General features: G+C 39.0%; 2 protein-coding genes across 3 annotated transcripts; both read right to left on the bottom strand.

Moving 5' to 3' along the window:
* Positions 1-428: 428 nt before the first annotated feature.
* LOC141942082 (uncharacterized) lies at positions 429-9,633 on the bottom strand. Of its 2 annotated transcripts, XM_074865034.1 has the most exons (6): positions 9,506-9,633; positions 7,397-7,726; positions 5,847-5,960; positions 4,599-4,732; positions 2,891-2,930; positions 429-1,722 (listed from the first exon to the last, which is right to left on the bottom strand). In XM_074865034.1, exons 1-6 carry the CDS (start codon positions 9,555-9,557, stop codon positions 1,703-1,705), a joined length of 690 nt encoding a protein of 229 aa, XP_074721135.1. In that variant the 5' UTR covers positions 9,558-9,633; the 3' UTR covers positions 429-1,702. The 2 variants fall into 2 exon arrangements, with proteins under 2 accessions (XP_074721135.1, XP_074721136.1); XM_074865035.1 differs by lacking the exon at positions 2,891-2,930.
* A 9,186-nt stretch (positions 9,634-18,819) lies between these two features.
* MAN2B2 (mannosidase alpha class 2B member 2) lies at positions 18,820-51,137 on the bottom strand. The gene is made up of 19 exons (XM_074865700.1): positions 50,961-51,137; positions 47,346-47,492; positions 43,556-43,661; positions 40,067-40,239; positions 38,699-38,814; positions 37,517-37,694; positions 34,189-34,387; positions 30,681-30,871; positions 29,652-29,838; positions 28,611-28,744; positions 26,252-26,508; positions 23,947-24,138; positions 22,764-23,016; positions 22,548-22,658; positions 22,244-22,436; positions 21,432-21,578; positions 20,948-21,060; positions 19,951-20,068; positions 18,820-19,055 (listed from the first exon to the last, which is right to left on the bottom strand). The coding sequence occupies exons 1-19, from the start codon at positions 51,084-51,086 to the stop codon at positions 18,961-18,963; spliced, it is 3,036 nt and encodes a 1,011-aa protein (XP_074721801.1). The 5' UTR covers positions 51,087-51,137; the 3' UTR covers positions 18,820-18,960.
* Between the last annotated feature and the right edge of the window lie 2,654 nt (positions 51,138-53,791).

Below are 53,791 nucleotides of genomic sequence, written 5' to 3' on the forward strand. Positions count from 1 at the left end.
ACTGACTATGACTTTCTTGTACAGGGAACAAAGTTAGAGGGTTTGCGGAAATCCAGTCTCATTTGTTATCCTCAAAGGAATATGGCACATGACAATGTTTCACCATGCAGTATAGGAAACAAATCTGTAATAATTATTTTCAGAACAAAAACTATCAAGATTTTAAAGTGACTGAACTTCAAAAGGAAGAAAAGAAATTCAATTTATACATAAATATAATGAGGTGTAATATAGCAAATAGTTTCTCTCGTACAGGGTATGCTCACAGTGCAGTGATTACAGTGGATTTCAGACAGCAGTATATTCACTGCAGAAGGGCACTCAGGGCAGGTTACAGAACAGCCCATTGCTGAGCTACAGTAATTGGAGAGGTAGCTTTGCAAACTGTAGTCACTACAGCATAGACAGAGTCAGAGCATAAGCCATGCTGTATGGCCTCAAAGATTTTATTACAGAATATTGAGTAACAAGACAGTCACACATTTAGACTATGCAAATTGTTTTCAAGGGCTCTGGGAAAGCTAGTCTGTGTCTGCTGCACTGCCCAAGTACAAGCTGTAACAAATCTCTTGAGCAGTGAAGTTGTTTCTTGCTGCAAGATGATCTAAGCTTCAGCTAAACTCTGAAAAAACATTAACAGAAGATGAAATAACCCTGGTACATAAATACATTCACATTTTGGCTATCTGCTCTGAGTATTCAGCAGTCCTTGGATGACTGCTGTTAGCTTTGCTGTCAATACTCTTCACCTCTGTTCAGACCTTTGAAGACAGGTTTTACTTTCATTTTCAGTTTTGATTTTCCTTCAGTGATTTTTTTTGAAAGTTTTAGAGCTGGCAAAAGTGGAACAAGTGTTAACACTCCCATCTCCTCCAAGCATCCCTCCTCCACTAGTTAGACAATAATTATACATAATAATAATAATACATATAGCTTCATTTAAACCTAGTATTTCGTTGTGCATAGGAGACTACCTTCTCTGGAAGACTTTTGATAGTGTGTGAATGAATTAACACTAACAGTCACTTTCTACAGCAATATAATCCTTTCTGGCATACCACTGTGGCTATGATGCGGTCAGCATTGATGATAGTTTCAAAGATCAAGACTCCATTCTATGTGTAGTACTATTTGGTAGACAGTAGTCGATTTGGTCAAATGGTTACCACCATGTGCATTTTCTCTCTACCTTCTGCTATTTATACATGGGCTGCCTGAAGAAAGGCTTTTGCTGGAGAACATTGTTCAGTCTGGAAGATTTTTCAAAGTATGATAATACATCCTTTATTATTTCTGGACATGGAGGGAAGAGTTGAAGACAGTCTTCTAAAATGACATGCCTTTCAAATTCAGACTCCTTACAGTGTTTTGTTAGTGACCAAACATTCACAGATTGCTTGAAACAAATATTTTTTCTTGTATATTGTCTGACTGACATACTACTGACAGGAAATTCATGTAATCCATCCTTCAGCAGCAAATTAACATATTGTTTTCAGTTTCATAGTTATTTAGACATATATTATTTATGACATCATCCTTTTAGTTCTGAATGTCAAAGTAGATGGTGGATCCTTGTCTCGTTCTAGACGTTTCAGCTGCCCTAGTTTGTGGGATTTGCTCATCTGCTGCATTGGATACAACAGTCGCAGTGGATTTGTCATCTTTTCCTCTTCATTCATTGCAAAAAGAATCAAGTGATTCATAAAGTGTAGACACAACCTTAAAAAGCAAAGAAAATGCCAGTCAAAAAAACTTTTACCCATAAAATCTATTTAAAATGAACTTTTACCCAAGACACAACATCTAGCACAGCCCGAGGGAAGAGAGAAATATGGGCCATGGCATTATAATTTCAGAGGGAAGGAGTGTCTCAGTGCTACCATTGAAAGGCGAAGTCTTCCTATGTTTGGATTTAATTCTCTTAGTTAATTAGGCACCAGGCGCAAAGTACTAATTTAGAATACCAAAGATGTCAAGTTCCAGTATAAATCAGGTTCTATGAAATCTGAAATGGCAAAGCTTTTTTATCCCCTTAATCATTTAACATCAGTATTTCCAAAAAGCTTTATCACACTGTTCCTTCTAGATGGATGCTCTTTTGATGCAGTAAACTAGCAAACTGCTGCAGTATTCAGATGTTATTCTGGACTGTGCACATGTAGGATTTGGGATCTTCAGGTAAGTCCTTTAGAAAAACCTGAGAGCTAAAGATCTCCCTGAAATGTGCACAAAGACCTGTGCTCACAGATATATCAAATCAAATTCTCAAGCTGACATGACATTAAAAAAATGAAAAGGTGGAAGTCATGAAGTGGTAGCTCTTTGTCTTCACATTTATACTTTACTATGGTGGCTTACTATTTTTGTTTTAATGAAGGATGTTCAGAACAGAGAGAGGTACCTGCTGGCTGGGTGTCAAACAGAAGGCATGGTAGGTATGGCCAACTAATCTGGATGATGCTTTTATGCATTTTTGCACAACCAGAGCCCCTTGGGATTGTGCTTTTTTTGTGGTTCCATGAGCCGAAAGTTTGCATTTAATGCTACAGCAGTGCTTAGATTTGGGCTGGAACCTGCAGAACTTAGCAATGAAAAAATCATCAACTGCTCCAAGAACTCCCTCAAGGGCCAAATTCCCCTGCAGCTAGCAGAACTGTCTGGGAAACACTCCATGGGCATCTCAACTCAGGAAATATGAGATGAATCTCCAGAAAGACATAGAGAGAACTGCTATATAGTAAAAGCACAGCTACAGCGGCCAGCTTTGCCATGAGGATGTTCACTCTCAGGTTAAACTAACTGAGATACTTGGAGCTATATGTTGTCACCGGACCTAATTCCTCAGTGTTGTTATGACATACAAATCAGGTGAGAATAAAATCCATACCTTGATTCAAGTTTTGTGATACAAGATTGCCTTCGCAACCCTAAGAATTGGAAAAAAAATGACTTAAATTGGAAACTGTAAATAGCCTTGCAGAGGTGTACAAAACCTTCACCTTTGCTGTTCTAGAAATGGTGCCCAAACATACCCAGAATGCACAGCAAATTTCCAAGCTTAAAAAAAAGTGTAAGCAACATAAAAAAACTAGTGTGAACTTCTTAGAGACTTACTTTTTCACAACAGAAAAAAAAATTTTAACTAAACTGATCATGTTCTGTAACACAATTGAAAGGCAATGCATGCAGCTCCAGAGACACCATAATATTTGCTCATCACTACTGGCTTAATTTGTTTGAAATATAGCGTCCATGCACGTTGTATATACTGGTTTTACTAATCTACTGGATCTCTTGAATGATTTATAAGATCCAATTATGCTTTAACACTTAAAATGATACCACTATGAAATCACTCTTTCTGCTTTCATTAAAATAGTAAAAATGTCTGTTACATGAAAGAAAACACTGGACATATATCATGACATGTCACTGTGGCTAACAGCTGGTAAATTATAAGGCAGCAACAAACGACCTTTTATAATTGTATTCACACATCCTCTGGATGAGTCCTGTTGTCCATACAAACCCTGAGCAGTTAACAGCTACTAATGAACTCTTCACTCTGCACCACCTTTGATGCTTGCTTTCTCATTCTCAACCTTGTTTTCTTATGTCTTCATTAAATACTAACAAGCAGAAGAGTTATCCATTTATAACTAGTAATTGGAATATTTTATTACTATAACCAAAACATCTCATGCATTGTATTTTTAAAATTTTCTACTATATCTCCTGTAAAAGCAAGTCTCTTAGCTTCAGTGGGAATCTACATATTACAGAGAATGAATTTTCCCAGCTATACATGTTGTGTTTTTAGAATGATGACCATTGCACAATAAAAGATAGATACGGTTTTACTACCTACATCCTGATATTCTCTCTTACCATGATTTCAGTACCAGTATGACCAAATCAAGATTGAAGACAAGTTCTCTAACAGAATTCAGGAATCTGTAAGATCAATAACTGTATTTGTGACTATGGGCTTTGGCATTTTACATCACCTCTGTGTGGCTTGCCCAAGCCTGTCCAGCTGACTGTAATGACAGTTGCACCTGCCTCTGCAAGAGTTAAATTAGAGCTTCCTTTCCATGCTAATTTTATGTTTTAATGTAATTAAAAGATTAATAACTTCCTGGGAAAAGGAGCTTGCCTGAAATCTGCTACCTGCTCTCAGCAAGTGTTGCCCTATGAGTTGAAGATGGTCCAAGCCCCTTGAGCTTGATATGCAATTATACGTAAGGGGACTTTATTGCCATTTTTTACTTCTTCTACACTTCTTTCACTCAGGCTCTATACTGATATTCTCCACTTTTCGCTGCCCTCTCCTCCACTCAATTTTAGAGTGTCCTTAAATATAACAACAGAATCCAATACTTTCCTACTACATAAATATCTTTTTTCTCATTTCCAAGTGTTGCCTCTTGCAAGAAAACTTTTTTTATTTTCTTTGCTTTAAACCTTTTTCATATGTGGCAAGATGCCATCCTAGGAACAGCAGCTTGTTTTGTGCTTTCTGTTCAGCACACTCCCTAGTGCCCCATTTTGAAAGTCCTTCTCTCATAGGAAGAGCCTTTTTATAAACCACTTACCCATCCAGCAGAATTACATGATGAGTTTTCCTCAGCTGCTTCATTGGTAGATTCATTTGTCCCATGAAGTTCTGCAACCTCAAGCATCTGCTCTTCCTGATGCCTTTCAGCGAGCACAGGAAGTTGTGCAGAACCTGAGCAAAAACCAAGGTACAGTCACTGCTTGCTCACTGTCCATTTCCAGAGTCACAGTGGTACCCTACGTGAGCTCTATGAAGCTCTGAAATGAAGAGTGCAGAGTCCTTGTGTAGCTAGGTTTGATGACAGGCGCTAGAGCAGTATTCAGCTTGCAGATGAGATGAACTATCTTCACGTTTCCGAACAGGCCTCATGCGATGGAGAGCCAGTCAATAGAGTTTGTGCCATGAAAGCTGGTTGAGAGAACTGATCAGCTCACCCTTAAGTAAACACCTACAATGGATCATATCATGCAGTTGCCTGTGTCGACTCCAGTGACCGAAATAGAAGCTTAGGGACTTCACTTGTCTAAATCCCCTCCCCCTGCTTTTTTAATCTGCAAGTTGAATTGCATCTCAAGTCATAGATATTGCACCTATATCCCCAACAGTTCACAAGCTGAGTAAGCCTCACATTCCAACCATAATACTCATTCTACAGTTACTTAGGAGGGTTCCTTAGGTTATATGTCACTGCTCTGTACCCACTGCCCGCAGGTGTCCTACATTTATGCTTGTTCTGTACCCTTGCCATTCACTGTTCTTTTTTCTTGTGACTTTTTCCATCCTTCATTTCAGGATTTTTGCAAAAACCAAAAACTAATACTTAGTTAAAAAATTCACAGCTTGAAAAACATAGCTCAGAACAAAGTCCCCAAGGCCGGGTCTCTCGGATGTCACTTCCAGGTGTCACTACCAGGAGTAAGACTATGATGCAGAGCTAAGTTCTGGCTCCTCACTTTTTCAGTCTGCTAAGAAATTATCAGAATTGATATCCTTCAATATGCTAGCCAGGCCAAGATCTTCAGCCTAAGTGATCATTCTTCTTCAAAAGGTAAATAATGGAGGCAAATAGCTGTAAGAACACCCACTTGAACTATAAGCTGTGCCTCTGATCCCTCCTCTCAGCTTGAGGTCCAGCTTGAGGTGCCCCTAGCAGATCAGGACCAGGTGAGCAAGCGTTATACACTGAAATTCCTCTTAGTGATGTCTCTTAAGTGCACCTGTCTGGCCATCTCAGAACAAACACCTAACTTAGAGAGTATGTGTTAATGGAAATATTGTCACTCACCAGCAAGTTTTGAGTGCTGTTTCTTTTTATAGCAAAGATACAAGCTTCCCACTACCACTAAGAAAGGAATGACGGTCCATATTGCCAAGTCTCTTTTTTTCAATGAGTGAGTTTCTGCAATTATATATTTTAAATAAAGTTATGTACTATTCAAAGATACAATAGAAGAACAACACCATAGCAAAAAAAAAAAAAAAAAATTAAAATTAAAAGTAACTTCAGGAGTGAATCTGTCCATCCCCCCAACCAGGTGCAAGGTCATCTATAGTTTACCATTTCTGAGGGATGCATGCCTGATGAACAGTAACATCAATCCCTCCTATAGCTCCTGAAGTTTGACAGTTTCCCCCCCCCCCGGTGTCTAATCTGAGTCCTTTCTGCTTGTACTTTAAGGTTATTACTACTTGACCAAGTAAGAGATCAATCACTCAACTCATTGTAGAAGCTCAGATTATTTTAACTAACAGTGTTTTACATTCATTTATCCCATTTTGAACAGTACTTCATTCATTCTCTGCCACTGATGTTTTCTAAATCTTTGATAATTTTTGTGCTTCCCTTCAGACTACCTGTTAGCCAATAGTGTAAAATAGTGTCCGAAACTGGACTGTGCTGGATGAATGTAAAGGTTACTTCCCATGAGTTCTCCAGTTGATGTACGAGAGATATTTGGTAATGTTAAAAGTCTAGTCAGAGCTAGTCCTCTAGTCTTTCTCTACAGTTTAGAGGTAGAAAGAGAGAGGCAGAGATCATCATCAAGTAGTGATGCAGTGTCTTGAGACAGTCGTGTAACAAGTGAAGTAAATTATTTTCTATGTATGTCTCACTCTATTCATAATTTAAGGTGAAACATACCTCACTGCTATTGCTGAAAAATTTAATTGTGTTTGAATACTCATAGTATTAATGTTTTTCAATGCTTAATTCAGAATTAGGACCTTAAGTTGCTCTCCTGTAAAGTTTACCCTATGACTATAACAAAATAAGGAGACACAGCCTACACAAAATATTCTGTCACAACAACTTTATGGACACAAATCCTTATAAATATAGAGCCCATACTGCTCTATCTTCCATATTGATTTATCTCCTGCTTTTTATTAAGAACTTGTAATAAAAAGATAAAATGATTAGTAAAGGGTACATATTACAGAACAGAGTAACCATGTGATTGTTTCAGCTGCTCCTTACCACAAGGCAGATTAATTCACATCCAGCCTACCAAATCCCTTCTGAGAAGGAATTGTGTTTGGGTCTCCTGTGAAACACACAGCTGATGCACAGCTTTTTTGTAAACCTTAACTAATAATCCCTATTAGCAAACCCTTATAGAAGAAAACAAACACTACACTGGGGGTATTAAGGCAGAGATCTTAAGTCAACTGTCATTAAGAGCCATTCAGGTTCTCTCTGTGTTTGTCTCATTCATCCTGACATCCACAGCATTGAGGGAGGGATGTGGGGGAGGGAGGAAATGTATAAAATAGTTCAAACTGAAGAATCTTTATGGTGACAAGTTGAACAGCATGCATATCTTGGTGCTAGCTTACCTTTCTCTTCAACAGTCACTGTTGTCCCATTTCCACATATTTTCTTACAGAAAGGTATTTCAATAATTATCTCACAGTAGTAAAATCCAGTGTCATTTACATTGGCAGATTTTATCACTAGCACATCCTTGCTTTCACAGGTGATGTTTGATACATAAAAAAGTTTTGATGATATAGTTTTGGTGATGTTCTCTTTATTAACAAGATACCAGCTTATTCTATACCTCTCAATAGATTTTTCCCAAATACAGGCAATTTCAGTGTAGTCTCCAGTTGATAGATGTATTTTCTCCGGTGTTTGGATGACTGTTAAATTGTTGGAACTTGTACCTAGTGGAGAAATACACACAGATTTAGAAGTTAAAGCAGCAAAGAGATGTCATTACAGCTGTAATGTCTACAATCACAATATTTAAAATCATACTGTAAAATCAGTATGATTACTTCTAATCTGGTGTGCTAAAGCCCTCCATCATTGTTGGTGTGCAATAAATGAAGATCTTCTGTGTGCTCGCTGATATGCTTATTTTTTATTTTCAGTAAAAAGCTTTTTATAATAGAGATAGAGTCTGAAGCATATTAAACAATTTAAAGATAAAGAATGACCAAAAGGAGTCATCCAGAATGATTCATTAGTGAATAGTGAAAGACTCATCAAGATGAAAAAAAAATCCGCTACGACGTTTGTTCACTGTGGTGGAGTTCTTGTCCTGTACTGCTTCTAGTTAGTGACAAATGCACAGCATTTCTGAGGTGGGTTCTTTAATTTTGTTTAAACTTCTTTCATTAAGTTTTTGCTGACAAGTAGTTTATAGCATCAATTTCATCTCCTTAGTTTAATAAGTATACAATATGCCACACAGATCAGAGTTGTCTCATCAGGTCTGTTGCCTGGCTTTTAGCTAAGGCTGACTCGGATAGTGTTAGAGGAAACTGAACCTTTTACTCTTTTCCTGCTTTGAATCTCTTTATCACTTACTGTCCACATGCTAAGTGATCTACATGAGATACCGTGCAACACTGTTCAAAATATTTTATTCTGAAGGGCAACAGCTATGTGAATATCACATAACTTTTTTTTTTATTCTAATGACATTGACGTTCATCACAAAAGTGCTAATCCTATAAAAGCCATTCCCATGACTGCTGAGACCATTAGTTTCATATGTTGCATAAAGAGTTATAATTTCCTTTTTTCTAGAATTTACACTATTAAAGAACTACTTATAATGAGAGTAAACTGCATGACTTACTTTCAAATTTTATCCTGTTTGTAACTCAGGCACATTTCACACCAACATGTAAGTAATGGGATTATTTTGCCCCTGTCTGGTCCTAAAATGGCATCTGATAAGTTTTATGAGAATTATGCAAATAAACTTTTTTCCTTTGTCCTTAGAAAAAGACACATATTCATCATACTGAAAGGAGTTAGGTGATTTTTTCCACAATGCAGCACTTGACAACTTGCAGAGAACAATATGAACAGTATAGGGGTAATATAAACAGCAGAAAAAATAAGGGAAAGAATTGATGTAGTGTGTAAATGACAATTTAGAAGCTGTTCAAATGTCAAAGAACTGATCACTAATCGATCACTGATCACTGAAAAATCTTTTTGTCCTTGCTTAATTTCTTAATCTCTCCCTCTCCTTTGTTCCATTTTTAAATTTATACTGAACACCTTCAGTATTATCCAGTGGAATTTGTATTGAATAAGAAACATGAAACCTTATCTGCTTTGTATTTCCGTACCTACATGATCTAGAACAAAACCTCCTTAGCATTTTAAAATTCTACATTCAGTGTTTGTCACAATAAATATTCAAGTCTGAAGGTCTAAGAAAAATGGTGCTTTCATTAACGTAACATCATCTCGCGTGTCAAAGTATACAATTTGTTCCTCTAGACTTTTTCTACAACAATCTGTTTGTGAAGAGGCTTTTTGATTCCCCATTCATTTTAATTTATGAAAATACAGTTAACATTCTCCTTGTCTCACACTGAATTCTGTTTGAGGTGGATATACTGCAAGAAGTTTTTTAAATCCAGCTCAAGAATTACAGGTGACTAACTATAAACAAAACAAAGAAAATAAATGGCACTTACCTAAAAAGCCAAAACACATTGTTAAAAGAAGTGCCAGTGAAAATACGATCATCACGCAGAATTATTAGCACTTGCATCAAGGTGTCTTTGCTGAAGATCAGCGAAACAACAAATGAAAGCATGTCAGGTTTATAGGTTAACTTCCTCTTCCCTCATGTGGTGAAGATGATAGAAACCTACATGCAACCCAAATTTTCCCTACACTCTTTGAAACTGCCATCATAGATATGCCTGTTTTAGAGCCCAGCCATCCTGTCTGAAATCAGAACATTTCTTCTTTAAATTTTAAATTGTGTCCCAGCTGGTTACCTTTCAACACTAGATTAGCCTCTCTTCTGATATGACACAAAGGACTGCTTATCTGTACTGAAAGTCGTCTCATGTGAATGTTTGCCATTGCAAATTCTGAAATCTTTCCTTTAAAGGCATTTTATGAAAATGAGACTTTAGCTACTGTGTACATGCTTGTCAGCAGCCTCTTCCAGCCAACCTTCTTATCCAAAGCCAAAGAGATTATGACTGTACATAGATTATACTGATGCCAAGTATTACTCCTGTCTTTCTTTATCACAAATTTCATTATCTTGATGAAATCTTGCCTAAATTTTTCCCTTCTGTGAGAAGTATTTTCCTACTTTTTCCTTAGCAGTAGCATAGCTCCATTGGCAGAAGCAATGGAGGAAGGCTGAGTTTGGAGATCACACTTGCAATAGCCCCAGCATTCCACACACCAGTGGGAAACATTCTAGGACACTACCCCATGTATGCAACGTGTCTCACCATTACTTCTATGAGTGAAGTTGCATTAATGCAATATCAGTGCCACGTATATTAACTAATATGCTTGTTTAGAGAAGATTATAAGTAGGGGTTATAAGTAGGGGTTAAATAACATGATCTACAGTTACGTCATCAAGGACAATGTTGAAAGTAATTTGTCTTCAATTATTTTAAAAAATTCTACAACTATAGATAACTGTATGCTGTTTAATGTTCTCCAGTACTGATATTTGGCTCCAACCCAGAATCACTTACATTGCCTGACCAAAGAAGTGGAAGACAAAACATTGCTTCCATTTTCTCAATTTATCATTTTATTGCCTGGACAGATGTTTCAAATGCAAAGGTACTAGGCCTGATGAAATTGTTCCACAAACATGTTCAGTTGGATAACATCAAAACTGCAATGACAGAACTTAAAAAGAATTTTAAAAAATCAGATAGAACATGCTGAGAACATGAATCAGTTAAATTAAGAACTTGATAAGAACCTGCCAACCACAAAACTTCTTAGAACTAACATCAGGTTTTAGCAGTACTGAGCAGGCATCCAGAACAGCTGAACTGCAATTTGTAAGGAAGACAGCCACATTTAAAGCCTAAAGCATCCTGCCCATTTGTCAGCAACAAAAGCATGATGCATCAGCTCACCTGCTTCTCAGTGTCAACTTTACAGAAGCAGTTTCCAGTGTCGTTTAGATTGCCAAGTAAAATTAAAAATGAGACAATAGCAAATATAAATGTCACAAAGTGCTATAGGCTATCCCCATTTCTGATGGTACCTAGCTGACTTAGTTATCACTTTTAAGAGTTAGTGAGGACATGACAAATACCTTTAAATTCAAGTGAAAGAAAGGATATATTAAAGCAAACAATTTATACTTAAGGATATTATTTAATTATATTAAATAATTCTGTTAGCATTGACATTCATGCTGTCTTTGGTACTACTGATCAAAGATGTAGAATAAATGAAGTATGCGTGTGTAAATTCAAGAGAAAAACTAGTTTCTCTTATATTTAAATATCTACATTTGTGCATTTAGTGTTGAGTTATGCAGTTAGCAGCTCCAGCATGCAAAATATCTTGTCTAGAAAGTAGGTGAAGTTTTTTGAGTAGTGCTGACAGCAGCTTATATTTACTTTGAAAGATACTTTGGTTGTAATCCAAAGCACCTACTGTCAGAGATTAAATGAGCTAGTACACAGAAAAAGGGATTGGGAAAAAAGTGTGGTTTTAGCCCTGGTTACTTCATTGTACCGTTTTACAACACAACCCCACAAACTCTCATCACAGTGCTACTTGAGTGGGTGACAGAATTTCTTAAGCCAGTTTTGCTGTCAGGATAAGCGCATCAGGCAAAACGACTATGTGGGTCAGGAAAGCGTCTACAACATAAAGATCCTTTTAAGTTTTGTTTTCTTTCTCCAACTTGATCTTAGTTAACCTTGGAAACTGCATCAATGAATTTGGATTCTGTAAATGTGTAACTTTACTTATCTGTGTGCTGGAGATGATTGCAGAGCAGCTGCTCAGCGCAGAGGTACTCTGTTCTTAGAGGCAGTGATAGTTATAAGCATCTTCTGGATGCTTTGCACAAACCTGCCTTCCCAAAACTTTTGTCTGTGGTGTTCAAAGAACGCCAGTGGAGCCATACTGAAAAATACATTTGAAACTTTTAAACAAAGAGAATGTCTACCTGCTCCCTCCTCCTTCCTGTATGTCAGGCTTGCTTGAGAGCTTCTAACACAAGTATTAATGAGACAGCAGCATTTTTGAGGTGTTACTGTCAGCTGTCAAAGTTTATTAATCTACAGCAACATTGAGGAGACTATGTGTGAAACCCAAGTGAGTTTGTAATTATGCTGCATTGGAATAAGAAGATGGAGCAAAAACTCTTTACATTTTTTTTGTTAAGGAAATTTAATCTGAAATTTGAGTTGAAATAAAATTCTGAAGTACTAAGTCAAAGACATGTTATCAGATTCTTTTTAAAAACAAGTTTTAATTCACATTTGCCTTTTCAAGATCTTCTTCAAATCATAACAAAGACTTCAGGAAGTTGCAGATGTGCCAAAAGAAAGTTCTGGTGAAAATGGAAATTTGACTTCTGTTGTGCCTAACTCATGAATCTTCCCCTCTTCCAACTCAAACACAAGGTGGAAAGCACACTATCACTTGGGATTTTTATCCAATACCTAACTTCAGTGTAACAGACCTCATAATTTCTCACAACAGTCAGTGGCATTCTATGTGTTCTGTATGATACATACATGTTATTAATTTTGTCCAGCCACAACACAAAAAACCCCACCAAAACCTTAATTTGCTATTGACTGTAAGACTCTTCTTGGCACACTTATTTAGTAGCACAGGAAAAACACACCTAATTTATTTTCAACTGTGAATAATAAATTATGTCTCAGTTGGAAAAACAGCTCCACAGCACAAATGGACTGACAAAAGAAATATCGAATTGTGGATACCACAATCACTTTAAAAATTATTTTTAAGAGTGCAAGTGATTCTTTTACCTGCTCTAGTAAATAAAGAAGTAAGTGAACTGCAAAAATGTCCTTTCAAAATAGCAGCTATGTAATTTTTACGCAATAGAAAAAAAATGGTCAGGGTACTGGCATCAATACATTCATCAGCAGGACTTTCTCAAACAAGATATATGCCATCATGAAAGGGCAACCATTTTCTTTAGCTTTTAGGTTTGCACCTGGTTTAATGTAAAATAAAGGTTATGAATTAACTTTTCCTAGAAAGCAAAAAAACTAACAAAAAATGTATTTCTCTTGTGAGTCCAAAGAACTAATATGTACATTTCAGCAATGTGGATGTAACTAGGAGTATTTGAGATAGAACAGGGCAATGGGAAGGAAAGCGGAGTATAACAAACCCAACCATGTGTTTGCCAAGTAGGGGGAAAATCTGGCATCTTCAGTGGTTGGAAATATTTTCCTCTCTACTTTGCAACTGAGGCTCACATTTTTGCTATCCAAGCCATATCAGATGCTGAGCAATGCTAGAGCCTAGAGCCAACAAAGAAAACATGACAAAGTGGCCTTGGGCACTGACAAAGGAAATGGTAAAACAGGGTGTACTGAGAGCCGCTCTTTGTCTCTGGACACAAACAGGACTCCACCAGCTCTCAAGGACATTCATGCCTCTAGTCCTCAAAATTACATACAATGATGGAACAAATATAATTTGGCTTTCCAGGCAAGATCTCCCACAAGACCCAGAACAGCAGCATCTTGGAGGGTCTGCAGCCAGAAGCTGTGGACAAAATAAGCTGTTATCAGAAGATTCTGCATTTCAGACTTCTTCTATCAGTTTCACCCTGACTGCTTGTCACTTCAAAGAACCACAGAATCACAGAATCATCTAGGTTGGAAAGGACCTTGAAGATCATCTAGTCCAACCATTAACCTAGCACTGACAGTTCCCAACTACACCATATCCCTCAGCGCTATGTCAACCCACCTCTTGAACACCTCCAGGGATGGGGACTCCACCACCTCCCTGGGCAGCCCATTCCAACGCCTAACAACCCGTTCTGTAAAGAAATGTTTCCTAATATCCAGTCTAAACCTTCCCTGGCGCAACTTGAGGCCATTCCCTCTTGTCCTATCGCTTGTTACTTGGTTGAAGAGACTCATCCCCAGCTCTCTGCAACCTCCTTTCAGGTAGCTGTAGAGGGCGATGAGGTCTCCCCTCAGCCTCCTCTTCTCCAGACTAAACAACCCCAGTTCCCTCAGCCGCTCCTCGTACGACATGTGCTCCAGACCCTGCACCAGCTTCGTTGCCCTTCTCTGGACACGCTCGAGTAATTCAATGTCCTTTTTGTAGTGAGGGGCCCAAAACTGAACACAGGAATCGAGGTGCAGCCTCACCAGTGCCGAGTACAGGGGTAAGATCCCTTCCCTGTCCCTGCTGGCCAAGCTATTTCTGATACAAGCCAGGATGCCATTGGCCTTCTTGGCCACCTGGGCACACTGCTGGCTCATGGTCAGCCAGCTGTCGATCAACACCCCCAGGTCCCTCTCTGACTGGCAGCTCTCCAGCCACTCCTCCCCAAGCCTGTAGCGCTGCTGGGGGTTGTTGTGGCCCAAGTGCAGCACCCGGCATTTGGCCTTATTGAAGCTCCTACAGTTGGCCTTAGCCCATCGCTCCAGCCTGTCCAGATCTCTCTGCAGAGCCTCCCTACCCTCGAGCAGATCAACACTCCCACCCAACTTGGTGTCATCTGCAAACTTACTGAGGGTGCACTCGATCCCCTCGTCCAGATCATCAATAAAGATGTTAAACAGGAGTGGCCCCAAAACCAAGCCCTGGGGGACACCACTTGTGACTGGCCGCCAACTGGATTTAACTCCATTCACCACAACTCTCTGGGCCCGGCCATCCAGCCAGTTTTTTACCCAGCAAAGCGTGCGCTCATCCAAGCCTCAAGCAGCCAGTTTCGCCAGGAGAATGCTGTGGGAAACGGTGTCAAAGGCCTTACTGAAGTCAAGGTAAACAACATCCACAGCCTTTTCCTCATCCAGTAAGCTGGTTGCCCTGTCGTAGAAGGAGATCAGGTTTTTCAAGCAGGACCTGCCTTTCATAAACCCATGCTGACTGGGCCTGATCATCTGGTTGTCCCGCATGTGTTGTATGATGGTACTCAGGATGAGCTGCTCCATCAGCTTCCCGGGCACCGACGCCAAGCTGACAGGCCTGTAATTTCCCGGATCATCCTTCCGACCCTTCTTATAGATGGGCGTCACATTGGCCAGTTTCCAATCTGTTGGGACCTCCCCGGTCAGCCAGGACTGCTGGTAAATGATGGAAAGTGGCTTGGCGAGCACCCCAGCCAGCTCCTTCAGCACCCTCGGGTGTATCCCATCCGGTCCCATAGACTTGTGTGTGTCTATGTGATGCAGTAGGTCACTGACTGTCTCCTCCAGGACTGTGGGGGCGTCATTCTCCCAGTCTCTGTCCTCTGGCTGTGGAGGCTGGATTCCCTCAGTACAACTAGTCTTGTTATTAAAGACTGAGGCAAAGAAGGCATTAAGGACCTCAGCCTTTTCCTCGTCACTTGTTACCATGTTTTGTCGTTTGTCTAGCAGGGGATGGAGGCTCTCCCTGGTCTTTCTTTTGCTACCCACATACTTACAGAAACATTTCTTGTTGTCCTTGATTGCTGAAACCAGAGTAATTTCCAGCTGGGCTTTAGACCTCCTGATTTCCGCCCTGCATAGCCTCACAGCATCTTTGTAATCACTGTGAGTGGCTAGCCCCTTCTTCCAAAAGCTGTGAACTCTCCTTTTCTCCATGAGTTCCAGCCAAAGCTCCCTGTTTAGCCAGGGTGGTCTTTTCTGTCGCCGGCTTCTCTTACAGCACATGGGGACCACCTGCTCCTGAGCCATTAATACTTCCTTCTTAAAGAGCGCCCAGCCTTCCTGGACCCCTATACCCTTCAGGATCATCTCCCAAGGGATCTTTCAAGCAGGTGCCCAAACAAGACAAAGTCAGCCCTTTGGAAGTCCAGGATGTCAGTTCTGCTTCCCCTTCTCCTGGCCTCTCTAAGAATAGAGAACTCTATTATTTCATGTTCGCTGTGCCCTAGTCGGCCTCCGACCGCCACATCATCCACCAGTCCTTCTCTGTTCACAAAGACGAGATCCAGCAGGGCACCTTCTCTGGTCGGTTCACTCACCAGCTGCATCAGGAAGTTATCTGCCACACATTCCAGGAATCTCCGTGACTGGTCCTGCTCTGCTGTGTTGTATTTCCAGCAGATGTCTGGGAAGTTGAAGTCTCCCACAAGAATAAGGGCAAGCAATTGTGAGATTTCTCCTAAATGCCTATAGAATATTTCATCCACCTCTCTGTCCTGGGTGGACGGCCTATAGTAGACTCCTACTACAACATCTGCCCTTCCCCAGCACCCAAGTGCTCTACTACCTCCTCCTAGCTCTTCCACTCTAACTGCTACTTCCTTAACTCCAACCAAAATTAAAAACAAAGCTTATTTACACACAAATATGCTGCATGCATGCACAACTTTTTCCTCTGCTTATAATATTACATCCACCCTCTTTTCTTTTGTGTGTCCCATCTGATGTATTAAGTACAGAGTGGCCTGATTTCTATCAAGTCTTGATGTAGCACCGCAATATTTCTCCTATCTTGACACATCTGAGGGAAGAAAAAGGATGATTGCTAAATGGGACATTTGAATGCCTGCAGGTTTCCATTTGTTTGGGCTGAGATTTCTCAGGAAAAAGAACATATAAAATATGCAACGACATCTTCTAGCAGGAATGCCATGCTTTTTACAGACCACAGTCTTGGATGCCTCCAGTGCAATACAAGATTTGACTCTGACAAATTATTCCCTCATGACCAACTGCACTGAAATAACTCCAGATAAAATATTCTGTGGTTTGGGTTTTTTTTTTTTTTTATGTTGAAAACAGAAATTCTCCACAAATTGAAGTAGCACATCCCTCCCGCCCCCCCCCCCCCCCCCCCAATATATATGCTATTAATGAGGTATTCCTGTTTATAGTATTCTGTGTACAGAAGATTTTTGTAGGATTTGTTCTAACAAAGCCTACTAGAAATATATCAACCTGACATCTGGGAAAGCAGTGCCCAGAGTTAGCAGCTGTAGGATCCTTTACTACTTGGCCAGGATTGACCATGCAATTGCCCACTGAAGATACAGTTCAATCTTTATAATCTACCAGCATGACTTGCTGTTAACTAGCACGTGTATTAGTGAATACCACTTCAGTCACAAAAATATGAATTGTAATTATACCACTGTGTAATCTACACAGTATACCCATTATACTACATAGCATAACCACACAGGGAATGAGAAAGATGTACAAGCAAGGAAAATGACTTAGCTGAACACATTTAATTTCCCAAACACATACACAAAAGAAAACAAAAAATAGTTGTCATCATGCTTTACTGCATCCTAGTTACAGTGCTATATACTTCCCCTTTGGGCTTAATGTTGCAGGAAAATGGCTTTAACCGTAGCAGAGCAGACTAGATTAGCATATCAGTAAATATTTACAGCCAAGTATAAAAAATAACCAACAGAAAATATGAAACAACCTTCTTCATCCAATAACTGAATGTGGCAGCTTCTGCAGTGATTTTAGTGAGATGCAATCAGTTAGCATACACAGGCTGTCTAAATGGAAAAACTGACCACCAGTGCAGCTCTTCCAGCATAACTATTTCTCAATAGCTATTCTGGGAGAGCCCTTTTCACCGTTTCCTTTGTTCTTGAACAGTGTCTCCACATGGAAGAAATTATTGAACAGCCGAAGTAAATTAGAACAACTACCACAGCAAAATGTCATTTTTACATAATTCTAGATCTGGAATTATTAATTGACTGAAAAGTCACCTATTTTCCTCTTTTAAACCTATGTATTTCCTCTTTCAGTTTTACATTTCCTGGTCAGAAATACAGTTTTGTAGAGTGTTGCACCAAGCACAATTCATCATTACCATTGCAGTGAAGTGACTGACTTGATTCTCATCTCAGCTATTTTTATGGTGAATAAGTAAATAAGTAGAGATGCCCATAGCATGTGAACAGAATCAGATTTTACAGTTCTACATTGTTTAGAGCTAACAAGAAAAATAGAGAAATGCAACTTTTCTTTTGGACATAAATACATACCAGCTATTAGGAAAGCTAGCTGCTGTCCAAGTTTCCTTTTGCTGCTGCTGAATCAGATTTTCTTAGAATTTGCACTGACTGCAGTTTAACCCCTCAACACAGTCCTCCATAATTAACTTCAACGTGATGCTAATGAAACATTTCTTGTTACCACTGTGCACATTCTTTGGGCCTGAGAAGTACGAAAGTTCATGATATCATAAGAATGGTGTTCCTGCTTCAGGTTACGTGATGAGTTAGTTACTGGCCATGTGGCAGTACAACTTCTGTGGACAGACTAGCTCCAGTTTACCCAGAACACAAGACTGAACATCCAGGACCATGATACTATGAAGCAAAGCCAATCAGTTCTGAACCTTAAGAGACACAATTTAAAATAACTTAGTGCAAAGGAATACAAACCGTACATTCAATTTCAGTTTACAGAAAAGTGGAAACTTTGCAGTTGTTGCCCAAAAGTCAAAGTAGCTGAAACATGAGAGGCATTCCTCTTTGCATGTGGAAACAGAACATAATTTGGCAAATCACTATATTCTGTGATTTGGAAGTCATCTCCGCTAACAATAAAAGCCTTAAGAGAAGACTCTTAAGATCACCACTAATTAGAAAGACAAGTCAAGACTGTAGGACTAAATATGACTTTGTCAGTGCTCCACAGTGAAGCATCATAGAAGCAATCACTTTAAAATGACCCACAGCAAGCACAAAAATGTTCAATATGCTTGCACTGCAACACCAAGGTAATTTTTTGAATTGAACATGTTTCAGAAAAAAAAAAAGAGTTGTAAATAATTAACCAACAAAAATACCTACAACTCAGGCCAACAGTTTAATTAAATTTAGAGTTTATTCCAAAATGAGTATTTCTTTCATTAACAACAGTAGAATGTTTTTCAAGATCATCACTCATATCTTTAAACAAAAATTGGAAGCTATTACATATTCACTCCTGAAACAGAATGCCAGACTTTATTGACCTTGAAAGTATAGAAAGAAAGTCCTTATTTCTTTTGGGTGAACAGTTACTATACAGTATTCTGAGGTCTCTGTGCTGTTGGAAAATCCTGTAAAAACACAAAAACATTGGTAATTTAATAAAGAAGCAGCTTTACTCAAATGCACATATTATTCTATCTCAACAGTTTTAACTCATCCCTTCCTTAAAAGCTGGTGTTTGAGCAGATTCTCCTCCTTAAAGCTATAAGTAGTGTGGAGCCTAAGATGCACCCATTCATAATATTAAAATATACAACAATTCATCTATTTTTCACACACCTTCTCACACAGAAAATGTGAAACAGCTCCCCAGTCATGCACCTTTTCTTCATCATGAATAAACAGCAAGCAAGTACCTAGATGCAGGTCAAGTAGAGCTCTAAATTCTCACCTAGCTCAGCCCAAAACCTCTGCAAGCTTTTTACAAGGCACATACATGGATGTAAGTGACAGTAAGAATGTCCAAGCAACTGACTGGAATGAGAAATGAAATGAGGTCACTCACAGCTGTTGACTTGAGTGTCAGCCCTAACTTGAATCATATCCACACAGTATTTCAAGCTGATTTAAAGTGGGGATTTTTAACTGCACTTGTCTGTTTTTCTGCAGCACAGGCATAAGCTTAGATTAACACAACTCATCAGCATCTTGCAAAATCAATCTGTGTCTCAAATGTGAATTCATAAAGTAGCCATTTCTATCTGAACAAAGATAAAAAGCTTGAAATCTTCCTGGAGTTAGCACTTCTAGGCAAAACAAGCCACCAGAGAAATACAGCAGTCTAGTACTTGCAGGAAATCTGCTAAATGTTACTGCTTGCAGGCTCTGCCAGATGCAAGGTCTGTCATACAGAAGAACAATACATTTTTAAGCTTGCAAATATTTTTATTTTTCTAATTAGATCATCCATCAAGCTTCAACAGTCAACAACAATAGAGACACCAACCACCTTATTCCACCTACCTTTGCTTGGATATTGCGCGGTCTTCCATTTCCACCGCTTCAAAGCGTTTACATCCCAGATGCCTGTGAGTGATCGCTCTTCCACTAGCACCACTGATCCTAATCCCTTTAGCAAAGACTGTGAGTAAAGAAAACACAAGGAACAACCCACAGGTTATTGAAAATAGCATCACACTCACCAGTCAAGTACACAGTTAGACCAGAGTAGAACTTTCATCTCTAGCATTGATCTGTTAAGCAGAGCAGCACAGACTTTAAAAATCTCCTAGGTCATGCAGCGTAAGCGCACCTACAGATTCACCATGCTTCAAACTGAGAAGCTCAGGTGCTGCACCTTCCTCTGTGTTGTAGCAGAATTCAGAGCCTACTAATCTCTCCATTCAAGAGCTGAAACTCACACTGCACTTTTAAAAACAAACCAGAAAACCCTACACCTTGTTCCCCATGTTTCTGTCCTCACAATCAAAATTTCACATTTTAAAAGAATAAACCTCTGCCATGTATCATAAAAGAATCTACGTCTATATGAAAGAGCAAATAAACAAGAAACTGAAAATACACAGTACATGATGGAAATGACCGAAGTTTCAACAACTTGCAGAAATAAAACTACAGAGGAAAAAGTCTGTTTGTTTTCTTTAATCCTGTCCACATTTCATTAACTATAGGTACAACTTGCAATAACTAAAGAAACAGCAAAACAGATTTTCACTCTCTGCACTGATTAAGGTACTGCAGGAAGTGTTACACAACTAAGAGCTCAACAGAGCAGATCTTCATGCTGTGCCTATAGCAACTTCATCTGAAGTAACAGCTCCTGTGTTGCAAAGCTGAGTAAGAGTAAGACCTGCTTTCCTCTGAGGTTAAAGATATACTTAGTATTTTCATATCCATCTTTTGCGGAGTCTCTAGCACACAGGATGTTTCATTCCCGAACCAGTTCTCTTTGGAACAAAACCACCTCAAGTGGTATTCTCTCTCAAAGGATTAAATTTACCTTCAGATTTACCATCACAGGTTGAGACAGCACAGGATCCTCTCCAACCTCATACAAGTGCCTAATTCGTAGCAGGACACGACTGAAGTCTGCATCACCTTGCTTCTGTTTACCTTTAAGATTAAACAAAATGTGAACATTTTCTTACTGTAAAAATAAAACCAATTTTCAGCATTTTTTTTCCCTTAGCTTTATATGCTCATAACTTGAACTTAATTCCATTTTTTTTAAATTAGCAAGAGCACGAACAGCAAGAAATGCCCAGTTCCCACTGTTGACAGCAATGACACTAACAGGCACGATGAACTCATGCAGGAGAAATATCTTACTATTTGAGCAGACTAATCATACAGTACAATTAACTTTTTTGATAGAGGAATGTAACACTTTGAATAAATAAAAGTACTAGCCATAGAATATAAAAAGAAAAGAAAGCCATCTTCTTTTAAGTGTAACGTCCAACCACCCCTTCGAAAGCACCTACCCATGCGGATGCTGTGGACCTGCTCTGCATGATTAGAGCTGTATCTCCACCCTGGAATGCTCAGAGTCTGGAGATGAAGATTAGGTGGGACAGTTACAGGTGAACTGACTGAATTCTGCTGAAGTTGTCCAGGTACCTTTGGTTTATCTCCACCATGCAAAATGAAACAAAGCAAACATCAAACATCCATCACACACACAAGCCTGGCTAGGGTACTGTGGAAGGGTAAAGAGATTTTTGCTTTTTCTGCCAAGGCAGATGCAAAGCAGATGCTATGCTTTCTATTCCAAGGCCTTCTGAGATACAAGGCAGAAAGCAGCACTGATTTTAACTGCTGGAGAAGTATATTAGAGCTTTCCATAAAGCAAATTTCACTGCAGCTTGAAGTTTCTATTCCACTACCAGGCTTCAGTTTCAGTTAATAAGTCAAACAAATGTTTTTAAAGGACTGACTCAAAAATGGTCATTAAGGACCCAGCATTCAGGAAGCTGATATATGGTGCACTAGCTACTTTGCACTAATTCCCTGTGTGGATATTTTGTTCTCATTAGATGTTTTAAAATTTATTCTCCTCTGAAAGTAGAGATAATTACATAACAAGAGAAACATTTCATACACTTGGACAACATCCATGTTTGAAATTAATGCAAAGTAATTAGCAGGCTCTAAATCTGCCTTCTAACTCACTGTATACTAACTTTGCCACACAGGAGGCTTGAAGTCTGCATTTACAAACCTAACAGCATAAACCAGAGCAAAACAAATAAGCCATTCAGATGCTAAAGATAGCACAGGAGATGGAACGAGTTACCTGATAATGCACCAAACATTACTACTGGTCTGTGTTCTAAAGCTAGTCCACTTGTCCGATACAAAATATTCGTGACACTCTTGGCTCCTAAAATAAGCCAAATGACAGGACGAACCACTGAAGAGTCATTCAAAGTGAGATTGTAATTCAGGTCCCACTGAAGGTTGTTCCATAGTCTCCTGTGAAGCATCACCTGTATTGGGAAGATAAATGTCACAATAGTAATCGCCATTATGCTTCACTTATATTATCAGCAGCCATAAAATCATATTCTCCTAGAAAAAGAAGTATTTTTACAAGTTACCTCCACTTGTCCATTTCCTTGACTTGAGACACCATGAGCTCTTTCTGTAAGCAGCATCAGCCTTATCGTATCGTCTTCAATGTAGGCAGTCTGCACCATAGGATAATAGTTCTGAAAACACACAGTAAACCATGCAGTGATAGTATTAACTCAGGTGACAGTACTGGAGAACAAAGACAAGACACAACTGACTCTGGATTACACCTTTGTGCCTACCCGAGCTACTGTGTTATTCACATATGCTTTGAATGGTCTTTTCTGAATCTGATATCCATTGTTGTCAGTGTAGAGGAGCTGTCTAGTGTTCAAATTCGTGCTTGTTCTTAGAACTGCTTCACGATTTAATTCCAAAGGCCCAACGCTGTATTCTTGCTCTATCCTATGGCAAAGCAACTTCCCATCGTAGCCTTCTGGTACTGTATAAATCCTGGTATATACTGCATATATGTAATCCTGAGCGGTAACATTACTATAAAAATGAGAGAAAAGATATGCAGAGTTTATAGCACTTGATCGGTTACGTCAAGACTTGCAAATCATTCATGACATCATCCTACACATAGACAACTTTCTTGCCTGTTTTCTGTATATTTCATGTACATGTACAATTATTTTAAATTTTAATTTAATTTTCAAATGTACAGATATTCAGTTGGAGTAAATGATATCCTACAATTTTCTTTAGTGTTGCAAGCATAAAGAGGACTCTTCATTTGATTATAGAGGCTCTGTTTTTCTCAAAATTAACAAAAAATTTAAAAATAGTTATGACTCCATAAGCAACATATTTACATTCTACAGAGTACAGGTATTTTTTCAATCTGGGCAACATTAATTTTGGTGCAAGAATTCCACTGTTTTCCAAAGGTCCGTCTCAACTACAATCCTTGTACAATGCCATGTAAAGCAAAAGGCTTCAATTAAATAATCAACTTGAAAAAAGGGTGAAGGGGTTAGACACTAATACAATTTTAACACAGAAAAGTAGCTTGTTCATCGGGGGCAGAGTGTCTTTCTGTAGGATTCATTTCTCCTCTCTAATGTACTTGTAAGGAAGATATTCACAGTTATAAAAATGAACCATTATGTCCAAATTCCACCCGTCTAAGAAGGTGTTAGCTGAAATTTTCACTGAACTGTATGGAACCAGGATCCCAACAGAAGCTGCACTATAAAGCAAACCACAGAAGATAACTCTGAACAATCTTTCTTTAAATATGTGCTGTTTATGGGAGTGCTTCCTCAGCACTACATTTAGCAGATGCATGCTAGTACTTTTGTCTAAAACCTAAACAGTACACAGAGCTCACTGTTTAGGAGTAACTATAAAGAATTAATCTCATACATATCTACAGAGAATTAAGCATTCCAGTGAAGTAAAGCTGTAATGGTGTTGTACCTGTAGAAATACTGTCGTATCTCCGTGATCAAGTTTCCAGAAACCAGTTCCAATCCCACTGCTTTTGATACCGAAACAGCTGAAGCATTTGGGGCAAATAAGTAGTTATCTGAAATGGGCCCTTTCATCACATCTCCATTCACATGGTACTCCAGGAACTCCTGGGTCAACTGGATAGTCTGGTTAGTCTCCCTGTGAATCCATAGAAGAGGAAAAATTATATTACTTACAAATACATTTTGTGCTTAATAGATGCAAAGCTGAACTGCAACAGGAATGAGGCTGGGAATGTAAGAAAAAAAAATAATCTGTTTCCTCAAAGCAAGTAATTGATTTTATAAGGTTTAGGAAATGGGGACAGAAGAGCATTAAAGTGCTTCCCGTCAAGACATCTGTCAGTGTGTAAATAAATGAAATTTCTATGTCATTTTATATTTTTGTAAAACAGAAACATGTTAAGACAGAAAGAACATCTACATTAGCTCATTGTTTTGACGTGAGAGTTGCTACAGGATCAAACACTACCCATTGCACAAAAATGCAGTATGTCGCATCATATTAATGAATAATCCGATTCATTTAATTGACTTTGTAGCTAGGTAAATCAGCATGATGCAAGTTCCCATATCTAACACTGGTAATGAATATAATGGCAATATGATACCAAAATTTACACTCACTCGGTACCTACTTTGTGTCCTCCCTTCTCCCCTGAAACTTACAGTTTAGCTATTCATAACTCCGTATCACAGTCTTTGGAAAGTCATACAAAGCCAATTTAAGATGTTATTGCCCTCAGCTACCTACTCTGCTCCTCTTTGGGAGCCTTGCTGGCAAACAGGAAAAATCACTTAGTCTGGCACAGAAATTTAAACTGCCAACTATTTTAGCTGGTGTTAACACAGCAACCTACAAACTGTAATGACTGAGGAGCGAAACATCCAAGTCTTATCTACTACTCCAGTTATAATGCAATTCCAGTGCAGGGGCAGGACCTAGAAGGTGTAACTGTTGCAGCTAAACTTTATAAGGCTTCATAGTTTTTAACCTTTGGTCCCATTCTGACCTGATGCCTTGCTCTTTCCCATTATCCCCAAAGCAAACTTCCTGAAACTCAAACATGCTGGGCTTGCCTGAAGGCTTGTGAATAAAGTGAATAACCCATTTCTTCTACATGCTGAATTGTAGCTTTTGCTGCCTGCCAGAACAGGATGGAGAAAAATGGAATTTGAATTCAGATTTTTGTTCTCCCTCATTGTGGTTCTTATTATTTTCCTCATGGTATCTGGAAACAGTTAGGATCCAGAGGCACTTTGAGGAAGTACTTACTTTAGGGCTCTTGATTAAGGCACATCTGTACTTTTAAAGCTGCTCTTAACTACACTACAGAACAAGTTCTTGCTCTAGGAGGTAAAATTATGAACAAAAACTCAAAGGTGAAAAAGGTCTAGTAATCACTAGGCCAGTGCCAAAGGGGTCAAATTTTCCATCAGTACATAGCTGACAATCTGAATCCTGAGCAGGCAAAACGCAGCACAGATCCACTGAAGCTGAAGGAATTGGGCCAATTCACATCAGCTGAAAAAGACAAACAGCAAACCCCAAATCTCACCTTGATCTTGATTGCTCTTCCATTTTATCTGCCTGATTAAATAGAATTTCCTTAGTTAAATGCTTCCTTTTAAAAAGTTTCGTAGTTTCCTACCATGAAACAGTGATACAGGACTTGCAAAACACTACTGATTAGTAAGAGAAAGCTCTTGCTTTACGTAAGGCTCATTGTATAGCCACAGTGTATGTGCTTACTTATTTTTAATACAAACACACATTCATAACCCTCTTTAGTTCTAAAGCACAATGAGATCCTGCTGATCTACTTCTTAATACTGTGATACGTCATCTCTGACTGCATGGTTAAACAGGGCAACATTACGGAAATAGTATGAAATCACACCTAGACTAGGGTTGATGATGTGAACTGGAGACAAAAAAGAATAATTGTAAACAACATTTTCCTAGTTAAGTTTCAGAATTAAGACACACGATACGGGTAGTTAGGCGTTGGAATGGGCTGCCCAGGGAGGTGGTGGAGTCCCCATCCCTGGAGGTGTTTAAGAGTAGGGTCGACATAGCGCTGAGGGATGTGGTGTAGTTGGGAATGGTCAATGTTAGGTTAATGGTTGGACTGGATGATCTTCAAGGTCTTTTCCAACCTAGACGATTCTGTGATACAGTCCTTGGGCTTACTTTTACAAAAGGTTTTACAGAATCTGAAACATTATTAAAAACAAGCAGGCAATCTCACCTCTCTGTAATGCTGTGCATTAGATTTGTGTTTTGGTCAAACAAGACCTGGTAGCAGTTGTTAACCACAGGAAACAACCGTCGACTTTGTTGATCTGCACGAGTTACGTCTTTTCGCTTGTACTTGACTGATCTTCCAATAAATGCAGACTGTTTACCATTCAGGGGTTTAACACTGTATTTTCTGTAGCTTAGACCACTTATTGCAACTAGAATATAGAGATCATAGGTAGAATGGGACTCCACTGAGCTTTGAACCTACATGTTAACATACAAAACAATGTTCCATTACAGAAAATTAATTAGCAAAGCAACTACATGTCTTGTAAGCCATAAATTCATAAATAAACCACTACTTAAAAATAGGTTTCTAAACATGCCATTCTTATAATTCTCAATTATAATGTCGATCAGTACTACCTTTAATTGGGAGTTTGGTGAACTTGGATTAAGTTTAGCCTTTCTCTGAAGGAAAGAGGGTCACTAAGCAAACTACAAAATTAGATCTTATTTTAATGTGAACATGGAATTATAGATCTTGATTTAAGATCACACTGTTAAATGTCTATATGAGCAGAAATAATCACAAATTAAACTGATCAGTCAAATGACAGAAAAAAGACTGAAACATAAGGGACATGACTAGTGCAAGTATGAGAAAACTCGTGGCAAGAGGAGGAAGCACTCAGACATGCCCTCACCTTTAGCAAGGCACACGGAGAGGGAGGTAGAAGCATGTGGCATACTTTTGAACAGGAAACAGAACACCAGTGTTACTTAACATCAAAATACCTTAATAGTTTTTAATCCTCTTTCAATTACAAGTGTCCTGCCCATTAATGTTACATAATTCAGTAGTACTTTTGGTTTGGGGCAAGAAAATGTGACTAGAGAAATACTGTACAGATTACATGGACGAAGAGGTTAGTTACAACTAATCAGAAATTAAAGCAAGTTGTTTGTACCTTCACACTGTGGACTGGCATATGTCCTGTTACACCGCAGGCCTCTTAACCTTAGTGGTATCAACAGGGACTACTCCCATTTCCTCCCTTCACTATACAACTCGTGGTGCAGAAGGTGGCAGAGCACTGGCCAAGCCTCAGTCCCTCTCAGCCACATACTCACATCAGGGTTCTGAGTTAAAGATTTCTTTCTCTCAGAATGAAGGAGGGTGTGATATGAACGTACTTTTGAACAGTATATACTGGAAGAAAAAGACCCTAAACCACCTTCTCATTACTGGTAAAGAGATTTCATTTAGCCTCAAGTGACTATCCACATGCACATATGGGTAATGTCTAGCAAAATAAAGTACAGACCAACTCTGCAACAGAGAACTTTGTCTTTTTAAAATAAAGAATGACAGCTTGAATTCAGGGCACCCTAAAACCTGAAATAAATGCTTTAAATACATGTGAATTTCCTCCTTGTATCTTACAAGGCTAAAGCCAGCAGGACTTCTGGGAGGTAAGTGGCTGACAGATAAACATGACCATGTGCTAACCCAAGAGACTGATGGCTTCCAGTATGGTCTTACGCCAACAGGCGTATATGCAGGAACAGCAAATAGCTGTTGTGTATCACTACCTGACTAGAGTGCCTTGATGCACAGTGATAGTCATAAGCCACTGATAATAGAAACTCTGTCCAGCTGGCAGAACACGCTATCTGGCATCGCAGGGACAGGGGAGCATCTGGAATTGTGTCACGCCTCTTCAGGTCTTACGTGCAGGAGGCATTCCTACAGGTTTATCAAGCCTTTGATGATGATGCACTCTACAGCAGATGCTCCTGAGAAAGGCTAGTGCTAGCTTTCACTTGAGGTCACCTTCTTCTCTCCCAGGGAACAGCTGGCCTTGTCATGGAGCTTGGCCATGACAGAATGATATGTCATATGGCAGCTGACTGTCCCCAGCTTCTTTTGGGCTTGTAAATAAGACCTACGTTTCTTAAATCTCTTCCCCAAGGCAATCTGTGAACTGTACAAACAGGACTGTCAATTATAGGGCAGGGCTTCAACCAAAAAGGCCTTATTGGAAACAGTGTTTTTTATAGAAAGAAAAGCAAGATAAGAAGTGCCAGGTCACACACAGCAGGCATGCAAAGGACAAACCAAACACAGCAGAAGAGCAGGAAGCCCTTCTGGACATTAAGACAAAACCATTCTAGTTCCAGTTGAGAGAACAGCCAAGCAAAAAGAAAAAAAACTTGAAGAAGGACTAGGAAAATCCCACTTTTAACTAATACCTGTTTTCACTGTAATACTATATATTTCCACACTTTGACAGGAGGTAGGATCAAGCCAGTGAAAACTGACAATTGAAAGAAAAGCAACAGAAAGAAACAAAGTTAAGTACCTGTGCTGGTACAGGATGTCCCAGTTCATCATATACACTCATTGCCAAGTGGCTGACAGAAATTGTGACAAAGGTAGTGACGTTCCATGCCAGTGGATTATAGACAACAACATACTGATCAACATCTGTAGCACCTTTGTGCACACAAACAAAGCTATCAGTCACTAAAATGATCTATTTTTAAAATGTGTTATTAAAAAGTATTTGAGAGATCTGTCTAGGTACAACCATCTTACAAAATTTTAACATAAAACCCCACAGTAAAACTTCATGACCGAAAAAAGGAAAACATTTTAAAGTGCTTCATAAAAGCCTCTTCTGCTTTATTCTTCTATTCTTTACCCAATAAAAAGACACAGTGTATTCAGAAAATAGGACCCAAGTTGTATGTAAATGCATTTAGTGAAAATAAGCAGCTTACCACAACTCATTGTCCTGCAATACTAACTTTATCAGAGTTATACAGAAGATCAGTTGAGAAGCCTGATCTAAAAACAACCCTGCAGAAACCAAATCAGTCTGTTGAGCAGCTCACGGCACTACTTCCATTTGACAGTTTAAAAAGTTTCCAAAGTCAGGATAAAAGGGAATGTACAGTCTTTAGAATAGACTCCTTAAAAATTCCTTTATATTTTTCACACAAGCTGGCAGTACACTACAGCAAGACCATTTCTCAACTGTGACTGTGCTTCTTACTGTGTAATCTTATGTTGCATAGTAAGGTTAGTTTAGTAATGACCCTAATCAGCACCTCTTCCGCCCCTCCGTTATACAGCTGAGGTCTGAATCTGGGAGCAAGGTCTAATATATGCACTGGGGCAGGGCTCTGCCTCACATCAGTTTAAAGATCCTGGTTTCAGATGCTTGAGATCTAAGAGCTCATAAACTCATCTGAGTCTAGCAGGTCTTACAAAGCAAACAGGATTTCCAGCTGTGGTTCACAGAACTTAAGTGGTACATAGTATGTTGATTGTTTTCGAGGAAAACATGATCGCTTTCATAAGGTAGCCTGAAAATTGGAAAAGCTGTGTTAAAATTTACCTGGTATTCCTGAGTCTATATTGTAAACAGAAGAATAGACCTCTCCATTCTTCTTTGCATTGTTCATGTCAAAGATTATGGAAGCCATTAGCTTCTTCACGTTGAGCATTCCATACATCAAGTTATTCATGTACATGTCCTTCACCTTGGGAGACTCTGTGCCTGTTATACCATCATGGTGCTGGACCTTACATTTAAGAGTAGTTTGAAAGGTCACAATGCAACAGGATGACAACTTCAGGTTTGCATTTGCATTAACATGGTCCATTAATCTTCAGACATATAACTTAAAATAATAAGGTATTACAGCTATATTCACAGATTCACATTTTGCTTATTCCAAAATGCTATATTTTGAATGGTCAAAACCAAGATGCACACAGATTTCCCTCTATACATTTTCCTCTTCTAGTATTTAGAAATTACTGAAGTTACATACTTAGAGGAAAAAAAATACAAGTTACCAAAAAACAATGCAGCAAAAATACCGTAACAAGACAGGGTTTTCATTTCCTACTAAGATCTGGTCAATAACTTAGCTGACAAAATATTTATTAACAGCAAAAGCAGTGAGGCCTGTAAGTGGTTAATGGTTATGAGGCTGATCACTTAGCTGCTGAATTCTGAAGAAACAAATCTCTGCTTTCTGTTCTAACTTGCAGAAGTAGAGATTATCAGTAGTTTTCAGTTAGTTCAGTTTTTATTTTATTTTTAAAAAACATTTTGTAAATAAAAAACTTAACATTAAGAAATTTCACGTGCGAAGTTTGAAGCTACATACTCTTTTACCAGCTAAAGAAAACATTTGCCAGTAACCATGTCTTGAACGCATGGCTAAGGGGCTGAAGCCATGTTTCAAGATGGTTTTTTGAAAAATTGCTTTATTTTACTTATGGCTTACTAAAGGGGAAAGTTATTTTTAAAAACATAAATACAACCTCAAGACACTTCAGCTGAAATGTTTAAGCAAAACTTTGCCTTTGGGCAATAACCATTTTTATTCAAATTAAAAAATAAATCAGTCTTTACCTCTGAAACTGCCCATCTAAGGCTCTGAAGTTGCTTTAAGGCTCTACATTTGCAAATAGAACTTGCTGGGTGTTTCAGGACATACTGTGTGAAAAAAGACTCTCCAGCATAAAGCAGTGAACTTGCTCTCCTTGCAATTCCTTTTAATGTGCTCCGAGAAGTATAAAACCCAGTCCATGCTTGAAACGGCTCTGTTAAGAGTTGAACAGATCTAATACATGCCAAAATACCATTTCAGTTATCATTATTTGTTATTTATTAGACTACTACTGTACAGCTTCTTATATGAAACCTGCTGTTGGTTTACACACCAGGCATCAAATGGAATAGTCAGAAGCCCTACAAAGAAACAAGCACAGCCATAAACATGTACTTTGGAAAACTACAATCTTTCCTACAGGCCTAATAATACGAGTGTTGATACAAAGCCATTATTGACTAAATTAACCTGTGTTTGCAGAATTTTCTTCTTTGTGGATCTGCACAAAACAACTTTAGAAGTTTCACTGAAGCATATTTTATTACTCATGAATAAAGAAAGTCGATTATAATCCTTGGTTACTGCTTGATACAAGCTCTCTATATTCCCCCCTTTAGTCAAAGGGATTTATCTTAATTTTCATTTCCTCAAAATGGAGTAGAAACAGTGATGTGATGACTCCAAACTACTGCAGCACTTCAAACTACATCTAAAGATGCCCTCAAGTGGTCAGTGGAAAGTATTTCAACAGTTAATTTGTGCTATGTTCCAATATCCCATAGAGTAAACTAGGAGAAAAAATATTTGTTTTTAAAACTTCCAAATCTCTACTTAGTGGGTTTTCTTTGTTTTGTCTTGTTTTTTTTTTTTTTTTTTTAAATATGCCACCGATAAAGAGTTTTCTCAGAGAGAAGTCACAGAAAGTGCTTTATAAAGTGCATATATGCAACCATAACAATCTGCTAACAGCCCAGGATCAAAGGCAACAATTACAAAACGGGATCTTTTGCTCAAAAACTTCAGGACAAATTATTTTTGGCCTGAAAAATGCTAGGAGTTCAAACAGAATGAATTCCATTTCAGTTTTCAAGGTTACAAGCAGAAGAGTCACATATGCATACTAACACAGTACAATGAATGTAGAGTAGAAAAAGGAAATACTTACCTGGGACTAAAAACTTGAATTTCAAAGGCGTATGTCAGAAATGACACTGAGCCCAATAAGTGACTCATAATAAAACAGCATAGAAGGAATGAGAGAGGATTAATCATCAAGAAGCAAAATAGTATGTGGGAGAAAGCGCACTCAAATCCATACTGCAATTGCAAGGCACAGTAAGCCCTTTGGGGAAGAAATTGCATCTATGTGTGGGCACCCACCTGGAACATTGAAGGTGCTACTATTATGCAAGCTAGTGGCAATCGACTACTGCCTGTAAATTATGCCAAAAGATACAGGTAAGAGCCCAGATGTAAAAGGATATTAGCACTTAAAATTGGCAGTGCATTTATCAGCAAATTGTTAGATATGACATGATCCCTAGAGGGAGGTGAGTGAGGGATCAGTCCATGCAATGATTCACAGGAAGTAATAGTTATTTTTATTAGTTTAAAAGTTAACAGACACATTACAGAATACTGGATGTATAAACTAAATTTGAGTTGTAATAGTCTGAGATACACATCCGCAGTGCCTAACAATGTGATGAAGTAGTGGTAGCTACAATTATATAGAAAGGTATTTTAATGATACCAGTGATATTTTAATGATAATCCAGACAATGAAACAAAATAATGAGTTTAGAAACTGAAAAGTTAGCTGTCTCTTCTCTCTGCATGCTTTGATATGAAGCCTAAAAGGGTAAATTTATTGGGGAAAAAGATTAAAGGGATGTTGGGTATGGCATGCTTTCTTTCATATCTTCCCAGTACTTTTCAGATCTGCTTGAAAAGCTAAGGTAGAGCAGCAAGTAAGAAGCAAGCAAGCAAGCAACGAGCAGCTGCAATGAATTTGTGTCACACCATAGCATGAACTTTCAGAAATACAGGTAGTATTTTTACTTTTTGAAACTTCAGTTACAACACATTTTTTTTTTCCTCAGAACTTAAAACTGCTTTCTTTAATGAAAAAGACTATACTTTCTCTTAGAGCTACAAGGGACTTTAGATGTTCATCTACATCAGTCTTTTGTTTGGACCAGGAACATGCTTGTGAAGTGAATCTACCAGTCGTCCTTACCTAGTATGCTTTGCTTTATATAAAAGATTGGTTTTGGAGCTCACAAACCAGACTCCTGATAGTATGTAACAAGGATTAACAGGCATTCAGTTAATATGAGCAGATTATAGCCAGTTTTCCTGGAGTTACATAGAGTGTGGACATCAAATCCTCAGCACCAACTGCTTCACTTTGACCACTCCTATTCCACTGTACTAACGAAGAGGTACCCTAAGAGCTTTCAGATTGCCTTGGCCCCTCAGTTACCTGCCTGACATTCATAGATTACTCCATGTTGTGTTTCCCATTTCTGCTCTAATCTACGCATAATCCAGTTCTTTTAAACAATAACAATGGGACGTGGCTCTATTTGGCCATGCCTGCATCTGTTTCTAGGTTTCTTTCAGTTTATCAGTTTCTTTTCAGTTCCCTAGATCCTGGAACATTGCATCCTTACTACAGCTCTTTTTTCGGGAGAGGTGTAACACGCACATCTAATGCTGCAGAATACCTGGGAGACTACAGGTTATTTGTGCATGCTAATGTGTGGGAGGCAGAGAAAAGAATGAATTACAAGTTAAATGTCTAAATATGAAACAAATGGTCAACAAATAGAAGCAGAATGAGTCCTAGGATCTCAGCTTTAGAGAGATCAGAAAGGACCTCTCCAATGTCATGAGACACTTTTATTAGTTGTGCTGGTACACCTCTGCGAAGCACCTTTGCTATTACTGCTGTCTGCTAACCAGTTTGTAGTGTGTTATATACTTTGCAGTCCTTTTTTCCTTCATCCATCCATTGAAATATCTTACTGAATTTCAGCCAGGTGGCCTAGGCCTACAGGTTTATCTCATTGCTCACTGTTTTAACTGTAACTGAACCTGATTAGTGCAGCATCTATACATTTCTTCAGGTCATTTAAAAAATCTGGATGACATTACACACATGAATAAACTTTGTGCTTAGCATTCCTTTGCACTCTATTGTTTTTCAAAGACAATAAAACAAAAACCTCAGGTTATCTTCCTTGCCAAGTCTGCCTATTTCTATACTCACTCTTTCAGGGTCTCTTCCTCTACCCATTGCTTCCAACTGTTCCAAAGAAATATTCCAACCTCTACCTTACCATCTTCCTTATACCACTAAGTTGGGATCAGCTTGTCTATTTGATGACATCTGGTAACATAAATAAAATGTTATAAGGAGATGGTGTTTTTCCTCTTACTTTAGTTCTCATTTTCTCAATTTCCCTTTATTAAAATTTTAAATACGTACAGAGGCAGATATTATGCAGCTGTGAACTTAAATACCTGTTGAATATGGTAGAAAGTCTTGAGAGTCTCGAATTTCCCATGTAAGATTTCTGCTATAAACTGCTTGGAAGTAATCACCAACAGTGGCATACTGGACAGTCACTCCAAACTCATCAGAATGCTTGTTAACATAATCCAACAACAGGTCCATGTTGGAGTACTGAACAGATGCATTGAAGAACTGTTTGTCACAGCCCTAAAATGCCAAAAACAGAACAGACAAATGGCTCTGGGTCATGTAATTTAGAAGGATCTCTTTTAACACTAGCCTACCTCAAAGTAGTATTTCTTTTGATCTTGACTACCCATATAAAAGTTACTTGTTAGAAAATGTCAAGAATGGGCAGGGTTATTCACACAGATCAGCTGATAACCAACCAGAATTATGATAGGGAGAAGCTGACACACCAAATTGTGCAAGAGCATGGAATTTCATGGCAGCAATTGGAAAATGCACGCATACGTGCCTGGAAAGATGACCTTTGTTTCTTTTCACACTGCATTTCTTCCACTTAGCAGAAAATAAGGAGGTTCTTATTTTCTGCTCTTAGTGCTTACAGCTCTAGGAAATGCTGCGGACACAACGTGAAACAAAACAATCTGGACAGACATGCCTGTAGTACAAACGTCACACAATGTGTTGCTGATGCCCCATCACGACAGTAGACTATAGTACTTCTGATGCTCATCCAAATAGTTGAAAGGTGATACACTGTGTATTAAAACATCTTTTTTTTTGAGCATGCTTGCACAACTCCTGCCTTTTGTTGAAGGCATCTCAATACAGACTACCTGCATGTACAAACATTTAAAAAAAGACATAACTAATCACACTTTTGTTCAGCTACAATAGCTGAACAGGTAAAAAAGAGTCAGTCAGCTATGGCACCACACGTATTCTTACGGTATCAGTATTACAGTATAGGCACCAATCTGAAGCACAATAACATGTTAAGAAACCTCCACAAAAAAGACCCAGTTGAAGACTTCCAACACTGACACCAGCTTAATGCATCCTTATCTTCCTGTCTCTGTGCTTGAGATAGAAAACATTGCACAAGTCAATCCTGATCTCATTTTCAAAATAAAGATGCTCTCAGCAATTTGCCTTTAAGACTTAGCGGATGCTTGAAGAAATGGCCAAGAAGGCTCTATTTTCTTTGCAAACCCATCTTCCATCCCAATGTTTACCTGATGAGCTCAAGAAGTTTAATCTGATGAGCTGAACTCATTCAACTCATGAATGTGTTGAATCTGATGAGTTCAACTGAACTCAGAGTCAATTACTCTTTCCTCTCTTTCCCAGATATGAGTGCCATCCCCATCCCCTTCCCCTTTACTAGGTGTTTCAAGTAAGGTCACTGTCATATCCTTTATGAATCCTAGTGCAGATTCCTGTCCCTCAGACTTAACAGGGTAAGTCACAGATCAGAAAAGTGGAAATTCTACTTCCAAAACAGAAAAGTTCTGAAATATCCAGAGATCTTCCACACAGCATATAACAGAAACTGGAAAACAACAACTTCAAACTGGAATGAGCTACTAAAACATATCAAACCAAATACCAAAAAGTATGGTAGTCAGTGCAAACCAGACTTACTAAACTACTTCATATTTATAGAGCACTACTTTCAACTCATGATCGAAGAAGACTTCCTCATAAAAAGCAGACACTGCACCACAGAAGGGGATGTGCTGGGCTGGTAGACTCCGCTGACACTGACACAGAACATAGTAGCTGAGGAACACTGTAGCTCTGTAGAACAAGGCTATCCAGGAGAACCTGTTGTAGTTAGTCATCACATCCACCCATTATCTGAACAAAACTTTACAAAGGAATGCTATATATTACTGTACAGTCAGTTCAACCACACAGGCCAAAAACACCTCAAGGATCAGTTCCAGCCCTTAGGACAATTCCATACCCCCTCCTACATCTGCTGCTATGGCCTCTAGAGGGGCAGGTTTGAACTTTTACACTGCCCCACAGCCAAATGCCTCCTCCTGCACAACTAGGTGCTTCAGATCATGAATGAACACTTGTTTGTCCATATAACTCATCACAAAAGTGCCAACAGTCTAGATGTGAGGTCTGACTTTAAATGGGAAAGTGTGTATTTCCTTATTTTTTACCTGAAGGGAAAAAAAAATCCAAGTATTCTAAACTATTTGTAATCACAAAAAAATAGCTAAGCTTAGCTATAGAGGTATCCATGTATCTTATTTATCTCTACTCCTTTACATAGCAGTATGAATGAGTAACATATTACTCATTCTCTATTACTTATTACTTCATTTAAAGCTCATATCACAAGTACACAAATCAGGAAGTCAGAGACTGAAATTTTCTTACATTACTGCAAAACTGCAGGTTTGGATCTAGACATTTGGAATTTATTCTTACTATTTAGAACTCCCTCCTCCCCATTTCAGCAAAACTTTCACTATAGCACTACTACAGAGTATTACATCCCACTTCTCCCCTCAACATCTACAAAAAAACCCCACCTCAATATAAGCAACAGTGTCACAAACATGGGAGAAAAACAAATCAGTGATTCAATGCTGCATCAGTCAGAAAATGTTCTCTTTGCAACAACAGATATTGTGGTGAAATAACCACCTTAAGAACACACATCATCCTTTTAATACTGTGATTATGAGACTTACAGCATCCATGAAAATTAAAAAACAGGCCATACTTTCAGTTTAGGCAAAGTTATTCTTTTCTAAGGACTTAAAAATTGTGAGAGCATATCAGTGCTATGTGTATGTGTAGGATAAAATTAACACAGCATATTGCTGAAAAAAGTGTTTGAATGACCAAGCTGGGATATGCTTATGTTTCTAACTAAAATACAAAGACTGTATAAGAAAATAATTACACATCAGTTACAAAAGACCTTGTCTACCCAATGCGCAATACATTTTCTTGTAATGCTATCATTTTTGCTAACATAAAGTTATGTTGTGCTAAGCAGTTATGTAAAAAGATCATTTAAATCGACAAAACAAGGAGAGAAAAAAAAGGAAGCAATATTGCAATATACAGTTTCACAAGAGGTTATCTTTACAATTTTGTCACATTTCTTTCTATATTAAGTAGGGTAGAAGACTTGGTAGACAGCTGGCAGACTGTACAGGGAAGTTCTAGTTTTAAAAATTATTACTATTCATTACTAATCAGACATTTGGACCCCACTTATCAGAAAAAATGTTGCTGACACGTGGTTTGTACCTGCATTTTTGCAAAGTACCATCTACCTACTGTTCATACTGTAGGTGTACTTGGTATTTCTAAAGCAAATGCTGATCATGCACTTACCCATGGCCACAAAACATCACTTGTTCGGAACCAGGCTGCTCTCTCCTTAATGTTTGCCACCATGGTTTGTGCATACAGATGGATGTTAGTATCTGTAACAGGGAGACTCATGTTTGGATAAACACCATCTTTGGGTGGATCTGGGAAAGCTGCAATTCCATTCCAATAAAATCCTGATCTAAGTAGAAGGAGAAAGCAATAGGCTATAAACAGGATTTATTCAACTGGGAAAAACACATCAAAAGGTGCTGGGATAAAATGCAGACACACAGGGAATAAGGAGGGGGAAAAAAAAAAAAAAATCAGTCTATATTCATTGCTAGTATTTAGGCTTCAGTGTTTATTTGGGAGCAGAGGTAGGGGGAAGGTCTTCCCATTTTATTTTCACACTGTGCAACTGTCCAAGTCCCTGCTGCTTGCTGGCATAGAATAAAGAAATCACAGGACAAAACAGCAAGCTTTGTAACAATGAGGATGTTCCCCCAAGTTGACTCTGTTTATAAAGAGGCTTACTTTACTGAATAAGCCAGTGAGTAAAACAAAGTTTTCAAAAGCTCTCAGATTTTTTTCACAAAGTAAATGGAAAATTTTAGTCCCTTTATACACAGATAATACAGACAATCTCAGCCCAATATAATGCTGAAGTCTCCCACAGAAAATTGATTAGCAAAAGCCAAGTCCATACTGAGCTTCCTAGAGTTTTTAAATCTTAACTTTCCAGGCAGAGAAACAAAGCCCCAGTTCTGCTTTGGACATTTTTTGTTTACAGCAATTATTTGTTTCACATTTTTATTCTATATTTTTTGGATAAGGCTTGACATGATATATACATGTAGATGAAAGCAGTACCTGTGATCTGAGCCTCCTGGTGCTAGAAAACATTATTTTAAAAGTCTGTCAATATTTTGAAGCATTTTAAATGGCTGTCAGTAGTAAGTATCACTTTTAAGCATTCAATTGTTAGGTACTGAGCAAACTTCATGTATTATGGTGGGTAGATGGGGGTGCTTAATAATCCTGACTCAGATCTACAGAGTCTAGACATCTCCTTGACCTACTGCAGGTTGCGAGAAAGCAGTAGAGCACTGCTGAAAGACAACAGTCAAAGAAAATGCTTAAACTCCAACAATATAAACTCTCAGAAGTGATCAATATTTCTGCCTATTTGGGAAATCTTCAGACCTGTTTGAAAAAGGTATTTGTGACGGGGTACAGTAGCTGTACTGATCCATAACATGGGTGAAGATCTCCTGTCTTTCAGATAAGGAAGGAGAGCCCTGCCATACAAACTGAAGCTTCTGGAAAACAAAAAAGGTAAGAAACCATTACCCTTGATGACAAGAGCAGAAATACCATCATTAACAACTCAAGACTTCAGAGCGCCCATATTCCTTTCCATCACTTGTAATACTTCAAGTGCTTTTACTTAAGACCAGCCAATGGCACCCCAAGCAAGGTCACATATGATATATAGGAGGCTATAGTGTTGCCTCTTTCTATTCAAATTGCTGGAGAAGAAGAGGAGGCAGCACACTGCCAGCATACTGCTAAAATTCACATGTAAGCCTAGCTTATCACAGGCATTACACCTCACTTGTTTCAGTGGAAGTTGAACACCACTAAGTTAGGAAAGACCCAGATGTAGTCTGGATTACACTGTAGTCAGTGAGAATCAATGTTTAATCAACTGAAACAGAATTTTTACAGTTTTGGAAGCCTCCAGACTGTCAAGTGCCAGAAGAAAAATTAGATGGGAAAAGATTGTCAAAAGCTCATAAAAGATTTTAGTAAAAAAGGAAGTATCGCAATTTATTGCAAACATAAAGTGGTGGGTCTTGGCTTCACCAAATTCAACAGGAATTCTGAGAGACGCTTGAGTTTCACCCAAGATCCATAAAAACTGCCTAACGCCCAGCTCATACTAGTAAAAGCCCCTGATTTTCACATCATTTAGTGTGTAAAACTGATGACAGATCAGGATCCAACATTGTGATATGAAAAGAAAAACATTTGCTGTGTATGGGACACTATGTGAGAGAAGGCAGAACATGAAACAAAAAATGAATTCAGCAAAAAAATTATTAGCTGCCACCCTAACTGACCTAGTATTATCACTTTTACAGGCACAAATAAATGTTCCAAGCATGACAACCACCATGCCCAAACATATGCACTAGACTAAAACAGTCTATATAAAAATCAACATATCCAAGATTTTCTCAGGGGAAGCTGAAACCTATTCTAGATGCCTCCAGTCCCAACAGTCCTAATTCTGTGTCAACTTACACGTTGCTCAACTGCCCGCATTTCGTGTCTTCTTCAGGCTAGACTATACTTTATTCTTGACCAGAAGTCATGAAGACATTACTTGACCGCATTATGCAGACTCAATATATTTCACCATTACCACATACAATCAGCATGTCACATGTAGAGAAGAAATACCTATATTTTCTTGCACAGATCAGAGAGATGCTTATCTTAATGTCATGGTTTAGATTACTGTAAGTAAAGGCTGACAATGGGTTCCATTTCTATGGGTATTTTTACCTTGTTTTTCTGCATGTCAGCCTTCAGATCATAGTCAATCCGAGAAATAAGATGAGCATTAAAACCAGACAGAGCAAACAGAGTTGGTGTTGTAGCTGAAGCTCCAAAAGGATCAACATGCCAAGAAAACTGAGGCCTGATCCCAAAAGTTTCATACAAAAATCCATGGCCTTCTGCAAAGCAAAATTTGTTTATGTTAGGAACACTTTTATAAGATCATTTTATAAATTTAATAGGCATATAGTATTACAGATAAGCACTTAAAGGATAGCTCTTTGTTGTTATTTTCCAAAGCATTTAAAGTTTCAGGAATTTAATGATTCACAGCAGACAGTTTCACACTGACAATATTTATTTTGCTATGCCAAGTATAACTTATTAACAACATAAGAGATGAGCAACAAAAAGGAATTATGATTAGAGACCAGCCTGGGAAAAAGTACTTAGATACAGATTAGGTTAAGGCTAATAGCCAGGTTAGAGTCTGCATGAACACAGGCTGGGGTTTAGTTTGTGTTTGCTCAAATCATACCACCCATTCTCAGAAAATTTCAGTCTCATATCAATAACAAAGGGTCAGGCAAGCCATTCAGTAAACAAAACTAGTATGAATATGATCCTCAATCATAAGAAAAGAAAAAAGCCAAAGGATAATAGCAATCTTGATACAAGATGTTATTTACAACCAATGTTATTAATTTTGTATTGAAATCAGTTTCAAAAAAAGAAACCCCCAAACCAGAAAGACCAGACAATGGAATAAACGCAGACAAACCATGTAAGCAAAAGCAAAATAACCAGCTAAGCAGTAGATTTTATTCAGAACTCTAGTATATCGCACTAGGTTTCTCACAATAAAAAAAATGAAAATTTGCAAATCTTAATTTCATAGTTCTGGAATTGTGCTCTGAACTATTTGAAAATACAACCGTATCCTCCCCATTTTGGACTAACTCCATTCCAAATTTTACTATCACATTTGGATAAATGAGGTTGCAAGGCATTCTCTTTTAATTTCATCTTTCCCACTGTTAATGTCTTCTCTAGTGAAAATATTCACAAACAATATGTTTATTTTAACTCTTGACTGAAGCACATTTTAGGCAGTTTGCTAGGCTCTTCCAAAACACAGCTGGCTAGACAGACAGAAGAAGACATGAAATGTAGACCCCAAATGCCTGCACTAGCTTTCTTTTCTCAAGATGAACTCCACACACAATGCAAGGATACATTTTTTTGTTTGTATGTACTCAAACCAAGCAAAGTGCTTTCAGGAAAAATAAATGGGGATTTTAAAATATATTAATATTTTTGTTCCTGCTGAATAAATTACTAAATTTGGATTTTCTTTTCAAAAAAAATTATGTTTACGCATAGAATGAAATATTAAATTAGAAATAATGGTTTTTGCAGCTAACTCCAATGAAAGCAAAAGCCATATGTGCATTTAACAGAAGGACTCTTCAGTCAATATTAGTGTTTTCTTTGGAGAAGTCCTGAGTTTGGTGTACTAAACCCATAGAACAACCTTCAAACATAGAAGTCAGATGAGGAAAGAAAAATAATGTTCATCCCCTCTCCTCCTCTTGGTCAGTGTGATGTGGTGACTCACTGAGATGCAAAAGCAGCTGTTCTCTGTGCTCCTGATAAACGTTGACAAGCAAGGAACAAGTACCAGTGGTGTTGTGCGGTCAGATTCTGAAAATGATATAAGTGTTTTCTGACCCTTTACTCCCCCGTGTAGAAAGCTGCCCAGAGTGTAGTCCTGAAATGATCAGGGTTTATATCAGCCATGACAGACAGCTGGTGCTAATACATCTCCTCTTGCCCCCAAAAAGCACCCTACTCCCTCATGGCATATTATGGGCATCTATAGCACAGTAGTGGCATGATTTATCCTGTTTCTTTTTTCATTAACCAGATGGAGATAAATCTCCACCAGACAAGGGGATTGAGTGCACCCTCGGTAAGTTTGCAGATGACACCAAGTTGGGTGGGAGTGTTGATCTGCTTGAGGGTAGGGAGGCTCTGCAGAGAGATCTGGACAGGCTGGAGCGATGGGCTAAGGCCAACTGTATGAGCTTCAATAAGGCCAAATGCCGGGTGCTGCACTTGGGCCACAACAACCCCCAGCAGCGCTACAGGCTTGGGGAGGAGTGGCTGGAGAGCTGCCAGTCAGAGAGGGACCTGGGGGTGTTGATTGACAGCCGGCTGAACATGAGCCAGCAGTGTGCCCAGGTGGCCAAGAAGGCCAATGGCATCCTGGCTTGTATCAGAAATAGCGTGGCCAGCAGGGACAGGGAAGGGATCTTACCCCTGTACTCGGCACTGGTGAGGCCGCACCTCGATTCCTGTGTTCAGTTTTGGGCCCCTCACTACAAAAAGGACATTGAATGACTCCAGCGTGTCCAGAGAAGGGCAACGAAGCTGGTGAAGGGTCTGGAGCACATGTCGTACGAGGAGCGGCTGAGGGAACTGGGGTTGTTTAGTCTGGAGAAGAGGAGGCTGAGGGGAGACCTCATCGCCCTCTACAACTACCTGAAAGGAGGTTGCAGAGAGCTGGGGATGAGCCTCTTTAACCAAGTAATAAGTGATAGGACAAGAGGTAATGGCCTCAAGTTGCGCCAGGGAAGGTTTAGACTGGATATTAGGAAGCGTTTCTTTACAGAACGGGTTGTTAGGTGTTGGAATGGGCTGCCCAGGGAGGTGGTGGAGTCCCCATCCCTGGAGGTGTTTAAGAGTCGGGTCAACATAGCGCTGAGGGATATGGTGTAGTTGGGAACGGTCAGTGTTAGGTTAATGGTTGGACTAAGGATCTTCAAGGTCTTTTCCAACCTAGATGATTCTGTGATTCTGTGAAACCTTAATACTAAAAGACCCCTTAAACCATCAGATGGAAAGGTGTAACATACAAATCGCTAGAAGCAGAAGCTAGAAGATTAAAATGGGAAATAGTGCATCTCTTGGAAATATGCACCTATTTCTAACAGAGAAATGGGGGTTTCTTCATCAAGCAAGTCTTTCAACTAAGTTCAGGTGACCTCAGTGATATTCTATGGCTCACGTTCTGCAGATGACTTTGCCTAAATGATACAACCTCCCCACACCCTGAATTGCTACCAGGTATTTTCTTCCAGGGTGTTTCATACCTTCAATTTTACCACAACTATCTTCTCATGAGCTTAAGCTCTCAAACACACACTGACAAAAAAGGCCTCTGCTCCAAAGGAGTTTACATGTGACACTGATTAAACTGCAAGCCAGCTTTCGGTAACCCTACTGCTTACTGCAGAACTGTTATGTTTTGTTTTTTTCAAAGCAAAGATTTTTATACAGATAATCCACCAGCAAGTAAAAAATAAAGAGATGCTTTAATCAGTTCTTCAAGAGTAAGAAAATAATAGCAATCTTAGGGTGGAGAAATGAAAACAAACAAAATCCCCGAGGTCATAACAATGTAAAATAAAAGCTAAATGCAAATATGCATACCCGTCAACTGTAAAATTTGATCATCAATTAGTGTCACAGCTTCATCATGCATCACTTGTCCTCCAATGACAAATTCCAGTCGTCCCTCCTGAAGCAACTGATGGACCTATGATATTGAAATTAAGACACAGAACATCTTTTCAGTCTTGTTCAAAAAGGCTGCAAATTCATTTCAGATCACAGCACATTACCTAGACACAACACTTGTCAAGAAGGCAACCAGGAGAAAAGTGGGATAAAAGGCTGTCTGTACTGAGTGCTATCAAAAGAAGGGGAAAAAACCAGCATACTAATGCGCTGCACAGTGCATTGATTTACCCACCTTACACTGAAACCAGGTAGCAGGCACAAAGGATGCACTGCCAGGTAGGCCCTGACCTTCTGCTGTTTCTCAGTAGGGCTGTTACCATGCCTTTATACTATCTAAACACCAGACTTGTCCCCATACGCTGCACTGGCAGCAGCCTAGGATCCTGCCTCAAGGCAACTAGAACTGAAGGATTAAAACAGAAGATACCAGTGCTTCTCCCAATGTCTTCTTCCTGCTGCATCTGCCTTGGCTTAGGGAAGGCACTGGGTGGCTGGATGAGAGAGCAATATGCAACCCCATGCTAGCAGCAACGGCCAGGCTCCTAGGGTTTCCTTTAGTCTGCTACCTCTGTAACAGTTTGGAGACTGAGATCTGTGAGATCCAGGAGGGACGGAGAGAGCGTGTCATCATACCGTGGCCACAAACACATCCCTTCTACTCTGTATGTACCTACCTTGCCTTCAGAGCATAGACAGGTTGCTCAACTTGTGAGAGACAGAAAGCTTTATTAAGAAATAGTTATTCCACACGTAGCAGGTTTGTCTGCCTGATAAAACCACTACTAATCTTCATTTCTGGTCTCTTTTTCCTAGTTTACAAACTGTCAATATACTATGACCTGTTCAGCTGTTCAAGGTTTTTCTGGGTTTTGGGTTTTTTTAGTTTCAGCCACTAGAAACAAGAAGTATGCTGACAAATACAACTTTCAGCAAATGTGCTGGATGAAGTGAGGGGTGGTGTTTGGAGGGAGGGAGTAATAGTCTGTGTCCCTTTCTAGAAGTGTTAGGGAGTCTTCTGTTTATATAGTTACTTCACTACCTAGAACTTCAAAGATACCTCAAACTTATGACAAAGGAAGTTTATATAAATATGTATTTTAATCTCCACTTTTTTTTTTTTTTTTTTTAATCTGTCATGTAGGATGCCAGTTCCAGAGCTATTACGCTTATTTCCCCAGGAATCTTCAGTGAATGCCCCTGTGTCTGCTCAGATACAATGCCAGATTGTCAATTTTGATTATAATCATTTCTCTCGTTCACAATGTTGTGAAAACGCTCCAGGGCTCAGCATTCATAAATTAGTTCCAGCCAACTGTGGTGACTGATTAGCATGCTGGGAGACCAGATAACTGATATCTGGTGTCAGCACAGAACAGGTCCTGACCTACATGAAAAGCATCTGTGGCTATGATTCCCCATTTGGATGGATGTCCAAAAAAGATACCTCTTTGGGCCATGGAAACATTTTTTTAATATAAGTTTTGTGGAACCACCAAGAGGCTGAAAACACAAGAACAATAATTCAAGTAATTTAAATAATATCTGATCCTAAAAAACCCCCAATATCTCTAATGAGAAGCACTTTTGCTGACCAGAACTGGGCAAAATAAAGGAGGAACCAAGGAAACAGACACAGCAGTACTACAAGCAGCAGGTTGCTACGGCAGTAGAACATATCTGTGGTCCTTGGGACAACTACTAGTATCCTTACATCAACTTACCCCTCCAAACCAGATAGAAGTGGCTACACATCTTTATTCCCCTAGTTAAAACACCCAGACATCAAACCAGGGTAAAGGAATAGGAATTGTTCACACAAGAAAATACTGTGGAAATAACATGCACTGAGAACTAAGAGGTTCATACCTCGCGGAATACTGCTGCAATACGTTTCACTCCTATGTATTCTCTTGTCTGAATTGTAAAATCAGCTTCAGTACCCAGGCAGTACCTTTTACTAATTTTTAATGCTACTGCTCTAATCCAAAGCAGACGTTCCAAAAGAAACTAGAATTAAATCCTGTATTCCAAGTAAAATATTAAATTAAGAAAAAAAAATGACAAAATTAAAACCAGAGAGCCTGTAGTACAGAAAATCATTAATGCTAGAGTTCAAGTGGAAAAAGCAGGACAGTAATGAGTGACCCAATTTCAAGGCCCAGTATTTGCAACTTGCTAATGTTAAAAACATGCCACTTATCAGCAAGCATCATAGCTCTTAAATATTATTAGAGATTAAATATTTGACACACAGGTTTAGGAGAAATTTGTTTGTAATAATTTTAATTTTCAGAGAAGCAACTATAAAGTAACTAGAGAACTGACTCAAAATGCATAAAAGCAACAATTATCAGTAATTAGGCTAGGAAATTAAAGGCTGAATCATATGTACTGGTTTTGTACTGCTGAGGTCAAATGTAATGCACATTTATTCTTCTGGATTTCACATAAAGCTAAAATAGATATTAGACACACGGTCCTTCATATTTGGGTTACAGCAGCATAGCACACTTGAAATAAGATCAACTTACCTTAGAAAGTTATTCTTGCGTACTTGCACAAAGTAGTTTCTGTGCTATTTGTTTTAGTTCCCCCAGCCCAGACTTTCAGTACAGTTTTCTCATTAAAAAACAGACAAGAAAATTGTCCTGCAACAGGTAAGTATGGGCAAAGGGCTCACACAAAAACAGTGAACTGCCTATACACAGCAAAATCTCTCATACAAAGGTCAGCTGCACACAGGTTGTAAGCTATTATTTAAATACTAAACATTACAGAAAATTCAGAATTTAGTGAAGGACTAGGTTAAAAAAAGAACAGACAAGAGGTGTCTTTTTTACATGAGGCTTTAAAGATCTAGCACTTTAAACAAACTGAAATGTAAAGTACTTGCAAGTAATATTCTGCTTTTGGCTGGACCCTGGTAACAAAAGAGACCATGGAGTTCTGAGTGAATACTGAGTGAGTCCTGAGTATGGGAAGCTGCACATGTATATTCTCTGGTTTTAGGGTCCAAAACTAAACATCTTGCACTGCAATGCAACATACAATCAGCTGATAGGCTATCAGCCCAGTCTTTGATTTCAGCATGTTTGTTTCATGCCAGAGGAAAGAAGAAATGACAAAACTTTACAATGTCTTTGCTAAGGAAAAAAACAATCCTCAATTTAAAGCTCTAAAGACTGAAAGGGATCACAGCTTATAAATAAACAAACCCAAAAACCAGTTATTGCTGTTGAAGCTACAGTCATCTTTGTTGGCATTCTTGGTTACGCAAGGAAGGTTTTTGAGCAGTACTTAACTGGAAAGAAAAAAAGTTCCTTCCTGTGAGCAGTGTTAGGCAGCAGTTCATGAGCTTCAGATGTTTAACAAATATTGGCGCAGCCTCTTTCAGAATCACCCACATCTTATACTAGCATGCCCCCAAATAAGAAAGTCACCGATGAAACAAGAACTGTAAAGTGTAAAGAATCTTCAGTGCAAAGGTTACTACCTCCTACAGCTCTAATCTATAGCTGGGGTTTTAACCTCTTGCAACTGCCTTTAGAGTTAAGGTCCTTTCATAAGACATACCAGATTCAGAGACAGCTTACAGAAGACCTGAGTAAAAAGCAAATGGTGAAGTACTTTGCTCCTCCTTGTCCCCTGAAAAGTGCATGGATTCTTTGTTAGCAGGAAGTATGGTTCCAGTACAACTTACCTGCTGTTTGTGCGTATCTGTGGCTACTGCATCCCACCAGAGACGAAAGAATTCTTGCTCCACAGCAATAAATTTGCGCTGCTTTCCTTTCATTAGCTCTTCTACAACAGTTGTGTAGACATTTGCTGCGTAAGCGTGCATACTTTCCTGCCAAAAAAAAAAAAAAGTAGAAAATAAACTGTTTTGCCTATATTAAATGGGCTGTTTTGAACACTCATTGGGCTTTAGAAGAAAGAGATCAAAAAACTCACATTTGTTGCACACTTCCTTTGTACACTCAGAAAGACCGAGCTCTCCCTGATTACATACAGCCTGCGGACCCTTCAGCTCCAAAATACATCCTCTGACTGGGAACCTGACTAGATCATGGTGAGTTTTCCCCAAGATCTGCAGACACCAATACAAGCTTTCTTTTTGAGGTACTGTGAACAGCTCACTCTATTCTCATTGTTTACTTTAAATCAACAATGCCATAAATGATGACTTTGCACCAACATAGTTTAAAAACCCACATGCACACTTTATTCTTCCATTTCTGCTCTTCTTCTGACAGCCTGAATTATCAGGATTGTTTCTTCAGAGTGAGTACAACGCTGTGCTGCAGGTGTGCATTGGCTGGTATAGTACAGTGACACAGAAATAACATAAGTTAAACTACTATGGCCCTAAAAGTTTCAGCCATGAAAAATAACTCCATTCTGTTTGATGTTTTAGGATAAAGTAAAACCAGACTAGAAAAGGACGCTTAGAACAAATTTGACTGTTGACATTGAATCATTCAGAATCTGTGCATCTATCCTACGTTGATCCTAAAACAACTTGTATTTCAGAATGAGGTCTATGGATTTTACTGAAACGCCAACATGATAGTGATAATCATCAAATAACTTATCAGATAGTTATATCTTATCCTATGGCATCAAATGAACAACATCATGGTAATTTTAAAATTGTGCACATGAAGACACTTTGTGCACTCTTACCCTTGCCGGAACAACTTCTGCTGACCAGATAGTCTTCCACCCTTTACTTAATTTCACAGTGATATATAATGTCCAAAGGCAACAGCAGAGAATCGAGAATTTCCTGCAATGTCTGTGTTTTCTCTTAACAAAGTTATCTGCATATTATAGCACAGTTATTTTAACACTAACCATAACACTTTTCTGCTTAAACTACTGGTATTTGCTGAAGAACTCACACCACAATACATGCACATACATCTTAAAGTGACTGACATACAGATCTCTCACCCACCTAAAAACTAATGGGCATGATATGTAAAAATATTAATCCATAGTTTTAATTTAGGCAGATTTCCTATATGAAAATCAAATAAAGGGGATATAAAAAGGGGATGATGTGATCCAAATCAGAAATGAACTTTTCCTAACCCCCCGCTTTCCACAACTGAAATCCAGCTTTGTAAAAATGCTATTGTGTCATTAGAAAAGGAAAAATATTTGAGTGTAGGAGGAATGGCTTAAAATACTGTAGTGCTTATCTGAATAATTACTTGTGCAATGATTTTTCGATCAGATCTTAACGGTTTTTTAAAATCAAGATTATGATTAGGTGCTTAATACAATGTGAAATTTTAACTAAGGGAATAGCTTTTAAGTTTTACTAATACGCAACAGTGACACACTCAAATGATTGCTAAGGAATTTTAATTTTTCACTGGCAACTGGCCACAAACAATATGTCCTAAAATCCAAGTATATGTACAATGATTGCAACATCAGGCTCAATTTTAGTTCTCAACAGTTAAGTGGAGCACACTAGATTTAAGAGCTGAACAGGGACTTTTCAATACTATAATATTCTGTGTGGTAATTTGCTGAAAATATTTTCTTGAGGTATTTTGGATATTAAGGCAAGATAGTGTTTATTCCAACTCGAATTACGCTGGACCTAAGCAGTAAGGTATTACCTAACCGTACAAAATTTATAAACCCCAGTTGTCTGGGTGGGAATTGAAAACAATTGTTCTCACAAACCAGGATACTTGCAAGCAACAATAAGAATCTTCTTTCCAATTTATATTTTCCGTCAGCTAATGAGATACTCTGAAACAATAAGCAGTGATCCAGTATAAATAATCAGGTAAGATTTTACTTAAATATAGATTTTAAAATTCTACCATGATGTAAAATTGTTTTGTACTGCAATCTAGACAATGGTGAGGTGCCTTTCACACCTATGGTAAGATATATCAGTCAGATGCCACATCTCATGTAAATTATGGTACCACTGTTATTATCAGATTGCAGCAGATAGCTTACTTTGAGAGGAAAAAGAAAAAAGTTTTATTATACATCCAATGCTGGAATTCTCCATCAGTACTGTAATTTCCAGCACACAAGGAAGATTACTGTTCCAATATCATAAATGCTTACTTTTCACATTATAAATGGAGAAATGAAACACTAAAAAAATAGTATGTTGTCATGAGTGAAACCTAGTAACTAAGTAAACCAAAAATGTAAAATAGGTTGGGATCCACCTTCACGTTTCACTTTACTACAGAAGCATTTGAAATTATCCACAGGTGACCTCTGTGACTTTTGACTACAGGAATTGCTGATGCTTGTAATTTAATAGCAGAGGAAGTGATGCTTCAAGCAATTATATCTTCTCAAAAAAAAAAAAAAAAGTGTTTCATTTCTCTCCGAGATCTTTGACCACTAACTGAACCACAATAAAAAATAGTTTAGTATTCTCTTATGCAGTTTCTGAGTAGGAGTTTGAAGTATTAAAGGAGAAATTCACTGATCTTTCTTAAAAAAGGAAGACAAAATATATGCACAACAGAGATTCCTTGGTGAGCCATTAGCTCTTTTTTATCACAGTTAAACATCTGATGTCATTTCACTCCAGCAAGTGAAGTATCCACAGCACCTCTCACATAAACGAAAGCGATTTGTACTAATGAAGAAGGATTCAGGATTCTGACTAACAAATATAAAAGGTACTAACACCCCACCTGATTTATTTTGCTCCGTATCTCATCAATTTAGCAAAAATTACTTTGCTACTACACTTCCATAGCACTAGGCTCCAGCCCCGCCCCAGCCATCGAGGACCTGGCACCCTGCTCTCCTCCCTAAGAAAAGACGTTTTCACAGGGTTTTGCGTTAGTAACAAGATAAACAAAAAGACCAAGAAAATCCGCCACATAATCAAAACACACCATCAAAGAGATTAGAGATTTGCCTTTAAAAAAAATAAGGAAGCCCCTCAGGAGCATCCTGCAGAGCACTGACTCGCACAAACCCAAGCCCGCGGGCACAGCTCCCAGGGCAACGGCGCAGGCTCCGCCCAGCGAGCGGCGGGCCCGGGGAGCAGCAGGGGCGGGGGCACAGCCCGGGAGAGCCGCGGGGCGGGACAGGCACCTGACGGCGATTTACGCGTCGCTCCGCGGGCGTCAGGGCAGGGGCGGGCAGGTCCCCCGCAGCCAGTGTGGCACGACTGCGGGGAGTTTGGCGAGCTCGCAGGCGCGCAGGGAGCCGAGCCGAGCCGAGGTGGGCAGCGGAGAGGCTCGGCCCCATCCGCCGAGGAGCGCCCTCCTACCGCGGCAGCCGCCGCCCGGCCCCGCTCCGCAGAGGGCCCCACCTGCACCGTGTAAACCCAGCCGACGTCCATGTGGCTGTGGGCGACCACGAAGGCCCGCAGCGCCCCGCGGCCGCCGGCCGGCGGGAGGAGGCCGAGGAGCAGGAGCAGGGGGAGCGGGTGGCGCATGGCGGCTCCGTGGGCTCGCTCTCGCCTGCCCGGCCGCCTTCCGCGTCCCGCCGGCGCGTCCCCGCCTCCCGGCCCGGGGCGGGGAAGCGGGCCCTGCCGCGCCGCCGCACCGGCCCCTCCGCGCCGAGGCGTCAGGCTCGGGCCATGGGAGCTGCTTTGTTAAAAATCCAAACCGAAACCAACGCTACAGCGGTTTTCCTTTGAAGGAGGGGATTTCGCGGCACGAGGGGTGACTCCCGTGTTCACCCCCAGCTGCTCTGCAGGTCTCTGAGATCCCTACGGACCCCGGGGGTCCTGCTGGCTCCTGTTGGTGACGCTGGGGCTGGTTTTCTTATAAAACTAGTTTGCTCAGGGAGAGGTTGGGTGCTGCATCTTGGACAACTATAAATCCTTATGGGTTTTTTGAGGAAATTCTTTTAAATTGAACACAAGTTTCTTATTTCAGGGTATAATAGTTCATTATGGATTATTGTCTGTGTCTTTGAAGTTTTGAGGTTGTAGCAAGATTAAATTTTATGTGGTTGACCCTCTGATCCCATTTAAATTGGTTTTATCACTTGTTTTACCACTGCTAGCAAGAGGTAGACCCTATGCTGAGAACCGAAAAGGTAGACTCTTGTGTCTGCATAAAATCCTAGTGAAAAAGAAAAAAAATCCAATCCATAATTAAAAAATGTTACAGCATAATGTAGCCCAATCCCCTCAGAAATTTTGTCTGCAGTTACATCAGTTTCTGCGCAATATATAATTATGATACTAAAAGCCAAACCAGATTAAACTATTTTTTTAAACTTTGACTCTTTAAAATATACAGTAATATAACTTGACTACCTTTGCTTAAATTCTAGTTCGAGTAAATTACATGGTTTTAACAACCTTACAATCCTGAAATGACAGAAAATATCATGCCAAACTCTTAGCTCATTTCCAACAGTCCAAAAGCAAAGGACATCAGATGAAGGTGGTACACGCTCCCCCACCTTCACGTTTGTTGATTTAGCATTACTAGTTTCCAAACCTAGTTAAACCAGTCATCTCTCTGAAGGAAACAATCACAAATAGCTTAAAAGCATCCATCTACAGACTTACACAGATAAAAGAGAAAGATTAATTCATACTGAACTAGCTGGCACTTGGGTGCAAATTAACACATCTCAATATTCAGGATACCTGCAGGAACAGATCGTACACTGTAAATGCAATTTGCATCTTTAACAAACAAAGTTTGTAAATGTTTGAAGTTTAGAATGAAAAATGCTATGTAAGTCAGTAATATTGAGTTGAAGTGCATAACATTGCTAATTTTATCCAAATTATATCTAATATGAATGGATTCTCCCAGAACAAGGCCCTTCTTTGCTAATTAATATAGTAGACTAGAATTTTCTCTAAAAAGAAGAGGCTAACACTGGTATGCTAAGGTTAATTTTATTTATGATAATACCTTGTCATGAAGAGCAATCAAGGTCTGTATTGTAGGTAATTTGTAGGGGGGGGTAAGAATCACTGTAAGCATCTGGATGAAGCTTTAATACAGCTCTATGATATTTTTCTTTACCTCAAATCATCAGCTTAAACCTTGTCAGTTCCAAGAAAGCTAGTGCACATCCAGCAAACATATGGCTTGGGGATATATATACACACACTGTCTAAATGAACTGGTGTTCTTTTACCTCAGAAGGCATTATGGTCTCTGTAAGTTAGGTGAAGTTCCCAAAAAAGCTTAAGTGTTGGCGTTTTGCTTTGTTTCTAAAAGTAGCTGAGAATGTTTGCAGAATGTTACTCCCATTTTAAACCTATTTCCTTCAGAAAGTGTAATTGTCCTCCTTTCACAAAGGCCACAGTGTGACAGTGTCTTGGATGCAGCGGAGAAGAATATAAATATTGGAACAGAATATTTTATTAGGAAAAATTGAATCAAACTGCCCACAGCTTACACACCTAAAGGCATCAGGAGGGTCTTCACTTGCTGCAAAAAGGATGAATGTAGGTATATCAAGTAAAATTTATGCCAAAAATAATGCTTCCCCACCATTTACATACCATTTCACAAATAGCAAAAAGCTAGATGGAGCAGCCAGTGTGATTGTGCCATGACAGCTGCCTATATTGGTATTTTATTCTCTTGTTGGCTCCTAATCTCTTAGTATGGCTTGATTATAAGCTTCCTGTATTATTTCTTAAGCTTTTCTCATTTGCCCGTACAAAGTGTGTTTGCCGTCTTTGACATGAGCTGTGCTATACGTGGGCCTCTGACACCGTCACCTCAAAAAGACAGAAGACGTAGGCAGGATGCTGCCAGCTATAAGCTAAGCAGTCACAACCGTGTTAAATGAACTCTCAAGAAAGCCACCTGGTGAACAGAACAATTAATGTACCTTTGCATTTCCCTCCTGTCATGTTTTTGGGGTGGATGTCTGTAAGAATAAAGGCATTTATTAACATAAGTTCACTCTAGCTGACTGTTTCAGTGTTTTAAAATTTGCCATTCTCCTAAACGTTTTCCAGCGGAGGCAAAGGTCACTACACAGAGCACTTAAGCTTACTCGGTAACAGATTTGCTGTCTTACTTACCTCTGATGGATGCTGTAAAGGCAGTTTGTGGATCCACAGGGGTCCATGGACCAGACAAAAACCACTCTCCAGCCTTGCAGTGATTTCAGTGTATATAAAACCTGACAATTTACATGGTATTTGCAGCCTTT

Source organism: Strix uralensis, chromosome 4 (genome assembly GCF_047716275.1).
Source record: "Strix uralensis isolate ZFMK-TIS-50842 chromosome 4, bStrUra1, whole genome shotgun sequence".
NCBI classification, from domain to species: domain Eukaryota; kingdom Metazoa; phylum Chordata; class Aves; order Strigiformes; family Strigidae; genus Strix; species Strix uralensis.

Excerpts from the sequence above, each read along its gene's own strand:
- LOC141942082 (XM_074865034.1), bottom strand. The coding sequence starts at position 9,557 with ATGATCGTATTTTCACTGGCACTTCTTTTAACAATGTGTTTTGGCTTT. Across the intron at positions 7,727-9,505 it reads AATGTGTTTTGGCTTTTTAG|GTACAAGTTCCAACAATTTA; the intron begins GTAAGTGCCATT and ends TTTCTCCACTAG. Across the intron at positions 5,961-7,396 it reads AGTGACTGTTGAAGAGAAAG|AAACTCACTCATTGAAAAAA; the intron begins GTAAGCTAGCAC and ends ATATAATTGCAG.
- MAN2B2 (XM_074865700.1), bottom strand. The coding sequence starts at position 51,086 with ATGCGCCACCCGCTCCCCCTGCTCCTGCTCCTCGGCCTCCTCCCGCCG. Across the intron at positions 47,493-50,960 it reads GCTGGGTTTACACGGTGCAG|GAAAGTATGCACGCTTACGC; the intron begins GTGGGGCCCTCT and ends TTTTTTTGGCAG. Across the intron at positions 23,017-23,946 it reads ATACGACAGTATTTCTACAG|TAATGTTACCGCTCAGGATT; the intron begins GTACAACACCAT and ends TCATTTTTATAG.